Source organism: Aplidium turbinatum, chromosome 10 (assembly GCF_918807975.1).
Source record: "Aplidium turbinatum chromosome 10, kaAplTurb1.1, whole genome shotgun sequence".
Classification (NCBI taxonomy): Eukaryota; Metazoa; Chordata; class Ascidiacea; order Aplousobranchia; family Polyclinidae; genus Aplidium; species Aplidium turbinatum.
The window spans coordinates 18,143,700-18,215,788 of record NC_137481.1 but is presented as its reverse complement, the minus strand read 5'-3'; the positions used below and the strand labels follow the sequence as shown (position 1 = coordinate 18,215,788).

Below are 72,089 nucleotides of genomic sequence, written 5' to 3'. Positions count from 1 at the left end.
ATACGCATTGGACACAAAGTCCAACTGAGTAAATATGGAACGAAAAGTATGAAATTAGGAACGAAATAAAGTGATACTCACCTCAGAAACTTCATTGGGGTTTATATTCAGGTCAACATCTCGATGTGCAAACAAAACATAGTCGATCTCATGTTCACCCCATTTGTCATCAGATTTTGCTTTGTAGTGAACTCTGCTCAGAAACTTTATTGACTCCAATGGCAACTATTGCAACAAAAGTGTGATATTTTTTGTTGCTTCCTAAAATTACAATCTTTGGGCCCAGCAATAAATCATTCCTATGGAGTCAAAAATATAAACTATGGAGTATACTGGAAAACCTTGTAAAACGCAAATTGTTCAAACAACTATAAAAAATAATTAATCAGGGAGAGTGCTGTTACCTGGCTAGTAGGAACACCAAGCTCTTCATGCAACCTTCTTTGCGCAGCTCGTTTTACGCCAATGTTGCCATTCTCCTCAAGCTCATTAATGCAATGCAACGGGTGACTGCAGCAAGAATTTGTGTACTGTCCTGATAAACAAGCATTGATATACAATCTAGCAATGCATTAACAAACACTAGTAAACAGTAGCATTAAGTGCATTAGACAACCAAAATATAATTTTTCAAAAATTTTCTCAATAAAACAAACAAGTGTGTTAGTGTAAAGGCAAATTATAAACAAATAACTTGAAACAGAAAAGCAAACACCAAACACTGAGATTAACATTACCTGGAAATGTAATCTTAGCATCAGATCTTCTTTGCATCAAAAGCTCATTTTTGGAATTGAATACAAATAGACTAAATGCTCTATGCAACTGAAGACCATCACTTTGCAAATGGCATTTCAGTTTTGACTTTGAACCAATGACTCGATCGTGATCATCTACAGCTATGCATTCTTGGTTCATGAGCTTAACCTAGTGCAGAAAAGTTTTCAAACATAACAGGAAAGAATTTAATTGTGTGCATCCAAGATGACCACAATTCATTTTAAACATTTATTCAAGATATGCTAATTTATACATAAAAAAACAAACAAGAAACTAAACAGAACTAGACCAATGATTTGTTTAAAAGCTATGGTATAAAAGGGTCCACGTCTTTTAGGTGCAGACAGTTAGGCGCCGGTGAGATAGGCGCGCACACTGTGGCGTCTGGATATTTAGGTGCGGAGCACTGTGGCGCCCGTTCATTTAGGTGCTATTCCTAGTTAAGTTTGCAGATTGTATCAGCTTGGCAGGTAGGGCAATGCTTTTCAAAATGTTATATTGAACAGAAAAATATGTTGTTTTATTAATGCGCATGTGGAGATGAGGTGCGAGACAATGCTCTACTACTCTTGATATTAGCACATCTCCACAGGACATTTGCTATGCATCCTGAACACAGGTTGCAGCCAGATGGAACTTTACTTAATCTGTTATCTTTCGCAATTACTTCTACTCAGGATGGGTTGGTCGTGTGGCGAGTTTGTATGAGACAACGCTCTACTACATAAATACATTTCTATTTGCAATATGAACCCTGGCTACACGTTGCAAGCATAATGGTGCGACTTTGCTCGTTATTAAACCTAGTCTGGGTTTTGACGGAAAACTAAGTTCCTCTTCACCCAAGCCTACCACTCGCTTGAATATAGGCTACGGCAGGGGTGTGCAACGTGCGGCCCGCGGGCCAAATGTGGCCCGCAAAGATGTGCCAATTTTGAATTGTGTGCGGCCCGCGAAACATGTTTATACGGTAATTTAGTTTAGTCTGGTACGTTTGAACAATTCATTGTGGAGTGGAATATTGTAGATTTCGCACCTTCTGTTAACCATTTTAGAAGTCTCCCACCGGCCACCGCCAATCCATTGTATTTAATTTTCTATTCTGATGTCTCTGGATTTATTAATATTCAATTGAACACTGAGAATATGTCCTTATAATGTTTGTAATGTATTGAGTTTAAAGTTAACCGTTGTTATTGCGTTCATAAACGTAGTTGCACTGATGAGAATTTAATATTCGAAAACGCGTTCTGCAACACTGTTTTTTGCACTCTGTAATGCCAGATGCAGATTTATCTGTAGCTTTCCATCACGCATTGAAGCGGTGATCTGATCATGAAATTTTCTACGGTTCGAGAAAAAGTTTTCTCTGCCTATAAAACGTTGAATGGTAGTTTAATCAATTATTTCTAAAAATGTATGGTCACATAAAAGGCATTATGAACAAAGTACGACTTTGGAAAGCTCACATACAGACAGGACATCTTTTCCACTTTCCAACTTTGAGAGACTATGAAATGCATCTTGAGAAGAAAACTAAATTTGAAAAATTGTTGTATGAATTTTTGGCTCGTTTCAAGGACTTCAAATCTCATGAACATTTGTTTGATATATTCTCTTCGCCATTCAACACGCCATTCAACACGGACAATCGGACATTGACAAAGCACCAGCTGATATCCAACTTGAACTGATTGATCTTCAAGAGAAAAAGGTCTGGAAAGCAAAGTATTTAAAAATGAATCTTGGCGATTTTTACCGAAAACATTTCAACTAAGATGACTTTCCACATTTCAAAAATCCATGGCTTCAAAAATGGCACTTTTTGGCTCAATGTATTTGTGCGAGCATTTTTTTCTAAAACGGGCGTCATGAAGTCTCCCTATTGATCGGTTCTGACAGACCAACACTTGGAAAATGGACTTCGAATTGCGATCACTTCCATTAAAGTAAATTTGGAAAAAGCCGTCAGAAAAAGAAGCCAACTGCAAACTTCTCACTGAGCTCGTTTAAAGACAGTGTGACAATAAATTTGAATAGCAGTTTTCTTCAGAAATTTATGCGTCCTAACTTATTATTTCTGGAAGGAGATAACCCCTAATATAAGAATAACAAGAAAAACTACTCTTTTGTGCCTGCAACTACTAGAAATCATATGTTAAATAAACGTGCGGCCCGCGGTTTCACCTTATTATTTATATCTGGCCCTCCTGTAACAAAGGTTGCACACCCCTGGGCTACGGTATAATTTTTACTGATGTTTAGTGTAGTTATTATTTGACTCACTACAAGTGATCTCGGTCATGTTCAGAAACTTGAATAATTTATTGATAAACCTGGACTAACAACAAATAAATGCCGAACACGCGCAGTCGAGCATTACAATACAATATATTTTTCTGTTCAATATAACATTTTGTGTGAAAAGCATTGCCGGTTTAAGCAGCTTCACTAACGGAAGCATGACTTATTTTTCTGTTCAATATAACATTTTGTGTGGAAAGCATTGCCCTACCTGCCAGGCTGATACAATCTGCAGACTTTACTAGGAATAGCACCTAAATGAACGGCGCCACAGTGCTCCGCACCTAAATATCCAGACGCCACAGTGTGCACGCCTATTTGACCGGCGCCTAACTGTCTGCGCCTAAAAGACTTGCTCCCGTATAAAATTAAACAGCTAACCTGTATGTTATCACATTGTGACAATTCATTTTCTTCAGACATACCTTTCCTGGACAAAAATCTTGTATTGAAATAAAATTGCAAAGCTATTTTGCTCTGTCTCACAGGCAATGATATTAACTGTGCCATAAAAGTACAAACAAGCAACTAACTAACCATCAACACTAAACGTTGTATCCGCACAACCTAAACAAAAATTCAAAAAAGGTTTTCCACTCAAATGATAAAGAGAAGCCCTCTTTGTGTTTTGCTCATGAAATTACGAATAATATAAACATTATCATAAATCACAAACTAAACCGAACTTTACTTGTTTTGACAGCAAACTTTCAAGCCAAAGTAACAAAAATGGTCAAAAGGGTTGTAATAACAATAACAGAAAGACAACTTCAGATGGTCAATTGCTAGGGTCTGCTACTATTCGGTGAGTCCGATTCGGTGAGTTCCTAACCTCTAACCCTAAAACGGCAATGATAATTAGGCTACGGTACCCAATAATTTAAAAAAAAAATTGAAAAAATTCCCGTTAAGGGATCGGACTCACCGAATCAGACTCACTGAATCGGACTCACCGAAACGGGCCATTCCGCAATTGCTACAGCATCAAACTAGTGTAAACACTAGGCTATGTTGTTTTATGATGTTTAAAGCAACAACAAATCAGCAAACAGAAAATATTAAATAGTTTTTGAATACTACTTGCTAAAAATAAACATTGATTTTGGTAATAAATTTTACATATTTTTCATTATCAGAAAATGTATTTGTTATAGAGATGACATTTCACACTACCAAATCAATTTGAATCCCAACTATTCGAACCCAAAAAAGCCCAGGTAATAGTAATTAGTCTGTATCTTTCATGTAAACAGTAAACACCACATACTTATTTTTATTTTTAACACATTGTGATGGCTAAGTCTGCAGTTAATAGAAGAACCTAAACCTAAGATATTTAGATGGCTGATGAGCAACCAAAATATGAACAGCAATGTTGAATGGAGAACACGTTTAACCCTTTCAAGCACATACATGGAACAGAAGCATGAATGTAAGAATAAAAGTATATAATTATAATTTGATTGACACTCTAGAGCAGTGGTTTTCAACCAGGGTTTTGCGGAACCCTAAGGTTCCGCCAGTAAGTCTAAGGGTTCCGCAAGTTTACATTCAAATCCGAGAATCTATTTTATTATTATATGGATGCATTCTGCTTGTTGGTTGAAAAAGAATATCCTACAATTGCTCAGAAAGCGCTGCGACTTCTTATGCTGTTTTCAACCTCCTACTTGTGTGAGTTTAGATTTTCAGCTCTGACAACCATCAAGCACAAGAGACGAGCACAATTGCTGTTTGTGGTAGATGAACTTCGTGTGTGTCTGTTAAACACACGACCCAATATTAAAGACTTGTGCAAGAAACACCAGGCTCAAGTTTCTCATTGAATTTTTTATGAGAATAACTGTAATGTTTTACAGTTTGTATTTTTATTATACATAAATAAATCTGAACATGAGTATTTTAATTTTATTTTATTAATTGAACAATGTTTTTGCATAAGGCAATTAAATCATGGAACAGGGGTTCCTCGAGCTTGTGAAATGTTTCATTGGTTCCGTTCCACCAAAAAGGTTGAAAACCACTGCTCTAGTCTAGAGGTATCAAGGTGGTAAAATTTGACTGCAATAGCAAACAGTGGCTATTTGCAACTTAGCTGAACATGATGACTTTCTTTCTCTGAGTTTTCGAAATAAATATAAAGACGAAATTGTCACTGTCAGGCTTACACAGAACTCAATTTCCAAGACAGAGCAAACTGCTCTCAAATGATGATTATCTTTAAAATGCGACGGTTTTAACAGCCTTGATATATTGCAATGCTACAAAATTATGATTTAATTGCAAACGATTTGTTACCACAAAGCTACTAATTGGTTTTAATAATGTCTTGTTTCTTTTTTATGAGTAAAATAATCAAAATAATATTTAATATTCAAGAAAAAAAAGATTCAGTAAAACAAACCAAGAATTGATGTCTCCGACATGGCTATGTTTGTTGTGCTCTTCTCGCCGTGTCAATCTTTTGTACCCGTGCGTTGTTGATGCAAAAAAAAACAGTTGAACACGAAGCCCATCTTACATTGATTACATCAATGACAGTGTGATGTGGACCATAATTTTCAAGGCAAAACATTAAAAAAAGCTTTCAATGTTATCCCATTTGACATATTGAGAAAACATATTATACTGTACACAAAAACAAATGTACATTGATCCAAGTACTCAAACGTGATTACTTATGATATTAAACAAGAGTGCCATCGTTAAGCTTTTGCCTTAATATGCTGTTTGGGCCTCTTTCAATTAAAACACGAACCAAAGGTTCTTGATTGCAGTCACTTTTCCCTTCTTTAGCTCTTTGAGCTTTTATCATTTGTGACAATAAAGGAGGTATTTGGCTGTATAACGGAACTTCCTTTACTTCTTTGGATTGTGGTTTAAAATCGGTGTAATTGTGTTCTTCATACTTCGATACTAATCTCCATAAAAACTCATTTGTGTCTTGTATTTCTTCTTCATAGCCTCTGCTTCTGCCCTTTTCAGTAAAAACACCCCATGCAATACCATACTCAAAGTTTGGAGTTAAATGATCAACATGCACTCTAGTTATACGCCAAAATGTCGGTAAATGATCTTTCCACTCAACTGAGGTCACTACTCTTCCAATACCCCAGTGAGGGATTTGTGACAGTACTTGAATGAGTCTCTTTTCTGTTTTTTCACGATGTTCCATAGCTTCTGTAGGGTAATACACTGGTTTATACAACATTTGATGAAGTGGCTGTGGGTATTTCTGAGTAATACGAGCCAGCAACTTTCTTTCAATTCCAGTAGCCATGTTAGCCATTTTAATAATGACTATATGCAATACAGTAAATACACAAATAGGTCAATTTATTTTCGTACTAATCCCAAATGTTAAGCATTGCAATGTAAAATTCTATATTCATAAGGTCTGAAATAAATTAATATAAGCAATTAAGCATCGTTCAAATATTTAAAATAGGTTTCAGTTAGAAGATATTTTACATCTTTATGTAATAGGCTATACACTTATATTATACACTATACAGTATAGGCAATAGGCATCGGAAATATGTAGGCCTATATAGTATATCTGCAGTATATATAATATAGAAGCAGAGCTCTGTGTTTACAACACAAATATAGGTAATTGAAATTTGTGTGATAATATAAAAGAGTAAAATATGATTAAATTGAAAATTTGTGTTAGGTTACCTACGCTAACACTTCACTTACAGTACACCACTTTATAGCTTACTTAAACCAGGGATATCTAAAGAAGGGGATGCGAAGGCTCACAGCGATTGGTTACTCTCACAACACAAGAAGGGCGGTAATTGGCATCACGTTTAAACATGCTGCTTTTTTTAAATTGCAGAAAGTTTTGTAGTGCAGCTGATACAGTCAGTTACGGGAAGACAGTTAGAAAATACTTGTTTAGAAAAACAGTTGAAAGATTACCAGTAAGCTGTTTTTTGTAACAAAGCCTTTGCAGTAGGCTAAGTGTAAAGCAAGTATACGAGTAGTTGAATTAACAACTAATTATGAGCATTCAGTGAATATCTATGCCTGATGGTAATAGCGCAATGCAGATTATAACAAGGTTTATTACATTACCATCGGTGTCAATTGCCATTTTGAGTCAAACAGAGATTATTTACGATAAACAAAGTCCTTGTATTGTCAGACGTAATAAAAGCATTTGTATCCTTTTCTTTAGATATCCCTGACTTAAATCCAGAATAATTAACCATGTGAATTTACTTTGTTTCATGGCAGCATAGACTTTACATACGTAGACGAGAAACTGCGAAAAAAGAAAAAGGCGATTTTAATGCAACAAACCAAAGCCGCGTTAAAATCATGCGTCTGCCTTGCCACGCATGACTGGATCTAACTGGCTTTCCATTGGCAAAACAGAAAATGACACTTTCTTACAATTTCAAACTTCTGGAAGCGGAAGCTTCATGCTTATTGCTTATACAGGAATAGCAATGGCAGTGTCTGGTGAAAACCTATTCCTTTCTGATGAAGATTGGGAAATACACGTGGAGGTAATAATGGAGCACAGTTTCTATATTAATAATATAATATAGTAATATAAAGACTGTGAATGGAGACCGTGCTTTGGACAGTAAAATATTTCAGCGGAACTTTTACTAGTAATACTTCAACTCTATCGTTGATATAGTCTGTCTAAAATCTATGGTTTAACATGTTAATCTACTTCAACAGAGACTGTTTGTTGTGGTTCTCTTTACAACTGCCTATTTTGGAGCCAGGGATTGTTTGGAGCTGCGTAAAGGTCTGTGACCCAGACTTTTGCCGCTCATACCGACTTCCGCCCGTAAGCTTCATGTTTTAAAAGTTTTGAGATAGTTTTTTGTGACTTTGATTACAAAGCTTTAAGTTTAAGTCTTGATACATCGGTAGGCTATACACCAACCAGATAGGCCTACCACTCGAATGCTTTATCGGAAATACTGTAATTCAACGTGGATCGTGCCTAGCAGTTGCAGCAGAATTGGCAAAGAAGTCTTCCGACATTACTCCAAAAGCTATTGAAGTCATGACTTCCATTTACGACGGTAAGTTGTAGGCTAATTTTATGACAACAATCGATTTAAGAACAACCAACTAGTGAAGAATGTTGCATGCTTTTTTTAATTCTTCATCTTTATCCTCCATTTACGGGAAAACGGCGGAGGCGTTATGCATAGGACCATTTGATCCAGACCTGCTTGGGAGTTTCCACATTCAAGTTTCCGATTTCATTTGAAGTTTGATCTTGTCAAATAGTCCTACTACCGAGATTTTAATTCAGTTCAGCCCCCTTAGAGAGTGTGCAATGTACATGATAAAAGAAATATTGTTACTTTTTGTAAGAGCGGTAAGAGTAAGGCTTTTGGTCGGCTGATTTTTGATAAAGTAAAATGTATTCCTGTTTTACAGATATACAGTAGCTAACATTGAGATGGTTGTGCTTTCTTTTTCAGAGTTTTTGAAAAGTCGTGATGAAGGGCGATTGATAGGCTACGGCTATTTTCTCAAGACGCTAAGCGGTTGTCCTGCGAAATTGGTCTTTCGATAGGCGAGCTCCTAAAATGTTTAGATGTGATTCCAATAATTTTTTGCGAACGGAAGAATGAAGCTGCTGCCAGCAATCTTCAGACATTGTTATCAGTGACGAGGATAAAAAAACAGTGAAATATATTGGAGGTTATATAATAAAAAATCTGCTACGCAAATCTTGGAACAAGGAAACAAAAAAATCTTTTTTGCAAAGGTGCGTTAAAAAAAGTTCGGATTCTTCACTGCTCGAAATAACGGACCTCCTTCTTCGCATATTGATTGCTTTGGAAAAAGCCTTTCGAAAGAGCAAGTCGTTTGCTGGTATCGATTTAAATAGGCCTATTATGAACGAGTGTCTGGCATCGCCACATGTCCAAGCACATATACAACAAATGTGTGTACATATGGATCTTGAAGATACCAGGCCATGCGTCTCGTGCGTCCACAGAATTGCTCGCTTATTTTTTAAAATTAGGGGCCATCGTTTTGCTAAGTCATTAGCAGAAAATGCCACAGCAAAGAACAGTAAGTCTCTTCGCAACTCTTTGAAAAAGCTGTAACTTGCTATTGAACTCTGTACCGTAAGTGATTCGTTTTTTCTATTTGTGTTCTGTGCCGTATTCTTATTTGTTGGCTGTGATTGTTGTATTTTATCTGTTATTCGGCTTGCCTTTTTAAGTCATGTGTTATTTCTCTTATGACCAGGCCCGGATTAAGGTCAAATGGGGCCCCTGTGCTAATGAATTTTATGGGGGCCCTTACCAGCTTACGTGGAGCGTAATGGAAGTGAGCTGGTTTCGCTTGTAGTGGAAACCGAGCCTTGCTTAGGTAAGTTAGGTAACTTTGAAATAGCACGTGATCGATAATTAAATAAGCATGTGCAAATTAAGTCAACAATATTTACGTTATAATGGATGCAAAATCACACACATTAAATCAACGAAACCGTGCAAGGGAAAACATTGTAGCAAGGGACCACTGTTAGTACTGCACACTACACTGCAAATTGCAATGAAAGGTTATTCTGAATTTCAATTTTAAACTACTCTTGCATTCACTACTAACTACCAATAGGATTTAGAAAACTAACATGAAATTCAGTCGAACGACTTTTTTCTGGCTTTCTTTGCTGCAAAGTCTTTGTTGCCAAAGAAAAAATACAAGAACCATATTTTTATTTCACGTGAAGGGAAAGATATATTGATAAATGTGTTACTTTTTTCAGACAGAGGGGCCCCACTTTTCTTAATTTTTTTTTTCTTGGAAATTTTTTTCAGGAAAAATTTGTTATTTTATTTTGTTTATTTCATTTTTAGGAAAAGTGAGGCCCTCTGTCTGCGGGGCCCCTGTGCTTTAGCACACCCTAGCACAATGGTTAATCCAGGCCTGCTTATGACCTTACACTAGAGTAGAGGACGAATTGCTTTCTTTTCGCTTATTGAATACAAGTATTTCCAGTTATTTGTTGTTTTTTTTTTTCCAAAAAGAATATCAATCAATAATAATTCATTCGCAGAAACTCAATATTAACATTATCATAAAACACTAGGCAGTCACAAGCAAATTAAAAAATGGACCACTACTCTATCCGGCGTTTCTTTAAAGGTTGACCAACTGCACAACCGTGATGTAATTCGCGCTTTAACACAATGGTGTTGTTTCGGTATCCAAACTCATGAATATTGGGATTTTGGTGCCTTCTCCCCAACGCTCTTTGGTGACCAAAGTAGGCTTCGAGGCTGTCTTGAGATATTCGCCTTGTCACCTAACGCACCTAACGTCACCTGAGTCACCTAACGCAATATGAATATTTAACATACCGATAGGCCTACTGTCTGTAAACGTACCGATTTTTCAACTGATACCAGCAATCAATGATCAAATTCAACAGAACTTACTCAAAATGAAATCACAAGTTTTGAAATGCTTCTCGCAAATTCCACATTGCCCACGATGAATTTGAGAGTTTATGTTATCTTCTTTTGCATTTAGATTTCGATATGATAATACCAAATAATTAAGCAATTCTTGATGTTGATATTCATCAGTGTCTTTCTTCAAAAACTTTAAACTTTTCACTTGCTTAATGTAAACATAGTGTTCCTTTTTATACCTGGTAGAACATCCAGGAACAGAACAGAAACTTGGAGCCATGGAATGACAGAATGTTATACCACTAAGTAAAGTAACTTGATCTGGGCCTACCTAACCTACCTTGCTGAAATGCTTATAATGCAACTGTAAGCTAGGTCTATAATATGATAATAACAATAATAATATGAGATAAGGTCTCACTGGACATCTCAATTACCGTACACAAGCATCATTCCATCAAACCAACCGCTAATTTTCTGCAATAGAGTTCTTTTTAATATGGGCAGTGGCTATTTGACCGGCGCCGGTCTTTGAATCTGAAACACTATTTGACCGTCATTACGTCATTGTCCAGTCACTTTTTTTCTTTTTCTCTTTCAAAGCAAAAGATGAGAAGCGCGCATATAAGTTCTGAATCCAACCATTTTATTCAACTCGTTATGTGGCGCGTGTGGTACGTCGCCGCTTCCTATTCTAGAGGGACTGAGTTCGATACTACCCAGAAGTGTTCTTTTTTTTTTAAACTAAATTTTGACCCAAAGTGCATTTTGTTGAGAGCAAAAATGTATTGCTTCGTTCGGCAAACACGGTCACATCAATTAATCATTTTATTTTTCGTCATTAACGCGTCCGGGACGAAAAAGATACTAACTACAAAAATCGATACATATAGACCTCCCAGCACGTTAATGAACGGGAAGACGTGGCAAAACCTTGAAAAGTTTAAAACGTGCCTGAATTGAAAAATTATGTAGGCTATATACCGTATCAGTAGTTAGCACGGCCACAAACGGAAAATTACCCAGAGAAATTCTCAAATTCCAGCAAATTAAAAAAACTCTAACTTTATTACTCACATTTGAAAAGACATAAAAAATAATTAAAAACTGACTGAAAAATGCACTTCGTGTCAAAATTTAGTTAAAAAAAAATAAATAAAAAAAAAGAACGCTTTCGGGTAGTATCGAACTCAGTCCCTCTAGAGTCGGAGGTGGCGACGTATCGCATGCGCCACGTTACGAGTTGAGTGAGATGGTTGGATTTAGAACTTATATGCGGTTCTCGTCTTTTGCTTTGAAAGAGAAAAAGAAAAAAGTGACTGTATAGTGACGTCATGACCGGTCAAATAGTGTTTCAGATTCAAAGACCGGCGCCGGTCAAATAGCCACTGCCTTAAATATGCTGCCGGTGTAGCGGTCCAAGCACAGACATCTTATTATAACTAGACTGCGCTTCTCGTATTTCGATTGAAGAAATTGAAAAAAGGCGGCGGCCATTGTTAGTGTCTCAAACTCGCGTGAAAGCTGCGCTGTTAACGATAACATTTCTGAGCTGGTTGCGCTTCTGCAGAAAACTAACTTGTTAACTATAATTTAGAACTTTGGTGTAATAGAGGTTTTATTCATCTATGAAATGAATAAAAGCATGTGTTAAATTGCACAGAATTATACATACAGTCTATAATATAAAGCATAAACACTGCGATGCGAGAGCACGTATACGATACACTGAATGCAGCAGTTCAGCAGAACTCTTACCGTATTCAATTTGGCGTTACAGCTGAGCTGATGATTAGCCTATTGTAAAAATAGCAACAAACAGTTTATTACATCAAACCTAAGCGAATGATACGCTATATTATAGCGGCTATAACGTAGGCCTATAGCTCAACAAAATCAAAACAAATTAAATATTCACCAATACTGATGTGATGTCGAAAGGAAGTGGTTTATTGGTGTTTGAAAACCACTGTTTTGTTAAGCGTTTTACGAACCAATTTGCCTTGTATTTGCTTGCAGGTTTCCTTACCAATGTGGTAAAACCTAATTTTTAAATAACATTTGGACACAGTTTCGACTAGCGTAAAAATGTGATTATCGGTAACGGTGCATTCAAACACATGATCCGTGAGATTAGTAAATATCTTGGAATGATTTATATTTCCAAGCACAGCTACCGCAATAGCTTCCACAATGCCTGGACGAAGAGGTAATCTCCCAGCTGTGGTAGTTAGTAACCGTTTAATGCATAATTCAGTTTCCTCACAAATATATACAACACTGAAAGAAGGTTTAAAAAGTCCACTTCTATCTTTAAACGATAAGAAGCTGGGTTGAACAGGTAAAGTGTGTGAACTCAGTTCAAAGCGGCACCTTGCACATAACGTTATCTTTGCGCACATTTTGGCAGCATAACCAGCAATGTACGAAATTGCAGCTTTTTTGTAAACTGACAAAACGGCCTACTATATTATATGTAAAACTTGTTTGTGCGGAGGTATATAAAGCACTTTCAAAACAAAAAAAAAGGAAGCAATTACGTAATTTAAAATTAACAAATTCCAACAATATGTTTGCGATTATAGAACAGCAAAGGTGAAATCATATAAAGATTTCGTCATACTAGGTGAATTGCGGAGATATTTATTAGTTGTTATTTCACAGCAACTTGAAACTGAAGCTATTTCTTTAAAAGTTATTGTTGATGAAATCACACGAATTTACGTCATAATGCAACGTTTTGCTACAACGGAGAAAATCGAAAGCCATCAATCTCTATTGAACAGAATCCTGGTAAAAGCTGCGGTTGTGTTGTTGCATAGAAAACTATTTGTTTTGTCAATTATTTGTTCACAACAACTGAGTTTTTTAAGAAACGCAAATATTATAGGAGAATTACATTTTGTAGAAAGTTAAGTTGTGTTCAGTCGTGTTCTCATTGCTTTAAGAATTGGCGCTCCAGTTGTTTCAGGAACGAGGAGGCGACTGATTCTTAACTAATTAATTCATCTACTTCTACTTGTTTTAAAGTATCAGGTTTGGTGGCCGTGCTTAACTACTGTATAGGCCTATTTATCGATTCATATACCGCAATATTAGATCCTTTCATGCACGTCTTAAACAAACCATTATAGTTTTGCCACCTTTTCCTTTTGTTGGTTTTGTTCCTGTATTTCTTTTTCACAATATCATTTCTTTTTCATTCTGACAAGGAAAAATGAATTGAATTGAATTCAAAACAATGAAAATTCATTACGGGTCCCTACAAAAGCATTGGCAAACGCGCGGAATAGGTACACTAATAATGGCTGACGTCTGAACCTGCTTTCTTCAAAAATCGTAAACGAGAGAAGTGACGATGCGCGGTCTAGTTATAATAAGATGTCTATGGGTCCAAGAGTTACTGCATGCCAAAAGTTACAAGAGTTGCCAAATATTTCATTTAAATTTTATTTAATTTTGTTTTGAAAAATAATTGAATTTTTAACCTCTCAAAAGGTCAGATTAATAATTATAAGTATTTTGTAATGTTAACTGAAAAGCTTGCATTAGTTTGAGAGCAATGAATTCATTACACTTAGTTGAAACAATTTTCGCTTTTCTATCGATTGTGAAAACGCCGGGCAGCGCTGGTAACTTTTGGACTGACAGTAACTTCCAGACTGCAACGCCGCAGAAGCAGTCCAAAAGTTACTGCTATTGTAAGTGGGTGTGCTTAACTGACTTCCCTCGAGGGAAGTCAGTTAGGACCACTGAAGCGTGACTGGAACGGAGATAAAGCACAAAAAAAGCCAAGTTTCTCGATGGCAGATAACAGTTCATCATGGGTGCTGGTTAAGCATCGGCCGCCTTGGTCTGTGACGTCATGAAAATGTGTGACGTCATGCAAAAAAAACGCACCAACTTTTAGGAAGGGTGCAAAAACGCGGAATAGAAGAAAAAGCGGAATGGCCATTGATTTTTAAATATTTGTAGGGAATAGTGCCTCCAGCTTTCTCATTTCTGCTTATAGTGCCTCCAGCTTTCTCATTTCTGCTTAGATCGTTGGAAAGCACGATGCTTCATCTACCCGAATGAATTAATTGCCAAGGCGATTCGATCATTGTTCATCATAAGCCGCCACCCGTTTGCTGTGATCGGTGAATAGTGCCTCCACCAAATATGCTGTAGCTTTCTCATTTCTGCTCGGATTTTAACAATTTTCCTATCGTTGGAAAGCATGATGCCTCATCTACCCGAATGGATTAATTGCCAGTCTAAAGTAGGCATTATATTTATGTAGCGTTAACTTAAACTTTACTATTTTGTACCAAATCTTAGCAATTCAATTTTTAAAATAAAAATACCAAACCAACACAAATTAAAAGAGTATGTCTTCCGTTATTAACCTAACAACTTTCACGTTTATATGTTATCTACAAAACGAGAAATCGTTGTCCAAACGTAACCGCTCGACGAAGCTTTTTACCAAAACAATGCAAACACAAAGCGATCAATTTCGAGTGTTCATTATACGCCGCCCACAGTTTGATGTGATCAGTGAATACTGCCTCCACCAAATATGTTGTAGCTTTCTCATTTCTGCTCGGATATGAGAAATGTTACCATCGTTGGAAAGCACGATACTGCATCTAATCGAATTCATTGGTTGCAAGTTTAAAGTATGCATTATATTGATCTAGCGCTAATTTAAACTTTACTATTTTGTACCAATTCTCAGCAATTCAATTTTTGCAATAAAAATACCAAACCAACACAAATTAAAAGAGTATGTCTTGCTTTATTCACCTAACAACTTTCACATTTACATGTTATCTACAAAACGAGAAATCGTTGTTCAAACCTAACCGCTCGACGAAGCTTTTTTCCAATGCATTTTTCAAGGCGATTCGATCGTGGTTCAGTATAAGCCCTAAGCCGCCCACGGTTTGCTGTGATCGGTGAATACTGCCTCCACCAAGTATGCTGTAGCTTTCTCATTTCTGCTCGGATTCTAACAATTTTACTATCGTTGGATGGCATTATGCTTCATCTACCCGAATGGATTAATTGCCAATCTAAAGTAGGCATTATATTTATGTAGCGTTAACTTAAACTTTACTATTTTGTACCAATTCTCAGCAATTCATTTTTTACAATAAAAATATCAAACCAACACAAATTAAAAGAGTATGTCTTGGTTTATTCATATGTTAACTTTTACATTTATATCTAATCCACAAAACGAACAATCGTTGTTCAAACGTAACCGCTCGACGAAGCTTTTTTCCAATGCATTTTTCAAGGCGATTCGATCGTGGTTCAGTATAAGCCGCCCACAGTTTGCTGTGATCGGTGAATACTGCCTCCACCAAGTATGCTGTAGCTTTCTCATTTCTGCTCGGATTCTAACAATTTTACTATCGTTGGATGGCATTATGCTTCGTCTACCCGAATGGATTAATTGCCAATCTAAAGTATGCATTATATTTATGCAGCGTTAACTTAAACTTTACTATTTTGTACCAATTCTCAGCAATTCGCTTTTACAATAAAAATACCAAACCAACACAAATTAAAAGAGTATGTCTTGGTTTATTCATATGTTAACTTTTACATTTATATCTAATCCACAAAACGAGCAATCGTTGTTCAAACGTAACCGCTCGACGAAGTTTTTTTCCAATGCATTTTTCAAGGCGATTCGATCGTGGTTCAGTATAAGCCGCCCACAGTTTCATGTGATCGATTAATACTGCCTCCACCAAGTATGCTGTAGCTTTCTCATTTCTGCTCGGATTTTAACAATATTCCTATCGTTGGAAAGCATGATGCCTCACCTACCCGAATGGATTAATTGCCAATCTAAAGTATGCATTATATTTATGCAGCGCTAACTTAAACTTTACTATTTTGTACCAATTCTCAGCAATTCATTTTTTACAATAAAAATACTAAATCAACACAAATTAAAAGAGTATGTCTTGCTTTATTCACCTAACAACTTTCACGTTTATATGTTATCTACAAAACGAGAAATCGTTGTTCAAACGTTACCGCTCGACGAAGCTTTTTTCCAATACATTTTTCAAGGCGATTCGATCGTGGTTCTGTATGAGCCGCCCACAGTTTGCTGTGATCGGTGAATACTGCCTCCACCAAGTATGCTGTAGCTTTCTCATTTCTGCTCGGATTCTAACAATTTTACTATCGTTGGATGACATTATGCTTCATCTACCCGAATGGATTAATTGCCAATCTAAAGTATGCATTATATTTATGCAGCGTTAACTTAAACTTTACTATTTTGTACCAATTCTCAGCAATTCATTTTTTACAATAAAAATACCAAACCAACACAAATTAAAAGAGTATGTCTTGGTTTATTCATATATTAACTTTTACATTTATATCTAATACACAAAACGAACAATCGTTGTTCAAACGTAACCGCTCGACGAAGCTTTTTTCCAATGCATTTTTCAATACGATTCGATCGTGGTTCAGTATAAGCCGCCCACAGTTTCATGTCATCGATGAATACTGCCTCCACCAAATATGCTGTAGCTTTCTCATTTCTGCTCGGATTTTAACAATATTCCTATCGTTGGAAAGCATGATGCCTCACCTACCCGAATGGATTTATTGCCAGTCTAAAGTATGCATTATATTTATGCAGCGCTAACTTAAACTTTACTATTTTGTACCAATTCTCAGCAATTTATTTTTTACAATAAAAATATCAAACCAACACAAATTAAACGAGTATGTCTTGGTTAATTTACCTAACAACTTTCACATTTATATCTAATCCACAAAACCAACAATCGTTGTTCAAACGTAACCGCTCGACGAAGCTTTTTTCCAATGCATTTTTCAAGGCGATTCGATCGTGGTTCTGTATAAGCCGCCCACAGTTTGCTGTGATCGGTGAATACTGCCTCCACCAAGTATGCTGTAGCTTTCTAATTTCTGCTCGGATTTTAACAATATTCCTATCGTTGGAAAGCATGATGCCTCACCTACCCGAATGGATTAATTGCCAATCTAAAGTATGCATTATATTTATGCAGCGTTAACTTAAACTTTACTATTTTGTACCAATTCTCAGCAATTCATTTTTTACAATAAAAATATCAAACCAACACAAATTAAAAGAGTATGTCATGGTTTATTCATATGTTAACTTTTACATTTATATCTAATACACAAAACGAACAATCGTTGTTCAAACGTAACCGCTCGACGAAGCTTTTTTTCCAATGCATTTTTCAAGGCGATTCGATCGTGGTTCAGTATAAGCCGCCCACAGTTTGCTGTGATCGATGAATACTGCCTCCACCAAATATGCTGTAGCTTTCTCATTTCTGCTCGGATTCTAACAATTTTACTATAGTTGGAAAGCATTATGTTTCATCTACCCGAATGGATTAATTGCCAATCTAAAGTATGCATTATATTTATGTAGCGCTAAGTTAAACTTTACTATTTTGTACCAATTCTCAGCAATTCATTTTTTACAATAAAAATACCAAACCAACACAAATGTCTTCTTTTATTCATCTGTTAACTTTCACGTTTATATCTAATCCACAAAACGAGCAATCGTTGTTCAAACGTAACCGCTCGATGAAGCTTTTTTGACAATTTTACTGACGTTGGAAAGCACGATACTGCATCTACCCGAATCAATTGGTTACATGTCCAAGGTATATAGTATATTTATGTGCTTATAACATCAATTACTCCGAAAGTGATATGACATTGGGACAACACCATGAACTCCAAACAGACTTAAGCAATGATATCCATAAGCAGACAATAGGCAAAAAGTGTTTACTAATTCCCTTTAATTGAATCTTGCTTGAACATTTTTAATTATTCCAGACATGTTGGATCAATGTGCTTGGCCTACGCAGTTTTTGAAGTCAAGATTCAGTTGGTCAAGCAAAAATAGTAGGCTACACATTTAGCCAAACGCAGCAACACCAGTTTTCAAGATGAAACAAAGAAAACCCTTTAATGATGCAGAAATCAGTAGTCTTAACAGCATCAAATTTTACGTCTTGAAGCAGTTTAACATCGCCTATTTTAATACGAGAAGTAAAATGGGGTGACTTTGGTCCAATTATGAGACACCGCTTACTTTAATTTTACAATGGTTCTGGGAGAAAACTTTAATTATGACCGATATTGAGGGCTATCAAGAGCCCTTACATATTACCAAGTTTGAAGTCATTTGGTCCATGCGTAGAGTATCAAAAAAAAAACAAACTATAAGTGGTTTTCACTCCAGTGTTTTAAAAAAAACTATAAGCAGTAATCTTTTTTCAAGACATGCTCATTGCCAACCCCAAAAACGGGTGTCACTGGCCCCTTTTAGAGTTTTTGAAATACTTTCAACAATCAGCACTCGTGATTATATGTATCAAATATCAAGTTAATCGAACGAAAATGTACCACTAATATATGGTCTGGCACCTGGTTTCCGTTTGTATTTCCTATAGGCATGTCAATTTTTGAAATATTAATCTGCACTCCATCAAGCCAAAATTGAAGAAAATGGATCACTAACACAACTAATATCCTGCAATAAACGATAAAAAGTGGATTAACATCATACAAAAGTGGCCAAAGTCACATACTTTTGATTGGCAATTAATCCATTCGGGTAGATGAAGCATAATGCCATCCAACGATAGTAAAATTGTTAGAATCCGCGCAAAAATGAGAAAGCTACAGCATACATGTTGGAGGCAGTATTCACCGATCACATCAAACTGTGGGCGGCAGTAGCGTAGCCAGGAATTTTGAAAGGGGGGGGTTTCGACCACCCAGCGGCGGGGGGTCTGGGGGGCCTCCCCCACAAAATTTTGAAAAATTACTTTGAATTTGGTGCATTCTGAGAGCATTTTCAACAAAAATGTGGGTACGAATATTCCTGTAAAATGGTGCTGTCTGGTAGCATAGCAAAAGGATAAGATCATGTTTTCTTCGGCATTTTTCGAAAATAAAGCTAAGTCTCTGTGTTTTCTTGTTGCTAATTCCTGGCTGAGATGTTTGGTATTGGCAAAACTCGCTCTTTTAATGCAATTTTGTTTAAAACTAGGCAATTTTTTTTAGACTGAAAGCATCATTCTCAATATCGTGACGTCACACGCGTGCCAAAGGGGGGGGTTGTAACCCCCAAAACCCCCCCCTTGGCTACGCCACTGGTAGGCGGCGTATAATGAACACTCGAAATTGATCGCTTTGTGTTTGCATTTTTTTGGTAAAAAGCTTCGTCGAGCGGTTACGTTTGAACAACGATTTCTCGTTTTGTAGATAACATATAAACGTGAAAGTTGTTAGGTTGATAAAGCAAGACATAGCCTACTCTTTTAATTTGTGTTGGTTTGGTATTTTTATTTTAAAAATTGAATTGCTAAGAATTGGTACAAAATAGTAAAGTTTAAGTTAGCGCTACATAAATGTAATGCCTACTTTAGACTGGCAATTAATCCATTCGGGTAGATGAGGCACCATGCTTTCCAACGATAGGAAAATTGTCATTCCGCTTCAATAGCCATTCCGCTTTTTCTTCTATTCCGCGTTTTTGCAACCTTCCTAAAAGTAGTTGCGTTTTTTTGCATGACGTCACACATTTTCATGACGTCACTGACCAAAACGGCCGATGCTTAACCAGCACCGAAAAGTGTAGTGGATTGAATTTGCCAGTTCCAATATTGATGTGGATCCTACACTACAGTATATCCCTATATCTTACCCTAAAAACTTCAGTTAACTTAAATGCTTGGCTTGCTTGCATAAAATGGTGAAAACTACGTAGCCTACATTTCCAACTGTTCACACAACACTGCACAATTTACTTTTTGCTATTTTAACTGCTTTACCAAATTTATCCCTTCCTTTATGATTCGTAAACGAACATGATGATTGATGAGTGACAGAAATAATAGGTTTGCCAGATGAAAAATCAAAAAACTAAATTTGCTTTTTTCTGATCAAAAACTTTGTTTGTTTAATTAGGCTACACAGAAAGCGATCATCTTAATTGTCAAACAAGCATGCATCTTTAAACATAATCTTTAAACAAGCATGCACCTTTACGATTGTTGTCTCGAAGAGAAAGAAAAATCAAGACCAAACCATGGCTAACAAAAGGAATTTTGAACTCCATCAAAACTAAAAACAGACTATATCACTTAAAAATAAAAGACCCAACAAACACTTCTGCACAAGCAACATACAAAAAGTACAGAAATGTACTTACTCATACCAAAGAGCAAGCAAAACAAATGCATTACAGTTTTCTTATTACGCAAAGCAAGCACAACACTGGAAAAATATGGAAAACCATAAATGACATCATCAAGTACAAACATAAGCACACAGCTCACATACCAGAAGAAATAATTAGCACTGACAATGAAAAAATATCTGACCCTGCACAAATAAGTAACTGTTTTAATGATTATTTCACAGAAATTGGTCCTTCTATGGCATCTAAAATCCCTCTACCGTCTCCTGGCTCATTATTGAAATTGCAAAGTGTCCCATTCTCCTTTTTCCTAAAACCTGTCAATCAAGAAGAAGTATTAAAACATCTTAATAATCTTTCTGTCTCTAAAAGCACAGGACATGATGGAATACCTATGAGATTTGTCAAACTATCCTCACCAATAATCGCCCCTTTTCCTCACCAACTTATTCAATGAGTGTATCGATAAAGGTGTATATCCTGATGTACTAAAGGTCGCTCAAGTTACCCCAATCTTCAAAAGTGGCTCCAGGAAAAAATTGTTCCAACTATAGGCCCATATCACTACTGTCCCCCTTCACCAAAATATTCGAAAAATGCCTGTATGAACAAATGTACAATTATCTAACAAAAAAAGACCTGATCACACCACATCAGTATGGATTTAGACCACAATATTCCACTTCGTTAGCTGTGTCAAACGTTTGTGATAACATCTTAACTAACCTAGATAATAAAGATACAACTTGCTCTGTATTTCTTGATTTAGCTAAAGCCTTCGACACAGTTGATCACACTATTCTCATACAGAAACTGCAAACATACGGTTTTCGGGGCCTTCCATTACAATTGTTAAAAAGCTATATCAGCAATCGTCTACAGCACACGGTCGTCAATGGAATCTCTTCAAACTCAAGACAGGTTACCTGCGGTGTGCCCCAAGGATCGACATTGGGGCCCCTTCTTTTCTTACTCTATATAAATGACTTACCAAATTCAACAAACATGAATGTTAAACTATTTGCTGACGACACCAATCTTACGATGAGCGACAAATGTGAAATAAATTTGCAGAACAATGTGAATGCCGAAATGCAAAAAGTTTACAACTGGTTGAAGCTTAATAGATTATCATTAAATTTCTCAAAAACTGAATACATGCTAATAACAAATAAAAAACACATAAAAAATTTTAACATTAACATTGGTAACACAAGCATTCAACAAAAAGATCAAATAAAATACCTTGGCGTTTACATAGATAACAAATTAACATGGAAATATCACATAGATAAAATTTGCGGAAAAGTAGCAAAAGGTTCATGGGCGTTGCTTAAACTCAGAAATTATGTCAACACAGACACTTTAAAAGATGTGTATCACGCTTTGATTTACTGTCATTTGCAATATTGTATTTCAAGCTGGGGAAAGGCCTGTGACAGTGCACTGGATCCATTAATAAAATTACAAAAAAAGGTTATAAGAATAATTACGAAACAAAATTACTATGCTCACACTAATTTTTTATTTTTCAAAATGAACATCTTGAAACTAAAAGACATACATAACATTGAAATAAAAAAACATATGTACAAAGTTCATATGAATGAGTATCCGTCTACGTATTGTGATTTATTTACAAATGCTTCATCTATTCATCAGCATAACACAAGATATCAAACAGGCAACAATTATTTTATAAACAGATCAAACACAGAATTTGGCAAGAAGTCCATGCAGGTATTGGGACCAATGCTCTGGTCAGAGGTTCCAAGTAGGCTAAAAAACTTATCATTTCATTGTTTCAAAAAAGAGATCAAAACGTTAATTTTACAAAGCTACAGTGCATCGTAAGTGATATGTTATGGAAACCAACTTGTCAGTTGCTTCGGAAACTTTATTATTCTCTGCTTGCTTCATGGAATTTTGTGTTTTGGCCTACGTTATCATCAATATGTTTTTTTTTGTGCGTATGCTGTTGTTGAAGCGCGGGAACGTTTCAATTATTATTTTTCTCTTGTAAGCTTATTTTAAATGGCAAAATCGTAATTTCCGTAGGGTGGCAATTGACTAGTAGACCGTATGGTCGTCTCGTTGTCTCCCTGTCGGTATGGGAACTTGTGTAACTTTTGTACTGTGTATATTGCATATTTCAAACATGTACCTATGTTCCTGTTACTGACAAATAAAACATTGATTGATTGATTGATTGATTGATTCAAGATCACGATCTTAATTTTTAAGATCACGTTTTTTTAGTGTTCTGATCTCGATCTTCAAGATTACGCTTTGTCTTTACTACGCTTTGTCTTTTTTCCAATTTTTTCTACTATTACGTTTTGTCTTTTTTCCAAATTTCAACAAACACAATGATGTGTAGATCTACCTTAATCCAACTTTGGTTATCGTACTTTGCAAATTCACCGTAGCCTACATACATTTAATTTTCTGAGTTTTAGGCGGTTTTAGGGAGTAATAGAGCAATCGCCTCCTCCTAGATCAGCCACTGCTTTCTTGACAAATTTTGATACAAGCTATTTTATATCAAACCTATTATTAATATTTATTTGCGTCAGACAAAGCTGTCCATATCCAAAACAAAACAACGAAATAATAGCCTACACTAATACTAATAATATTACGAAATAATATTAAATATCAAACTGTTTTTTTTAAACACGAAGTTTCTGAGTGTAGGCCGGGGACATAGTGAGCTCACTATATCCCCGGTGTAGGCCTACTCTTTTTATTCATTGAAGTAGTGTGCCTGCCTCCGCACACTAGTGTGTATGAATAGGGGAGAGTGGGGCTAGTCGGAAAGTTTTTTTTTAAGTGAAATTTAAAACAATTGGTGCATAACCTGACTATCTGAAGCGTCCTAAATTAGCGTCTATGGTGTCCTCTATCATACAACCAAAAATAAGTAGCCTATTGAGTTAATTCAGCTTTCAATAAAAATTTAAAATAAACAAACATACAATTGATTTTTCAACTAACCCCATACCTGGGGTTAGTTGAAAAACGTCAGTTTAATGCCCACTAATGAACTGGATACTCTTTTTTCAACCAACAAACATTTACATGGGGTTGTAAGCAAATATGTTTACCTGCTTTAAAATCAAATATAACACTTTCCAAGTTATTCAAATTAAAATTTTACAATGTATGTCTGCTTAAAACAAGTACATTGGAGCTTATAGCCTACTAGGCTACTTATTATCATACCACGACGATATACTCGTATCATACAGCATACTACATATTCATACTGTTATTAAACCATTTTCCAACTAACCCCACCCACTATTTTCCAACTAGCCCCATTAGCACATGACAAACTATTTTCCTAAAATATTCAAGCATGGTGCATTGGACTAAAATTTGTTTATGTCTTAGTGTTGTAGAACACCTACAGCTGACACACACCAAAAAACTTCTGCCTATCTTTAACGATATCGACGCATAAGATGTTTTTTTAATACGCCAAAAATTTTACTTCGAAAGTAAGAAAATATAAAATTATCAGCCAAACAGGTATACCTTGACTCAAAAAATCGTAACCAGGGATATCTAAAGAAGGGGATACGAAGGCTCAGAGCGATTGCTGATTGTCATGACACTAGAAGGGCGGTAGTTGGTACCGCGTTAAACATGCGGTTCTTTTTAAAATTGCAGAAAGTTTTGTAGTGAAGCTGGTACACTCAGCTACACGAGACAGTTAGCAAGTGTTATATAGAAGATATTTAAAGAATACTTGTTTGAAAAGACAGTTGAAAGGTTACCAGTTAGCTGTTTATTTGACAAAACCTTTGCATTTGGCTATGTGTAAAGCAAGTATACAGGTACTGTAGTTAAATTAACAAGTGATTATGAGCATTCATTGAATATCCATGCCTGGTTGTAGCCTAATAGTGCAATGCAGGTTGTCATAACAAAGTTTATTAAATTACTATATGACTGTGTCAATTGTCATATTACCATTAACAAAGATTATTTCAGATAAATAGAAGCCCTTCTATTGTCAGACGTGATAAAAGCCTTTATATCCCCTTTTTTAGATATCCCTGATCGTAACTAACATGGATTATGTGTTTTTATAAACTACTTCACATGTTGGCAGTAAATATTTAAAAAAGTTATCGAGAGTTAAAAAAATGATCATTTTTCAACTAACCCCGCCTTCCAACTAACCCCACTCTCCCCTATGTAGTTAGATTTACTGTTATGGGGTGGTGGCTGACTAGATGACTGCTCATGGTCTTTCGCTACCATCCTGATTGCGCCATAATCTAACCAACAGTTGTACAAAGCATTATTTTGACAATTACCGTAGGCAGTGATGGGCATTATCGGCGATAATTTATCGGCGATAATTATCGGCGATAAATTTTTATCGCTTATCGTTATCGCTCAATTATTTTTTCAGTTATCGTTTATCGTTATCGCCAAAGGCAATATTTGATTATCGCCGATAATTAATCGCCGATAAATTTTACTTCGGATCAACGCACAAGTGGAAAGACTATGAAAAGTAATATTTTTACCAGCCACTTAGTTAATGAAACTAAAATTAAAACCAGTTCTTCTTCAGTGCCTGAAGTGTGTATGCACAGGTCGTTGTCAGGGGAGGGGGCACGCCCCCCTGCAGCGACGGCCCTGGCAACACAATAATTTTTAGAGTTGCAAGTTGCAATGCAATGAAATGCATGCAACAAGTCTCTTGTTGTTTTGCTGCAATCGGCAATCGCGAGTGAATTTTACAATTAAAATGTAAGCGCACAGGTGGTACAGATTCCTTTGAAGCGAAGCGACAGAAATTGGCAAGTGGTTTGTGAAAGTGTCGCAATACGAGGCCGCTTTTACATTGGAAACATGGTCTTTCGCGCCACCTCACGATCAACTATTTTATTCTTGTGTTTTCTTTTTTCGTTGGAAGTGTTAGTTTTTAGTAATTGTCGTAAAAAAATAAAATTTCTCTCGTCACAACATGAAACTTACTGTTTTAAGTGCATTAAATCTTTAGATGAGTAGATTAACTAAAATTGCAAGAACTTGCCTTGAGACGTGCGGTTACGTCACAAACTCAGTTTAAAAGACAAAATTCACACACAATAACAACACAAGATCGGTTATAGACTGTAAGATCGATTTTTTTCTAGCTTGGCGATATAACTTTAATCCAAAAACAATAACCAAATGCGTAAGTGCCATTTAACTTAAAAAGTTAACCCATTTGTGCCGAAAGTGAAGGTAGGCTACTTAAAAAAAATTTCGGAAAATTTAAATATTGCATAATTATGACCTAAAAAACATATCACAATTATTTTTATCCTAACTGTGTTTGTACTTTTTGAGAAAAAAGCCGTCCTATATATAAGACGCTAGGCAAATCCGTTATCAAATTTCACAAGCTTGATGGATTTCACAGTGTATGCACATTTTTACTACCAATAGCTTAACGCTTAAGATTACTGATAAATTTTCAAGCATTTGGCGTTTTTTGGAATTTTTTCAATTATTGCTGGCTTTGCTGTAAACAGCCCTTGAAGCAGAAAGCAAAATACAAAGTTTGGAATTTTTTATGGTATTTTTATTTGATTTAATTTTTTTGCCTACTGCACGTAAGCGGCAAAGTAACTCAATTAATAAAAGCATCCAACTGGTATCTGAAGGTATAATTATAAGCACGGCGGTTACCTCAGTGGTTTGATTCTGGATCAAGAGGTTGAAGATTCGATACCTACTGCCGCTGTTGCGATTCTATTCATGCATAACTTACAAAAAGTTTTGTCCCTTTACAGTATATTATGTTCGATTTTTCGTCATGTTGATGAAAACAGTTCTTGCTGCATGGGATGGGGCAGCGCTAATCAAAAAAATAAAATTATCGTTATCGGACATTATCGGCGATAATTTATCGTTTATCGTTATTGCTTAATTTTTTTTGATTTATCGTTTATCGTTATCGCTTTAGGCATTTTTCGTTTATCGATTATCGTTATCGCTTAACTGAAAAATGAGTTATCGCGCCCAACACTGACCGTAGGCTACATTTACTCTGCTTGTTTGTTAATATATGGCGCTGTTAAAACAAAATAAATTGACTTGATGACTTAATTAGGCCTAGGCTACATATGAATATGATCACATATCGCCAAAACTTGTGTTCTTTCTCATCTCTTATGGCCACAGAGCACCAGAAAAGAGCCCGATCAGAATTTTTGTCAAATACAGGAGCTGGAGTCTGATTTTTTTCAGTTGATATTTTTAACATACAAATATTTAGGACTACGCTGTAGCCTGCTTGGCGTAGTTTTTATTTTATGTAGGCTACTTTTTGTGGTTTCATTTTCCTATCAGTAATTTTTCATTTGAAAATATACTTTTCTTTTCATGACAGGGGATAATGAAGGTATGAATGTTAGGCTATAGCCTACGTAGAAGGTTGGGATATAGTAAGCTTGGGATACAATGTCACGTGACCTCATCGAATAGGCCTATCTCTGCTCAAAGTACCGGTACTGTTATTGTTGGTAAGTAGCCATTCAAACAGGGCTGATCGAGCAACAAGAAGTGGAAGAATAGTTTATAATAAACTACCATTCGGTTGTTTAGACCCAGACAGGAAAAGCCGTCATTTTTACATTGATTTCACGTTTGCAAATGTTGAACCAATGCAAAAATGACCGATTTTGCTGTCTGGAAAGGTTCAGAAAAGTTAATGAACGTCTTTTGGTGGCTGGTTTTTGTATAGGCTGTTTGTAGCCTAAATAGTAGGCTATACCTATCTAATACAATTTAGGTAGAGAGGTGAGTTTCTTTAACCATAGAAAATAGACGAATAAAACCAAGCAATCACATGACATTTAACATCACACAAATACAATTAGAGTGAGCATAAAACTATAAACTACAAACGTTTTCGGCCATACTCAAGTTAGCCCTTCTCAATTAAAAAAAATAACTAATTTTACAATAACATCTAGGCTACATTGAAAATAAATTATCTACACAATGAATTGAAAAACAAAATGCACAAGAATGAAACTGCAAAGCAGAGGAGAAAGGCACATCACATGGCGATTAATTACGCGAGGCAAAACAAGTTCACTTTTTCGCATGACGCGAACTGTACATAGTCTACATTGGCATGTTCACGCGGCATTTGGCCACGAGAGTGAGGGAGAACTTAGATTTAACTAATTTGAACAGAAAAATTGCAACTAAAGACCATATATTCGATTGTCAAACATGTTCAAACAACAAACCATCCTCAGGGCCGGATTTATCTGATGGGGGCCCGGGGCATTTTTAGATCGGGGGGCTCCCCGTGCAAAAAAACACCTCTACAGTAGCATTAATTCACCACTGCACAGGATTTTGCAGAAACTTCAAAGGCTGAAAGAAAACAATAATAATAATACAATCACATTTTTCCACGTAGGGGGGGCTCTTCAAAAGTGGTGAGGCCCGGGACACCTGCACCCTCTACCCCCCTTAAATCCGGGCCTGACCATCCTTGAAGTCTTTTAGAATTGTGCGCAAATGTTCCACCGAATTTGATACGAAAATCCAATCCACGAGGCTTTGCTCATAAAATCTTGCAATCCTCGCCTCAATACGCAGTTGCTTGCCGCAGGTGCTTCCTATCTCCTAAACGTTTTTTTCTTAATTTGTTGTGTGATGCGGTTTTTTGCCTCGCGTTATTAACCGCCATGTAATGTGCCTTTCTCCTCTGCTTTGCAGTTTCATTCTTCTGCATTTCGTTTTTCAATTCGATGTGTAGATCAGTTATTTTCAATGTAGATGTCATTGTAAAATCAGTTATTTTTATTAATTGAGAAGGGCTAACTTGAGTATGGCCGAAAACGTTCGTAGTTTATAGTTTTATGTTCACTCTACTTGTATGATATTAAGTGCCGTGTGGTTGCTTGGTTTTATCTGTCTATAGCTATCTAAGTAGCCTATTTCACAAAAAGGATTTAGACTAGGTCAGGACTAGGTTTAGAAAACATCATTTTGGCCGGTCAGTTGAAGGAAATTTGAAAGGTCGAAGTTTTTATTACCGACGAAGTTTGATTTTAATTTTTTTACCGGAAGATCTACTATTCGTTTAAGGTTCGCTCATTTTGAAACGAATGGTAACCCACACGATTTTGTGTAGGCCTACGGTAGTTTAGTTGACTAAAATCGACATAGATCCAGATTTAAAATTCGTGTGTCACGGCTATGTGACTTTATGAAAGACAGAAACTTCAATTGAGTTACTTCCCAGAGTGTGTAGTGCATAAAACGAATGTTGTAGATTGGCTTCGTTTCTTCAATAATTAATCAGTGTCATTTACTTGTTGCTTAGACCGCAAGACTTGCACAAAGCAATTTGACCCTTTTTATAATCTCTGCATGGACAAATTCGGCGTGCTTTTGTATACCGGCCAGTGCAGCTGAATAGCTTGTGTTCGCCTTGTATGTAGCATCTATAAAAACAAATTAAAAAATATTAGTGTCCTACAATGATGATGACCGTAAAACAGAAAAATTGAAGCATTTTTCTCACAAGATTTTTCTGTCCTTAAAAGTGTAACAAGAGAGTTATAGCACTGGAGTCTGTTAAATTTTCCGCTTCATGTGGCGATGGTAAAACCAATAGGCTTGACCGGAGGTACTTTTGGAACCGCTTTTGCAAAGTTATTGTAGGTTGTAGGCTGTAGCTATAGCCTACTTTACTTGTTTGCTTTTTCTCGAACTGACAAACACTGAAACACAAACACAATATGTTGATAAGAACCGAATAGTCAATAGATTATGACAGGCTGAGCCTGTAGCCTACATGACTTCTCGATAGTATAAGTTTGGTAAAAAGTGATTAGGTTAGGCTACCATAGGTTTAGGAGAGATGTGGGACCAGTGGATCACTTTTGACATTTTTGCTTCTGGTGATTTTATTTCACTTGAAAATTGAAAGTAAAAGTCTTCATATGAACTGTAATCTATCTTCGAACATACCATAGCATTAAAATCATAAGATTACAACAAAAAGGTTGTTAATTTTACATGCAAAAAATGTTACTAAAGTGAATCCTTGGTGCCTAGCCATGGGGATCATTGGTTCAAGGTTTGGGGACCAATGGTTTGGAGCCTTTTATGAAAGAAGAAAAACAAGCGGCATGAGCCAATGCAATTAAGAAGCAGATAATTTTTTTTTCTGGAATGCATCTACAAATAAGAATGAAAGGAAATATACGCAGCTAAAGACCATAACATAACAAGTCAGTTTCAAACTTCAAAACACCAGAGAGCTTTTCTGTGGTTGCAACTGGCATTGGTGGTGTTAGAACAGCTATTAGATCACTCTTGCTAACTGAAGCTAAGTCTTCTTTCTCCGGAAATAAATATCCTTGCTTTATTTTAAACACCAGAGAGCTTTTTTTGTGGTTGCAACTGGCATTGGTGGTGTTCGAACAGCTATTAGTTCACTTTTTCTAACAGAAGCCAAGACTTCTTACTCCAAAAACAAATTTCTTTGCTTTATTTTATCAGATTTTTGAAACAGATTTTGATCAGTTTGAAACTTTAAGTACCGTAGCCTAACTGTAGGCTAATCGTTGTTCCAGACAATGGTTCACCTAATCAAACGTCATATAAAAACCGTTCAAGTCTACTGAATATTACGTCATGGAAGTTGCTAGAAAATGTGCCAAAATTGCACCAGCGTTCATAAGAATTGTGTCAAACCTGTTTGGGCCTGTTTGGGCCTGTTTAAACAGGAAATATTACATCAGCTTTAAACACCTGTTGGAATGACTTCATAATTGTCTTTCATTATTGCGTCACAGTACTGCATACGTGAATTTGAGATATTGCTATCTATTCTGGTCATTCGTAAAATGATTGTTTGAAAGTTGGCCGCACATTTAACTGTTGGCTTAGTGCTTGCTAGCTGGACAAAGGTTCCGTCTTTTATCCAAGTAATCTGTTGTGTAGTGACAGTTTAAGTGGTGTAGGCGTTGCACCCCCTCGTTTTCGGTAGCCTCGGGCTAATTTTACAGGAATACACTGTTTGAAAAGAAGTTCAAGTGTGTGTTTCTTCGGTCATTATATACAGACGAACGGATTCGGGAACTTTATGTTAAAATTTTCCCAAGAAGAGATTATGGTTTACCGCTGTGACCATAAAAAATAAAAGACGAAGTTTGTAGTTGGTAGGCTAAGAAGCACTTAGAAGCAAAGAAAAAAATAAAAGACGATTCTCTGTCTAGTGTTTGGCACAGAAGCACTTAGAAGCAAAAAAAATAAAAGACGAAGTTGTTGGTTGGTAGGCTACAAAAGCAAAGAAATAATAAAAGAAGATCTTGTTGGTTGGTAGTCTACAGAAGCAAAGAAAAAGTAAAGACATTTCTTCTCAGTTTGGTACAGAAGAAAAATAACTTTGACATTCATTGGCAAGAAAGAAGATTAAAGGCAATCCATCTGTGCTTGTAGATTCAAGTGGAAGAATCCAAGCAAGTTTTGTGGACTTAAGGACTTCATACTCGTACAGCTACGGTATCGTGCATTTAAATTCTTTTTTGTATTTTTACGGTCTTTGCAGTTAAGTTTTTTATAACTACTGTAATTTGTGTGTTTGTGTAACTTAATTTTTTAATTGTTAAATTTAGCCCTAACATTTAATATGTCTACACTCGGTGGTGACAGGGACTCGACCGCCGTCGACTCGACTGAGTTTAAGCCTGATGATGTTCTTTGCGGTCGGGCAGGCCATTCTGGGGAGGGACCCATTAACGATGAGGCTAAGTCAGTTCGAGAGGCCCGGCATCTTAGACGGGATATTTTGACTCAAATTGGGAAACTTTCTGTGGCCCTAGGTTCTTTGAGTGATAAGCAGGAACTGTTAATTTTTCGATCTAACTTATCTACTTTAGAAGAGGAATTACGGCATTTCCATGCTCTCTTGAGTAAAATTTTTAACTCTGCAATCTTAGCAGAACTTCGTGATAGGGTAGATCCCGAATTTAACTCGTTAAAAAATAACTTCGAACAAAAAGAAAGTGAGTTGTCAGATAGGTTGGATGCTGACATACATCCTGAGGATAGCGCCTCAAATGTAAGCACTAGGATGTCTGAGAGCTCGTCACGGATAGTTGCACAAATTAACCTACAGCTAAGACGAGAGGAGCTCCAGATCCAAGCCGAGGCCATAGCGAGAGCTGAGACCATACGAGTTGAGGCCGAAGCGAGAGCTGCTGAGGCCGCCGCGAGAGCTGAGACCATACGAGTTGAGGCCGAAGCGAGAGCTGCTGAGGCCGCCGCGAGAGCTGAGGCCGTACGAGCTGAGGCTGCCGCGAAAGCCGAAGCGAGAGCTGCTGAGTTCGCACTCAAAGACGCACAGTTGAGGGCTGAACAACGTAAGGAGGTAGCTTTAGCTGAATATCGTTCTGAGTTGGGCTCCCGGCGTAGCTCTAGGAAGGGCTCTTCTAGGCATTCCAGAAGTGAACATCAATCGCAGTTTAATTTACCTAACCTTTTCCAGACGCCTGTTCAATCTGTAAGTGGACCTGTACAATCCACATGTTTTCCAGCTGTTTCAGGAGGTCTCGGGGCCGCGGCTAAGGGTCTTCCGAAGGCTGTAGAGCCAAGGTCTGCAAATTACAACCGAACTCCTCCCCCAGAGCGTACAGGTCACGGGGCCGCCATTAGCAGTAATGCTTTGCCCCCTTCAAAGTTTTCTGCGCCGCTAGTTTTTGATCGCCCAGCTACACGTAATTTAGGTGGTTGTGAGAGGCGTATCGTGTCTCCTGATTTTAACGTGTTTGAGGATCGTGATCAGGCTGTGCATGTGACTGAGCCCACTCAGCCCCTTAAGGGATATAGCTTGTCTTCTCCCGCTAAATCGAGTTCTCAACAGCAGGATTGCTTTTTTGAATACCAAAATAGTAGGACGTTTTTCGATAATGCGGCCTTGATTGGTTACGATGGTAATAATATGCCATTTGTCTTCTTTAAAAATCGTGTTATGGCCTTGATGGCAGCTTCGCCCTTTAAGGGAACTCGTTTGACTTTGTTGCAAGCAGCTTGTGTTAGAACAGCTGCACAAACGATTGCTAATTTGGTTTCCGACACTCCTGGCTTGTCAGAGGAAGACAGGATAGAAATGTCGTTATCTCGCTTGTCCCAACGTTTTGGAGTTCGTGGAGGTCTTTTCGCAGAACCGGAAATTAGAAAGTATCGCTATGGTAGCAAATTGACTTCTATCTCTTCCAGTGATTTGAAAGAGTTTAAAGATGAATTGTCGCAGTGTTTGCTTTACGCGAAAGCTTATGGTCAGCGTGATAAATTAGAAGGACGTTTTGTTTTGGATTTGGCTAAACGACTCCCGTTTGACGCTAAGCAGCGTTATCTTGACTTTTTAGGTGATCAGTATGGTAGCACTGAGGAACCTACTTTTCAGAGTTTGTTTGATTTTGTAGTACGGGAGGAAACGCGCAAGTCGACTGATTTTAGCATTATGCTAATGGGCGATTCTGATGAGTCGCAGCATTTTAAAAAGTTTGGCAAAGGAAAATTGCCTTCATGTCCGGTTAGGCAGACGTCGGTAAAACCCCATGATAATGTGATTTCAGGGAGTTCGCAGTACTCGACTGCTGTTGGCACACCGCGCGGCGGTGTGGCCAGACGTAGTGACATACCGGCGTGTTTTTGTTGTTCGTCACGTGGTCAAGTTGAATATCATTTTTTGTCTAATTGTAAAGAATTTTTGCGCTTGACACCTAAAGATCGGAGAGATGTCATTGTGAAAGCTGGCAAATGCTTGAATTGTTTGCGCCAGCATATGGTTAGAGACTGTAATCATGCAAATAACTGTCGTAAGTGTGGACCTACCAACGATAGGAAACACTATTTTCTTCTGCATGATTTTTATGTGACGTCCCGTGATTCTCTGGATTCGATCGGTAAAGATGAGGCTGGTGCCAGAGTTCCTGTGCGTAATGTTAAGATTGGAAATGTTAAAGCAGCCTTTAACCGCGTTACTGCTGCTCGTGTTTTGAATCCAATGACTGGCAAATCGAAGTTGGTGTATTGTCAGCATGATCCTGGTTCGCAGTTGACCTTTGTTTCGAGTGACTTGGTGTGCGAACTTGGTCTTAAACCGTATGATAAAGCGTCGTTTAAAATGGATACTCTGGCTGGTCAGAAACCTACTTGTGCTGACCTTGTTAAACTCAACATCCAGTCGTTAGAGACTGATGAACTGTTTTGTGATATAACCTCGGTGGTTAACCCAGCTTGGGCTGACGATGTTAAAACTTTACCCCATAAACAAGATTTAAGTGGTTTCCGTCATTTTCATGACGTGAATATGTTTCATTTGAATGATTGTAGTACCGTAGATGTACTGATTGGCAACGACAACGCTTATTTGATGTGTGCAAAAGAAGAGCGTGTTGGTGACAATCGTAGTGAACCGCATGCTTTGCTCACTCCTCTCGGTTGGTTGGCTTGTGGTGGTAAGTCACCCTTAGTTGAAAGCGTTGCTAAAGTGTGCAGAGTGCAGACGTCTTCAGAGTCGGATGTCATCTCTGGCTTTCAGCGTAAAATTGAGTCTCGTGATATGGAAATAGCAGACCTGAATAAAGTCATTCAGGATTTGACGTTGCAAAATGAAACCTGTGAATTGTCTTGCAATGATAATTTGGCTAGAGAACTTGTTGAACCGAATATTGAGTTGAAAGGTGGTCGATTTGAGATACCTGTACCGTTGAAGGAAGATATTGATTTACCTAACAATTTTGTGTTGGCGTCAGATAGAGCTGCTGCTTTAAGGAAGAAGGCTTTAAAACAACCTGAACTTTGTGATTTCCTTACTGACACCATGAAAGATCTTAAATCTAATGGCTATATTGAGCGTGCGGGTGAAGCAGGAAATGTCAAGGGATTTGAATGGTATTTACCATACTTTGTGACGTCACAATTAAAAAAGCGCATTGTTTACGATGGCAAGTCTGAATTTCGAGGAACTTGTGTTAATGATGTAATGTTTTCGGGTCCTGACTTGTTAAACCCTCTGGCAGATCTCTTGGCTAGATTTCGGCTGAGTAGACTTGGTTTCGTGGCCGATATGACCAAGTACTTTTTTCACATTTTGGACTCTTCAATTCGTAAGCCCAATTTTATTGAACTGCTTACGTACACAGGCAGTGCCGTTCGGATCGTGAACGAACGCCCTTTGGTATCTTTGAGTGACGACCCTAGGGATTTTACTGTCATCACCCCTGCCTCACTTTTGACCCCATACTTAGACCCATACTGTGCTGTTGGGCAACCACATGATCGTGACCAATTAAGAAGGGATTATCGGTTCAATTTGTCACTTTCTCAGCAGTTTTGGAGTAAATGGATCGATTTTTACTTGCCAGGTCTTCAGGGCCGGAAAAAATGGCTAAAAATGGCCGAGAATTTGGAGCCTGGTCAACTTGTAGTGGTAGGTTCTCTCCAAGACATTGGTAAACGTGGGAAGTATCAACTTGGGAGGGTGCATGAGGTAGTTCCACAAATTAGGAAAGGGAAGCCTGTGGTTCGTAGAGCCAAAGTTGCCGTCTGCAACTATGATGAGAGTACGGGGAAAGTGAAAGTAGACTACGTGTTGAGGGATATTTCGTGCCTCGCCCCCGTAAAGAACACCTAAGTGTTAGGGTTTGAGCCTGGTTTTGTCTGCGGTGGCCGATACTTGTCTGAGCCCGGAACAGTCGGTTATTATCGCAACTATTGTATATAGCGTCATTTAGCGTGTACCTATGGTACCAATTTCATGTATCGTCGTGTTTATTCTTATTGCTGTTCATTCTTTGCATGCCCTTTGTATTTGTGTATTAACTTAAACGTGAGTGATTCAAACAATTTGTGTATCATGTGTTTTTATTCATTGGCTCACAATTGTCGTCAATTCTTTTTTAGTTATGCCATGTCAGACTGTCATAACTAGGGGCCGCTATGTTCCAGACAATGGTTCACCTAATCAAACGTCATATAAAAACCGTTCAAGTCTACTGAATATTACGTCATGGAAGTTGCTAGAAAATGTGCCAAAATTGCACCAGCGTTCATAAGAATTGTGTCAAACCTGTTTGGGCCTGTTTGGGCCTGTTTAAACAGGAAATATTACATCAGCTTTAAACACCTGTTGGAATGACTTCATAATTGTCTTTCATTATTGCGTCACAGTACTGCATACGTGAATTTGAGATATTGCTATCTATTCTGGTCATTCGTAAAATGATTGTTTGAAAGTTGGCCGCACATTTAACTGTTGGCTTAGTGCTTGCTAGCTGGACAAAGGTTCCGTCTTTTATCCAAGTAATCTGTTGTGTAGTGACAGTTTAAGTGATGTAGGCGTTGCACCCCCTCGTTTTCGGTAGCCTCGGGCTAATTTTACAGGAATACACTGTTTGAAAAGAAGTTCAAGTGTGTGTTTCTTCGGTCATTATATACAGACGAACGGATTCGGGAACTTTATGTTAAAATTTTCCCAAGAAGAGATTATGGTTTACCGCTGTGACCAATCGTAAAGTGAGAAAGTATAATCGTAATATATTCCTTTCAAACTTTTAGTAATTTAAATCGTGATTCCAGAATAAGCAAAAGGAATTATAGGCTATAATTGATTGCATTGCAATCACATCATGCCTGCTTCAAGGACACTTTTAAGTTCAGCTGTGTTTGGTGTGGCCTACAAAATAATATGCGAACAATTCAAGGGAACAATACTCCAGAGATAGGCTACTTTAACAACAAGTGAAAGCTTTGTACTTTCAGATTCAATGACCGGTTTGAGCCAATGGCTAATAAAAGTCTCTTGTCTTGCGAACATTCTAATGGATATTAAGTCAATTGAATTGGTTTATTACGATAATGCATAACATTACCATGGTTGGCATACTGTAAGACAGGGGTTCCTAACCAGGGGCGCACGCACCACTAAAGGATGTGAGACCTATTTTGAGGTGGTGCGGGGAGGTTGAATCGTTAGAGTTAGTTATAACATGACGTAAGAAGTTATCTTTGTTTATCGGGCTTCAAAAAATATTCTGGATTGTATGCGATAATTCCTTTCCAGCCAATTTTAAGGGGTAAGAAGTTTGGCTGGTGATTTCAAGGTGGTGCCGACAGTGTAGGCTATGGTTTCTCAACAATCAGCCGGAGAAAGCTAAATCTGAATAACACGTCCAAAGACAAACGTAGAGACACATAGACCTTTAGTAAAGGGAAAAACCTAGAACATCACACAACTAAGGCGAAAGAGAAAATTGAATTGAGTCCTGTCTTTGTCATGAGTTACCAAGGGGGGTGCGGGGGGACTTATATACCAGCCCCAGGTATACAAGTTCCCCCCACCCCCCTTGGTAACTCATGACAAAGACAGAACTCAATTCAATTTTCTCTTTCGCCTTAGTTGTGTGATGTTCTAGGCGTTACCTTAGTAAAGACGCGCGTAGTCATACACTCAGTTAGATCACGCATCAGTTTTGTTGCAAAACTCTAGCCTACCTTTTGTCTTGATATGAAGGATAGTCCAGCTCTTCGAAATCGCCGGAAGGTTGTACAAATGTTTCGCATGTTATTCCGAGGCGCTTGAAGGTAGAACGTTGATTAATATAAGGAAAGAAACCAGGTTCACAAATTAATTCTGCATTGGAGCAAGCTTCTGCACAAGTCAGTAGTTCATCCGATACAATCACCTGTTTATTACAAAACGGTTGTTACAGGAAAACTGTTGAAAATAAAGTCTTTTTAAATTTAAAATAGTTTAAATAAACTAAGCAATGGACAGGCTGCGTAGTGGAATGAAACTGTGGTAGGTCTAACGTTTTAACTTGTGTTCGTTTAGGTGAAGGAATTTACAAACCCTTGTCATAAACCTGAAAAGGCTTATGACAAGGGTTGTCCGTCATCTCATTTTTTTGTGTTGTTTATTCTATCTTCACTGATAATAATCTAACCTGTGAAAAAATGGCGACCCAATATAGCTTTAGCCTATATAATATATTTCTTCTTACTTCCAAAGACGAGAGAGGCGGCCACAAATTCTTTTTGAAACAAAAATTTTGTTTTTCCACAAGCAAAGCGAGTCTTTCCAGCATGCCTATTGCTGTAAACTCGTAGGGCAAGTATTTGTTAGTCTAAATAAAAAAGCCATCGTATAATATTAAAAATTTATGTTTAACATAGAGCAGAATTCAAGATTAACAAAATTGAAAAAATAACTCAGAAAAGTATTGCTTGCTCTTAACACCAGTGTTACATATACTCGTCTATTATATTAGTTCACACAACTTCACCCTATAATACAACAATTTCAAAAATTACCATCAACGGCAACGCAGCCAATTTCGCACGTAATAATAATGTTACATCAAATATAGTTATTACTTTCTAAAACCTCTACAGCCTGTTTTACCCTAAAAGGGGGATCAATTATTATTAATTAAAAAAATTTCGTCAATGAGTTACATTGACGAAACTTTTACAAGTATACGCAGCAAAATGTCTCACCAACGGCGATTCTAAAATATCTTTAACAATTGACTCAACTTCTTCAAGATTTTCCGTATCAACAGATTTTACTAAAGAAGAGCCTGTAAAAATGACAAAGTAGAAATTTATGATTTTATAAAGTATATATAACAATATTTAAAAGTTCATAATGCACAACCTACAGATAAACAAAAACATTTCTTGTAAGCCAAGCGCTCTATGTGGCCTTCCACCTCTTGTTAGATGAAAAAAAAACAAGGATAAATGTGTGATTTTTTTTTCATTATAGAGCCTAAAGCAAACATGAGCCACTTGATATATTACTTTTTCTATATCATGTATGCGCTACCATGTCAATTTCTTCTTTGCAAAATTTCCCAAGTTACAAAATGAAAGTAATCTGAGTCTAGGCCATGGGAGTGATGTGGCCAAAAGACCAGACTTAAGCTTACCAATAAAGTGCCCAGCATACGGATGTTGTGACGTGGGTCTTCTACTGGTTGGCTTATCCTGTTTAAAACAGTTAATTCTTTTAAAGAGAGTGAGAACAAAGCTTGGAATTTAGATTTTGAATATGTTTAGGGTTATATCTAATTCCTGTATAGCCTACGTAGGCTATACTCTAGTTTAAATATTTGCAAAGCATTTATTTAGAATTACGGTAAGTATAGTGCCGGACTTGCATCAACATGAGTCTCTTCAAACATATTTGATTTAAAATAATAATATTTAGTAATTTAAGATATTAATTTCATGTTGGTGGCACACACGTTATCAAACTAAAAAAAATGTCTCGGCTATAATTGATGGGTTTAAAACCTATGACAAACTACATTCCATAATCTAGCCTACTAAACATCAATGAGAAATGAACTTATTCAAATAATTAAATCAATAAATTGATTCAACAAATAAATTATTCAATCAGAAATGAAATAAGCACCTACCACAAAGTTTTGCAAAAACGTAACGCAGGCTATGAATCAAGCAATTTGCTTTCGTCAGTTTCTTAATAAGTGGAAACGCTAAAATATGCAAAGAAAATAGAAGTAAGTCTATTGCGTTACTTACGTTAGTGATGTAATTAATAGCTCAAGCTTACCATATAAAAATTTTCAACGTTATTTGCATAAGAAGAATTTTTATTAAATTTAACATTCAAAAAAACAGCCCCGCTTGCAATGGCCTCTAATGGAGCTGGACCTTCATATGGGAAACCCATTCCGACAAAAATCTGCAAAAAATACGTCAAACATTTGAAAGGTTGTCAAGAACCAATTTCCAACAAAAAAAATCAACCAAAATAAAATAACAAAGCAAAAATCATTTACCTCGTGAGAACTCAGTTTTTACCGGATTAATTTAGTGATCAAGATCGACAAGGAAACAAGCTAAAAAAGAAATGTTAGCGTGTGAGGCTACCATGCTTGATTTTATCTACATCACAGACAACAAAATCCATCAGTTTTACATTGATTCAACGTCTGCAGATGGTGGGATGGTACAGCGGATAAGGCGCTCGCTTTCCAATCATGCAATCCTGGTTCGACTCTAGGCTTAAACTGGTTGTTGAAAAACACCGCTCACCTCTACCCAGGGTGTAGTAATTTGGGTGGGCGTAATTGGTGAAGGAAAGGTGGCGAGAGAAAGGAACTGTGGCCACTCTACTCTCGTTGGTGCCGAAGGCTTAGTTAATGAGAACCTTATCTTCTCATCCCCCGATGCTTGGATCAAGTATGGGACTCACCTTTACCTTAAAACGTTTGCAGACGTTGAATCAATGCAAAAATGATGGATTTTGCTGTCTGGAATTAACATAGTTACCTTCGCCGAACGAAGAAGAGAATGAAATTTTTCTTCTGCAAGAACCCCGTGGTGAACAACATATGTTGGTACGAATTTAACAGATTCATCAGTGTGGGTTGTTGCATGCAGAGGAATTAATTCTTGAATAGTTTTCAAATATTTTTCGTTTCCCTAAAAATGTTGATATAGACCAGGGGTCACCAAACTTTTTTCTCTGAGGGCCGGATTGCTGCGAGATTAACAGCTGTGGGCCGGATGCAAATTGCGAAAAGATATAGGCCTACAACTATTTAGAATCTCCATCAGTGACGTTCGGTGGCTTAAACCGTTGGGAAAGCAACTTGGAAATATGCTGCAGCAAGGTAGTAGGCACGAAGGGCGTAACCGTCGGGTGAAGCCCGAAGGCGTGTTGCCGAAGGCAACACTTCCAGCGAGGGGTCTGGGGGGCCTCCCCAGAAATTTTTGAAAAACACTTCCAATTTGGTGCGCTCGGAGAGCATTTCCAAAACAAATCAAAAATAAAAATCTCTCAAATTGTGCTTCGCCTATGTCGTGATCATACATCCATTTAATGTTTAGAAGTCATGAACAATCTTAATTTTAACGTTGCAGGACCAAAATCCTGTGTTAGACATGGAATAATAGTTGTCTAAATGTTTAATTCGTCATGAATGTTCATTCTCAGATATTCAGTTAAGCCTACACTACAAAAACTAACACTTAGGCCTAAACATTACAACCGCAAGCAATTTGTACAAAAAGCTGGATAAGTTTGCCTCCTGCGTATAGAAGCTTAACAATCTAAATATTGCATCCGCACCTGAACGTTCATTGGCGAAGTAACGTTATATCAACGCTGTAAAAAGGGCAAAGGCATGACTATGAAAGCTAGTACAGTAGGCTAAAGTACATGGCGAGGGGACATCAAAAAACAGCAACAAGCTTTTTGGCATTATGATGCTGTGCGTTTACCGTGACGAGATACCATTCTGACGAGTTAGTCTAGTCGCTCTAGCGCAGGGCTTCCCAAACTTTTTTGCTCGCGACCCCTTTTATTCTCCTAAAATTTTCCGCGACCGTTTACGGTTAAAAGGATAAACAATACGAAATATACGTTTGTGATATTTATTGAAAGGTTTAATTTAAACGAAAACTAAAAACAAACTATCCGTACTCGAAGCCTACTACTTTACCGCTTGTAGCCTGTTGGAAACAAAACCAAAAAGAAAACATCTTTATTCAGTGTGATGGGTGCGACTGCTCTCTGCTACAAAGCAGGTATAGCCGTCGCTCGATGTTTGTCAATAGGCGGTTTCAATGTTACTTACGCTAGAACGGTATTTATCAACGTTGAAAACACAGACACCCACATAGGATACGTGGAGATTTACGGCAGGAGTGCGGTTACTGCTAAGCCATATAATGGTGAATATTCCTCTCTAACGTACGGTTAAGCCATAAAGTGTGAAATTTTTCCAGAAAATTCAAGCCACAACTTATAGTCAAAAGATAGATTTGTAAATTTTTCCTGAGATATGAAAGAGAGGTGCTCGGTACTTTGTTGTTGCATTGCAAATTGATTTTGGATCCAATCTAAATAGGTATTGTCCAATTCTAGAAGAAACTACTTTTTAAACTCTTTCAACAGTCTTGACAAAGTGTCGATAACCAGAGGCTTAATATAACGCTTGATTCCACGCCATTGTTAGCCAAAAACTTTTCAGTAAGCCTAAATGAGAATATTTCAAATGAATCATTTTCAATCTTTTGTTTCTAGATGTTTAATTTTTTGATGAACGCTCCAACTTTAGATTTCAATGTAAAAACATAGATGTTTTCTCCTTGGAAGGACAAATTAAATTCGTAACTTACCATTTTTTCAAGCAAACCTGACAAATAGCATAATTTGAAAAGCCTTTCCAAAAACAGATAACAACGTTCAAAAACGTCTTTACAAAAACAGCGGACAAAGTCTAAATTTTTTTTACGAATTGATTTTTTAACACTAATTACTTTTTAAAGCATTGGCTTTAATTTTGAAATCCAAGTTTACAATGCAGCAAAGAGGGTTTTAAACTCTTATTCCATATTTCACTATATAAACTTACAAAATACATGTAGCCTAAGTGTACGACTCTTAATAAAGTTAATAACTTTCACAGCATCTTGCACATGTGTTAATATACAGTGCTTTGTGGAAAATTTGTATATTTTCTGCGACCCCCGAAGTTCATTACGCGACCCCTCAAGGGGTCGCGACCCCCACTTTGGGAAGCCCTGCTCTAGCGAATGTACGCATTGACGTCACTGGAAAAGCACAACTAACCTACCATAACCATAACACATCTGATTGGCTAAGCAGCTGGTGACGTTTTGCAAAACGAGTGAGGATTGGTTAAAACGAAGGCGTTTTTTGACATTTTTGAATCTGGGAAAGCAAGTTTGATAGTTGCTTACCTGGAGCCTCAGTGATTGTTTCTGACAGAAGCGTTTGCGTTAATTGGCATTTATAGGCAAGACATGCGGTTTGGTGAGGACTTAGACTACTCACAAGCGTTACGAGTAATTCTAGTCACGAATACAGTAATTTTCAAGTTAAAATAGACGTGATAAAAATAATAAGAAGTTAAACCTAGAATTCAGTCATTATATTTTGCATAGTTTTTGCTAAGGTAAGCACTGCTTTCCTTGCTTTCCCTCACCGATCGTCAATGATCTCCATTGATTTGAATTGAGCACGAACAAAGTCAGCGGTGGAATAGCAAAGTTGTGATGAAAGTCGAAAGGTTACTGGAAAAATTATCCCCTGCTGGTGATACACTACAGGGCATCGTGCTCTTGAAAAAACAGAACACCAACATGTAGGCTGCCTCATGAAAAAATGTACAAATTCAACATACAACCCCGAGCTATAAGAACGAACAATTTTAACAAAAAACTTTTTAACTTTTTTCCTTAACAGTTGTACTGCAGCTGTTATTTCCACAGCAGTGGCGGGCCGAATGAAATCAGTTCACGGGCCGGTTCCGGCCCCCGGGCCGTAGTTTGGTGACCTCTGATATAGACCAATAATAGTTCACATTCGTTCTATAGCTTATGATAATCGTAGCCTATGCCTGCAGTTGGTCAGCTAAGCTTCTTTTTGGAATGTATAACTCCTAGAGCAGGGGTCACCAACTGGCGGCCCGCGGGCCGCATGCGGCCCGCCACGCCGTTATGTGCGGCCCGCGGAAGGTATCAGCGCACAAGTATAACCAAAAATACTTTTCTTGAGGAGTTTAACAGCATGAAGGCAAAAAATACTTTCCGGGAAGCATATTTTCGCTTTGCATACGATTCCACCGACCGACCAATCAGATTGTAGTTCTAGGTAAGGGTCATTTAAAGTTATTCCAATGTGATGTCCAGCCACACTGTCCCAGTGGTTCATTAAAACGTCTATTTTCGAATTTCTAAAATGTCTGTGAGCATAGGGTTGCTTTAAGTTTTAAAATTGTAAATGTCCTGTAAACACTAGTGTGCATTTCACCGTTATTGTGTTTCACGAGCAGTGTTCCTTTATGCAAGTTTTTGTTGGCAAAATAGGTCGGTGTGCCAACTCAATTTATAATAAATTGGAAAAATATTATATATAAATTTAAAGACTTTTTCTGGTATGAAAATATTTAGCTTAGTACTGGAAAATGTTGTTAATCAACAATTCTTGCCATGCTGATAAGCACCGCAAGTGACAGTTGTCTAAAATCAAAGAAAGACGGTTTTATAGACTCTCACAAAAAGGATGAAAACCCAACTCATTGCATTTTTAGAGGGAACACTTGGTCAACGCGGTAAACCATAATCTCTTCGTGGGAAAATTGTAACATAAGATTCCCGAATCCGTTCGTCTGCATGTAATGACCGAAAAAGAAACACTCCTTTGAAACGTCTATTCAAAATTGTATTTCTGTAAAATTAGCCACCTGGCTGTCGAAAATGGGATGCAACGCCGTACACCACTAAAACTTGTCACTACAGAACAGATTACTTGGATAAAAGACGGAAATTTTCGTCCAGCTGACAAGCACTAAGCAAAACAGTTAAATGTGCGACTAACTCTCAAGCAACCATTTCACGAATGACCAGAATAGATATCAATATCTCAAACTCACGTACGCAGTACTGTGACGTAATAGTGAAAGACATTGTCACGCAATTCAAACAGGTGTTCAAAGGTGGTGATCCAATGTTTCATGTTTAAACAGGTTTGACACAAGTCTTACAAACAATGGTGCAATTTTGGCTCATTTTTAGGAAAAATTCCATGACGTAATACGCTAAGATTCAGTAGACCTGAACGGTTTTTATATGACGTTTGATTAGGTGAACAATTGTCTGGAACATAGCGGCCCCTAGTTATGACAGTCTGACATGGCATAACTAAAAAAGAATTGACGACAATTGTGAGCCAATGAATAAAAACACATGATACACAAATTGTTTGAGTCACTCACGTTTAAGTTAATACGCAAATACAAAGGGCATGCAAAGAATGAACAGTAATACGAATAATACACAACGATACATGAAATTGGTACCATAGGTACACGCTAAAATGATGCTATGTACAATGGTTGCGATAATAACCGACTGTTCCGGGCTCAGACAAGTGTCGGCCACCGCAGACAAAACCAGGCTCAAACCCTAACACTTAGGTGTTCTTTACGGGGGCGAGGCACGAAATATCTCTCAACACGTAGTCTACTTTCACTTTCCCCGTACTCTCATCATAGTTGCAGACGGCAACTTTGGCTCTACGAACCACAGGCTTCCCTTTCCTAATTTGTGGAACTACCTCATGCACCCTCCCAAGTTGATACTTCCCACGTTTACCAATGTCTTGGAGAGAACCCACCACTACAAGTTGACCAGGCTCCAAATTCTCGGCCATTTTTAGCCATTTTTTCCGGCCCTGAAGACCTGGCAAGTAAAAATCGATCCATTTACTCCAAAACTGCTGAGAAAGTGACAAATTGAACCGATAATCCCTTCTTAATTGGTCACGATCATGTGGTTTGCCAACAGCACAGTATGGGTCTAAGTATGGGGTCAAAAGTGAGGCAGGGGTGATGACAGTAAAATCCCTAGGGTCGTCACTCAAAGGTACCAAAGGGCGTTCGTTCACGATCCGAACGGCACTGCCTGTGTACGTAAGCAGTTCAATAAAATTGGGCTTACGAATTGAAGAGTCCAAAATGTGAAAAAAATGCAATTTTAAATTGTTTTACCATTGCCTTCCAGGCGCCACCTTGCGCCGGAGCATACGGAGGTATAAATTCCCAGTTTATCTCCATCTGTCTCAGGGCGTTGTGAAATTCAGCTGATTCTATCAACTCGGGTAACTTCTTAGATGCTGCCTGAAAGGTGCTTCCATTATCGGAATAGATAGGATAGCATTAACCTGCCCACGTAAATCTGTAAACCTAGTAAAGGCAAGTAAAAAATCACTCAGCGACAATGACGTAACCAGCTCAACATGAATAGCGCGAGATGCCATACATGTGAACAAGAGTCCCCAAGCTTTTTTGTGGCTCCTACCTTCAACAAAGGTTAAAGGTCCAAGATAGTCTAAGCCGCAATCAAAAAAGGGTTTCCTGTGCGCAGTTGTGCGAGACAAAGCTAAATCAGACATGAGCTGCCTTATAGGCCGTGCTTTCTCAATCGCACATACACCACAATCATTAAGATACCTTTTCACGGAGGCATTACCATTAGCGATCCAAAACTTCTGTCGCGTAGACAACAAAGTGTGCTGTACTCCACAGTGCGCATTTCGATTATGATGCGACAGTACAACAAGCCTAGTGAAGGAGTGTTTCGAAGGCAAAACAATCGGATGCTTTGCTTCAAGAGAGATCTCAGGAGGATTACTTAAGCGCCCTTCAATGCGGATTACACCAGCATCATCTACACAAGGTCTGTACTTTTTAAGTGAACGCAATTCTTTCAAGCGTTCCTTCTCACGTTGCGAAGCGCCAACACTACCCGCTTTATCACTTCCTCAAGGGCATCCGGCGATCGTTTGGTCATTAAATGTACCACATCGCCATACACGCTCTTCTGAACAAACTTCACAGTCAACTCCAAAGCATTATTAAGATAAGACGCGTCCAGTTTTGGCTTCACAAAGCTACGACAAGCCGACCAACTCACAAATCTCAGCACCATCAAATGAGCCCATTGTAACGTCAAACAAACCATCTTTCTTAGCCTTAATTGAAGAAAGAATTGATGAAAAATGTAATGTAAAATTTAATATAAAAATAAATAAAAATTAATAATAAAAATACATATTAAATATTTAATATATTATATATTATTATATTTATATTAATATTATATTATTTATATTATTTATATTATTTATATTATTTATATTATTTATATTATTTATATTATTTATATTATTTATATTATTTATATTATTTATATTATTTATATTATTTATATTATTTATATTATATTATATTATTATTATTATTATATATATATATTATATATATAATAATATAATATAATATAATAATACATATTAAATAAAAAGTAATGTCAAACAAACCATCTTTTAACCATCTTTTAACGTCAAACAAACCATCTTAATAGATGTTTTAATTGCTAGTGAGGATTCCGCTAGGTGTGATTGGCCTCTGGGTAGAGTAATTAGTGTTAATCATGATAAACATGGCGTCGTTCGTAGCTGTTCTGTACTTACACAAAAGGGTGTACGAGAACGACCTATTGTGAAACTGTCCGTATAATGATCCAATTTACATTCATGCCCAGTCCAATCACCCACCCAACATTAAGAGACAAATCCCGACTATGATTTCAAAGCGATTGTCCGCCACATCATTTGGCCAAAATGAATTTGATAAGACCGCATCTGTTTATAACGATGCCCTTTTGAAAAGTGGTTTTGCGGAGAGAGTTTGCTACAACCCTGCTAATAACTTACGAACATCTAGGAAAAGGAGCCGGAAAATTTTATGGTTTAACCCTCCTTTCAGCTTGCAGGTTGATAGCAATATTGGTAAGGAATTTTTCAAACTTGTTTCCACACACTTTCCACCCCATCATAGATTGCACAAAATATTCAACCGTAATACTATTAAGCTGAGCTACAGTTGTACTCCGAATGTTGCAAGCGTCATATCCTCCCACAATAAAGCAATATTGCAGGCTGATAATATACCATCGCAGCCTGGTTGCAATTGTAGGGTGAGGCCAGATTGTCCTTTGAATGGGCAATGCTTGCAGAAGGCCATTGTTTACAAAGCTACCATTGATAACAGCCCGAAGGTTCTTAATTACATTGGTTGTTGCGAAACTACTTTTAAAAAACGTTTTTCCAACCATAAATGTACTTTCATGGATAGGTCTAAACGAAACAACACCGAGCTATCTAAGGCAGTTTGGGACCTTAAGGACAAGGGTGTTGACCCTAAAATAACTTGGTCCATCCACAGCTGTGCTCGGCCTTATAGTGGTGGTGGTCGTAACAATTGTGGCCTATGTTTGGCTGAAAATCTGGCCATTCTGAAGGCTGATAGTGGCCACCTTTTGAACAAGCGTTCGGAACTGGTCGGCAAATGTCGTCATAGAAACAAATTTAAACTCAAGTACTTCAAAATAAAATAAATTCCTTTTGATTTTCACAGGTTTTTTAAAATTTCATTTGATTTTTACAGGCTATAAATCTCATTTAATTTTTACAGATTTATAAACGGATTTTATTTCATTTGTTCAGGACACTACAGGTTACATCATCACAATTCCTTGGGATTTTTACAGGTTATAATTTTGAAAAAAATTAAATTTCATTTGATTTTTACAGGTTATAAATCTCATTTAATTTTTACAGGTTTAAAAACAATTTTTATTCATTCTGTGCAGATTACTACAGGTTGAGCCGATCATAACAAGCATTTTGCTTCTTTGTGATGTCATAGATGTTGCCATCATTGTTGCTTGGTTTCCATTGGGACAAATTGATTGATACTTTATCGTGGCGGATGAAGGCTGTCCTTAGTAATTCTGGAGTTTTTTTTCTGCAGATTGGATTACGGTTATAATATTTAATATCTTTTCAGGAATGCAGGTTTAGAGGTTTTTTTTGCAGATTAAATTACAGCTGTAATATTTAATATCTTCTCAGGAAGTACAGGTTTAGAGTTTTTTTTGGCAGATTAATTTACAGTTGTAATATTTAATATCTTTTCAGAATTATCGATTCTTTACTGTTTACATGTTTTTTGCAGACCTTCTGATGATCCGTTAGGTGAAACAATTTGTAAAGGCTTCAGATAGTAATAACTACATTTGATTTAAATCATCCATGTACATATTATTTGCAATATTGCAGAGAGTTAGTTCACCAGCACCGCTGGGATTCTGCTCGATCATTTTCTTTATAGCCAAGCAAGCGATATATGGGCTACTCTTTATTCCCCAAGGGTGTACACAAAAACGAAATGGTACCATCCTACCATTTTCAAGGTCATCATCTTCAAACCACAATATACGAAACAAATCCCTTTGCGACTCAGGTAACTTTATTTGAAAGAAGCATTTAGTCACATCAGCCATGAGACCAAATCTACCAAGCCGAAATCTAGCCAAGACATCTACCAGAGGGTTTAACAAGTCAGGACCCGAAAACATTACATCATTAACACAAGTTCCTCGAAATTCAGACTTGCCATCGTAAACAATACGCTTTTTTAATTGTGACGTCACAAAGTATGGGAAATACCATTCAAATCCCTTTACATTTTCTGCTTCACCAGCACGCTCAATATAGCCATTAGGTTTAAGATCCTTCATGGTGTCAGTAAGGAAATCACAAAGTTCAGGTTGTTTTAAAGCCTTCTTCCTTAAAGCAGCAGCTCTATCTGACGCCAACACAAAATTGTTAGGTAGATCAATATCTTCCTTCAACGGAACAGGTATCTCAAATCGACCATCTTTCAACTCAATATTCGGTTCGACAAGTTCTCTAGCCAACTTATCATTGCGAGACAATTCACAGGTTTCATTTTGCAAGGTCAAATCCTGAATGACTTTATTCAGGTCTGCTATTTCCATATCACGAGACTCAATTTTACGCTGAAAGCCAGAGATGACATCCGACTCTGAAGACGTCTGCACTCTGCACACATTTGCAACGCTTTCATCTAAGGGTGACTTACCACCACAAGCCAACCAACCGAGAGGAGTGAGTAAAGCATGCGGTTCACTACGATTTTCACCAACACGTTCTTCTTTTGCCCACATCAAATAAGCGTTGTCGTTGCCAATTAGTACATCTACAGTACTACAATCATTCAAATGAAACATATTCACGTCATGAAAATGACAGAAACCACTTAAATCCTGTTTATGCGGTAAAGTTTTAACATCGTCAGCCCAAGCTGGGTTAACCACCGAAGTTATATCACAAAACAGTTCATCTGTCTCTAACGACTGGATGTTGAGTTTAACAAGGTTAGCACAAGTAGGTTTCTGACCAGCCAGAGTATCCATTTTAAACGACGCTTTATCATACGGTTTAAGGCCAAGTTTGCACACCAAATCACTCGAAACAAACGTCAACTGCGAACCAGGATCATGCTGACAATACACCAACTTCGATTTGCCAGTCATTGGATTCAAAACACGAGCAGCAGTAACGCGGTTAAAGGCTGCTTTAACATTTCCAATCTTAACATTACGCACAGGAACTCTGGCACCAGCATCACCTTTGCCGATCGAATCCAGAGAATCACGTGACGTCACATAAAAATCATGCAGAAGAAAATAGTGTTTCCTATCGTTGTTAGGGCCACACTTACGACAGTTGTTTGCATGAACGCAATCCCTAACCATATGCTGGCGCAAACAATTCAAGCATTTGCCAGCTTTCACAATAACATCTCTCCGATCTTTAGGTGTCAAGCGCAAAAATTCTTTACAATTATACAAAAAATGATATTCAACTTGACCACGTGACGAACAATAAAAACACGCCGGTATGTCACTACGTCTGGCCACACCACCGCGCGGTGAGCCAACAGCAGTCGAGTACTGCGAACTCCCTGAAATCACATTATGATGGGGTTTTACCGACGTCTGCCTAACCGGACAAGAAGGCAATTTTCCTTTGCCAAACTTTTTAAAATGCTGCGACTCACCAGAATCGCCCATTAGCATAATGCTAAAATCAGTCGATTTGCGTGTTTCCTCCCGTACTACAAAATCAAACAAACTCTGAAAAGTAGGCTCATCAGTACCACCATACTGATCACCTAAAAAGTCAAGATAACGCTGCTTAGCGTCAAACGGGAGTCGCTTAGCCAAATCCAAAACAAAACGTCCTTCCAATTTGTCACGCTGACCATAAGCTTGCGCGTAAAGCAGACTGTTGTGTGCGACGCGAACACAACAGGTGCGGTAGTTAATTGCGCCGGTGACGTCACGATTTTCCTAATCCACCCGGCAGGACTGAGCAACTGTTAAAGCACGCCAACTTGAAGAAATCACTCGGTTTCCAATGACTGCTTCGCAGCAATGAAGTTTATACGGTTTTTCAAATTTGTTGACAAACAGTTTTCAATCCACTGTAGGCTACGGCACACAAGTTCCACAGGTTGGCCAATGACGCACGGTAGTATGACCGGATCAGTAATGCCAAATGATGCACTTGTACGCGAAGGATTCTATAGTGATTGACTCAGTAAGTTGAACTTTGAGAGATAGCAAGCTGCAAATATGGAATTCAGCCTACACGCAAATAAGTATTACCATAGCAGTTGTCAAACTTAAGTCCTTATTCAAATAGAAATACATAGCAGAGAAGCAGCTAACAAAGCATAAACATCAATCAATCAACGTTCAGTCACAAACTACAGTAACTAACAAGTTCGGCTAGCTGGCAAACTAGCAGCAAAAACGAAAACGTCTCGAAAGTTCCATAGACAATCTCGTGGTGAGTGTTGCCATTTGCAAATCAGCGATAACAATGAAGGGGAAACGACGCTAGGTGGCGAATACACAAATCAATGGGAGTAATGCAGTAAAACGAAAGGCAGGCTTTTCAAAGACCTGTTGAACATCTAACACAGACACTGCGACAATTCATCTTTAAACTCTTTCAAATCACTGGAAAAGATCGAAGTCAATTTGCTACCATAGCGATACTTTCTAATTTCCGGTTCGGCGAAAAGACCTCCACGAACTCCAAAACGCTGGGACAAGCGATCTAACGACATTTCTATCCTGTCTTCCTCTGACAAGCCAGGAGTGTCGGAAACCAAATTAGCAATCGTTTGAGCAGCTGTCCTAACACAAGCTGCTTGTAACAAAGCCAAACGAGTTCCTTTAAAGGGCGAAGCTGCCATTAAGGCCGTAACACGATTTTTAAAGAAGATAAATGGCATATTAGTACCATCGTAACCAATCAAGGCCGCCTTATCGAAAAACGTCCTACTATTTTGGTATTCAAAAAAGCAATCCTGTTGTTGAGAACTCGATTTAGCGGGAGAAGACAAGCTATATCCCTTAAGGGGCTGAAGGGGCTCAGTCACGTGCACAGCACGATCAATATCCTCACAAACGTTAAAATCAGTAGACGCGACACGCCTCTCACAACCACCCAAATTACGTGTAGCTGGGCGAGTAAAACTTAGCGGCGCAGAAAACTGTGAAGAGGGCAAAGCATTACTGCTTGTACGATCTGGGGGAAGAGTTCTGTTGTAATTCGCAGGCCTTGGCTTTAGATCCTTCGGAAGGTCCTGAGCTGCGGCCTCGAGACCTCCTGAAACAGTTTGAAAACGTGTGGATTGCCCAGGTCCACTCACGGATTGAACAGGCGCCTGGAAAAGGTTATGTAAATTAAACTGAGATTGATGTTCACTTCTGGAATGCCTAGAAGAGCCCTTCTTAGAACTACGCCGGGAGCCCACATCTGATCGATATTCAGCCAAAGCTACCTCTTTACGTTGTTCAGCCCTCAACTGTGCGTCTTTGAGTGCGAACTCAGCAGCTCTCGCTTCAGCTCTCGCGGCAGCCTCAACTCGTATGGCCTCAGCTCTCGCGGCGGCCTCAGCAGCTCTTGCTTCAGCTCTCGCGGCAGCCTCAACTCGTATGGCCTCAGCTCTCGTGGCGGCCTCAGCAGCTCTCGCTTCGGCGTCAGCTTGTATCTGGAGCTCCTCTCGTCTTAGCTGCAGGTTAATTTGTGCAACTATCCGTGACGAGCTCTCAGACATCCTAGTGCTTACATTTGAGGCGCTATCCTCAGGATGTATGTCAGCATCCAACCTATCTGACAACTCACTTACTTTTTGTTCGAAGTTATTTTTTAACGAGTTAAATTCGGGATCTACCCTATCACGAAGTTCTGCCAGAATTGCAGAGTTACAAATTTTACTCAAAAGAGCATGGAAATGCCGTAATTCCTCTTCTAAAGAAGATAACTTAGATCTAAAAATTAACAGTTCCTGTTTATCACTCTAGGGCCACAGAAAGTTCCCCAATTTGAGTCAAAATATCCCGTCTAAGATGCCGGGCCTCTCGAACTGACTTAGCCTCATCGTTAATGGGTCCCTCCCCAGAATGGCCTGCCCGACCGCAAAGAACATCATCAGGCTTAAACTCAGTCGAGTCGACGGCGGCCGAGTCCTTGTCGCCACCGAGTGTAGACATATTAAATGTTAGGGCTAAATTTAACAATTAAAAAATTAAGTTACACAAACACACAAAATTATTATGCTACAGTAGTTATAAAAAACTTAACTGCAAAGACCGTAAAAATACAAAAAGAATTTAAATGCACAATACCGTAGTTGTACGGGTATATGAAGTCCTAAAGTTCCACAAAACTTGCTTGGGATTCGTACACTTGAATCTTCAAGCACAGATCGATTGTCTTTAATCTTTTTTCTTGCCAATGAATGTCAATGTTGTTTTTTCTTCAGAACCAACAAAGAAACGCCTTTAATTTTTAGCTTGGTTCTTCAGTACCAACTGAGAAGAAAAGTCTTTAATTTTCTTGTGCTTCTGTAGACTACCAACCAATAAGATCTTCTTTTATTATTTCTTTGCTTCTGTACCAAACACTAGACAGAGTAACGTCTTTTATTCTTTATGTGCTTCTAGTGCTTCTTGGCCTACCAGCTAACAAGTTACGTCTTTTATTTTTTTATGTGCTTCTAGTGCTTCTTGGCCTACCAGCTAACAAGTCACGTTTTTTATTTTTTGTGTGCTTCTAGTGCTTCTTGGCCTACCAGCTAACAAGTCACGTCTTTTATTTTTTATGGTCACAGCGGTAAACCATAATCTCTTCGTGGGAAAATTGTAACATAAGATTCCCGAATCCGTTCGTCTGCATGTAATGACCGAAAAAGAAACACTCCTTCGAAACGTCTATTCAAAATTGTATTTCTGTAAAATTAGCCACCTGGCTGTCGAAAATGAGATGCAACGCCGTACACCACTAAAACTTGTCACTACAGAACAGATTACTTGGATAAAAGACGGAAATTTTCGTCCAGCTGACAAGCACTAAGCAAAACAGTTAAATGTGCGACTAACTCTCAAGCAACCATTTCACGAATGACCAGAATAGATATCAATATCTCAAACTCACGTACGCAGTACTGTGACGTAATAGTGAAAGACATTGTCACGCAATTCAAACAGGTGTTCAAAGGTGGTGATCCAATGTTTCATGTTTAAACAGGTTTGACACAAGTCTTACGAACGATGGTGCAATTTTGGCTCATTTTTAGGAAAAATTCCATGACGTAATACGCTAAGATTCAGTAGACCTGAACGGTTTTTATATGACGTTTGATTAGGTGAACAATTGTCTGGAACAACACTGTTCATGAGTTACGATAGAAACGTTTTTTCGGTGGTTTCCACAAGCGTTTGTTTCATGGTGCCTGGTTTCTTTCTCCCTGTTATTAGAGCCTATTTTTCGCTGATATGTTAGCAGCATAGCTGATCATTATTGTTGCCTGTATTGCGATGTGTCAAACATAAAACATTTCCTTGTTTACTGAAACTGTTAATTGCAAGATATCTTTTGTGAAGCGAAGTGACAACACCACTCTTGCTTGGCGATTAATATTCTGATGAAACTGCTCGCCTCGCTATGAGTGCGAAAAACAAGTGGCCTCGTTTTTTATGCAACGTTAAAGAAGTCCAAAGTGTTGTTAAAGAAGCTTGGCCTGGCAGTAGCGTTGTTCGACTAATTTTGTTGCGCGGTATTCTAAGATAAATATTTATAACATGTAACGCTGGATACTGGTTACGAAATGCGTTCTTTTCTAGCATAAGAGTCAACATACCTAAAATTTTATTAATGCGGCCCGCCACAGCTCTCCTAAGTGCCAAAGTGGTCCGCATGCAAAAAAGGTTGGTGACCCCTGTCCTAGAGTGCTGACCATTTGGAAATCTTATGGTGAAAATATGCCAAATTAAATGAAATGTTTTTAGTCAAAAATACAATTCAACTAAAATAGCTGTCGTTGGTTGTCCTAGGTACCACGGCAATCACAACACTTATGATAGCTGCCAGATCTATCACATTCTCTTCACAAAATCAAAAGTACCGAATAATGCAATGTTGAATTTAAGCCATGTCCAATCTCGACAAAATCGAACTTTAAAAATCAGCTTAATTTAGGTAAAATAAAGCGACGCTTTTACACAATGTAACCCGATGTACAAGATGTTTGAAGACTTTAGTTCAGTGTTTTTTAACGTTTTTGTAGTTGTGGAACCCCATCTCCAACGCATAACACAGTGAAGTCAGATATGGCAATTGAAAACCTTTTTATGGCCAAGAAAATTTGTTGCATATTTTGATTTTTCTCTGCGAGAAAAATTGATATTTCTCGTCTTAACACTTTGCTCCTCAAAGGGAGGCCGGATTTGGCCCCCCCCTCATATTTCCTTTAATTATTTGAAGCACAGTAACGCCATGCACTTGGTTTTTCTTGACTTTTCCTAAAATTGCCAGGCGGATCTGATGATATTAAATTTGATGCTAAAAGTTGTGTAGTTTTCTTGTAAATTCAAGATTTTGGTGAATTTTTGCTATTTCTAGCTAACTTCCAGCAAAGCGTGAAATGGATTACATTGCGATGACAAGCCATAAGCTCATAATTGCTTCGTGCATCGATATGCGCGAGCAGAGAGAAGCATTCTCTTGCTTTCTTTTGTTTGGTTTGACCTCAATAATACAAAGCGCGTTATTTCTTATGCTACAAAGAAAAGCCAGTGATCGCAAAGCTGTTAATTAGAAACAATAATAGCAAACGTTTTTTGCGTTATCAGCTCTACAAAGAAGAATAGCAATCCACGATCAAAATAGTAGACTATGGAGGCCACAAACTATTCAAAACAGTTGTTTCAAGCAGATAATATTCATTGACGAATAAAAAACGTTACAATAAGAAATCTTCTCTTGGATAAAGACACGAAAACTTGGTTTCGAAATAAACGTTCTATGGAAATGCTCTCATTGACAAAACTTGCAATTGAGGAAATGTATCACTGCAAATGCTTTTGGGAGAAGCCGGAGAAATAGCGTTTTTGCAAACAGTAATTGTGAGATACTCAAAATTATGAGATAGGCTTCATTTACACGTAGCAGCTAACTCGATGGCGTCCCTTCACTGATTTATGTCGCCTACTTGTTGTTATGTCCTGTATTTTTGTTTCACAGTGCACTGTGTTTTGTTCCAAAGAGCGCAAAATAAAGATGATAATGCTTCATCTACATTACAAAATATTTTGTAATGTAGGCCTACAAACAAAATGTACAATGTACACAATGTACATTACAAAATATTTTGTACTGTAGACGAGGCATAAAGTTAGGCGTCACATAAGACAAACAACAAATCAGCTTTCTTCATCATTGATTCAACATCTGAATACGTTGCGCCAATGTATAAGAGGCCGGCTATTGTGAAGACCCGCCATTTAGGCTATAAACGATCCGATTATACCAAAAGTGGGACAAACTAGTGGATCAAAGAATGAATAAACAATGCTGAGAAAACTAAATCTAAGTGACGAACAATACCGATGTCTTCATTTATCTTGGAAAAATGCTGCCCAAACTTATCAACAAAAAATACCGTAAATAACGGCAAGGATCCCGAAAGCAGAATTTGCTCAACTTTGGCATGAATTTAGTCAGACATCTACAGTAATAATTCCACACATACAATAACGGGCTCTCAACTGCTGTAAGATAACACGATGGTTCTGGTTCTGGGCGATTTGTGTAACAGTTTAGGGGAAGACACTACTTGAAATGATGCACCACACAAAAGATTTTCAATGAAGACTGAGTCTAAAAACCGATGTGGATTGTGCTGCACAATGACTTCAAGTTCAGGACAGACAAGGCACAAAAATATCACGATAAAAATAAAGACCTTGTGGGAGATTTTCGAGAATCATAACACGATGCAAATACCAAAAACGCATGGTTTGCATGCTGCTCTAAGCTGGCCGGCAACCACAAAGGTAGACAATACAGGCAGTTTATAATTCGATAACAGCGCAATAAACATTATAAATACGTAAACCGACAATTTTCTTTTACAAACGTTTTACGTCTAATAGTAAATTTTCCCTCAACAATTTTTTGTGAAGCACTTGCAAACCACGGTTTTATAAAATAATTCATCATTATTATTTTTTACTTCTCGGATATTGTAAAACGTCATCAGCAAAATCACAAAAAAAATTTCATTACTTCAATGTAGTAGGCCTAAGAATTTCTTATAGAATTGTAGCCACGTTGTTTCAACAAAGAAGCCATTTTTTAGCAATATAGAGTTATAGAAAATAATTTGCAATCATGCAAATGGTTGGAAAGAATCTAGGAAGTCTTCTCACAATCTGGCACAAAATGATTATGTTTATTGTATCTCTGTAAAATGTTTTACGACAAACTTTGAAGCTTCGTTATAATCATTTTTATCTTTGAAGTCAAAAGTTATTATTTTTTTTTTGGCCAGAAACATAATCACTGCCTTGCTGATGTTGTCGATATTACGCGTATTTTTAGTGCTTCAAACAATAAGGACCCAGTCAGCAATCCAGTCCTTTTACATTGATTCAACATTTGTAAACGTTAAATTTATGTAGATTTGCTGACTGTGGGTTATTTCACATTTCCTTTGTTTACGCACGTTCCTCAATTCGCTGTTGCATTATTTCGACGCTGGCGGCAATTCGCTGTTGCATTATTTCGAATTGATTGACACAATCTTCAATAAAAAGTGAGCTTCGAACTTAGCTTTGTTGATATAAATGCTGTATTTTTTGTGGATGTAATTTATGAGTCATGTTTATAAACACCCGTAAGCGAAATGACTTATGATGTGGCCTGCATGATATTTGTGATGCGACTTGACACAAATCCACAATTTCAAAAGCACCTAATTTGAACTTAGAAATTTCAGATAATTTCAACAACTTGTTCAACTGTCTTCTCTCTACTAAAAATATTCATACTACAAACTCAATTGTAGACCTAAATACACAAACGAAGATGTAAACAGCTATTCAAGCAGGCTAAGGTGTTACTTATGAGAAATTTGGTTCCATAAAACTAGAAGCTAGCCATGAGTTTGGGAATGCATTAGTTTAGGATAAAAATGTAAGACAACAAACGCAGTTTTGTTTTTTTTTCAAATTCGTGTAACAATGTTACTTTGATTGTAACTATTTTAGAATCAGTGAGTAGCTTACAATAAGATTTGCTCGCAAGTCGTAAATTCTAATCAATGCAATGATTCGGCACACCGCACACACACTTCGTGCGTTCGATCGAGCTCTTTGTTATTCAGAAGTTTGCATGAAATCGGATTAGCACGGTAATTAAATAGCGGCAAGTTAAATCAAAATTGTCGTTTTTGGGTACCTTTGCAAAAATTGAAATATCAAGTTTAACATATAAAATTTTAAAATAATGACTTTTCAAACTTATATACAAATGATTTGCTTTCACACCAGTGCAACTTCTGTTCAAATAGCATCAGCGGATAACACGTAACAGCTGATTGAATTTGATCCAAAAACGGCCCCCCCTTGAGCAGTTAACTTCCAAAAAAACGTTGAAAAGCAAAGGGTTAATTTGGACACACGAGCCAAAATGTTGACACAAAATAGCCAACGCACCTCTGTGCGTAACAGAAGGGTGACATCATCAGAATCTATTTCCTCACACACTTTTTTAAAACTCTGGCAGATTGGCCTTTACTGCCACATTTTACAGTATGTAGACTAATGCACAGATTTTACAATTGGGCTATATTCAAAATATTTAAAACTCACGTAATCCCACAACATGTTTTTCGGAACAATAGGGTTCCACAGAGCACATTTTAAAGAACACTGTTTTACAATTTTGGTAAAGAGGTAATTTTTTTAATCATAAGCAGATAAAACCAAGTAACGATACGTCATTTAACATAATCTACGAAATTGAATTAAAAATTCTAAGCGTTTTCAGCTAAACAACATGTTAGCTCTTATTAAGCATCTGAATAACTGAATTATTACACATTAAGCGAAATACGAAATGCAGAAGAGTGAACTAAACTTGGCAAAGGAATTACCCACATCACATGACAATGCCTAATACTTAAAATAGCATTTTACTAATAACTTACTGTACCTTCCAAAACTCCCCCTGTTTTCCATAAACGAGAGCCATGTGTTGTTTTTCAGCAGGGTTTGACGAGTCGTTAGATATTACATCAGTCACAAACCCAAGAAAAGTGTTGTCTGGAGTGTGAGCTATCAGGAGACAGAGAAATTATTCATCAATTAAATACTCATTTTTAGGTCCAAATACTTATCATTGGACATTAGGTAAGCCTAGTTTTTTCGTGGTTTGACGCCGTTCAGCTTACATTCAAGACAATCAAAACCAGTGCCGGATTAAGGGGGGGGGGGGCGGACTGGGCTGAAGCCCAGGGCCCCCACTTTTGGGGGCCCCCACCTCAAGAAAAAAATCTACTAATTTTTTAGTTGCACAGCTAGAGATTACTGCTTTAATTCGTATCTCAAACAAGCAAGGGTGGCTCACCCAAATGTGCTGCGGTGCTGCAGCACCCCTGCCCAGCCCCAGTTATTCAATTTTTCTTCGTTTTGTTAACAAAAAACATATTTATTTGATACTTTCATATCCGAAAATGGTACGGATTACGGGTCAAAGTTATGATAATGCTGCCAATATGAGTGGCAGGTATAACGGTCTTCAAGCTCTTCTGCGCGAGAAATGTAGTGTAGCTCATTATGTCCCTTGCACAGCACATTCACTTAATTTAATCGCCAGCCTAAATGTCTTGTAGAAACATGCCGTTCTGCCGCTGAGCTTTTTGAATTGTTGCAAAGCCTTTATTCATGGCTCGTCTCGTCTACTCATCGTTGGCAAGTCCATCGAAAATTCCTAGATGGTTTGCCTGTTTTGAAGACATTATCTGATACAAGATGGTCAGTTAGATATGATGCAGTTCTTCTTCTATCGAGTCTTATAAAGTTCGTTGATACACCACAGATTGACACATTCTTCCGCAACGGAGTTATACACTGACAGGTCCCACCTACTGCACCGTGTTGCAAGCCGAGGGCAAACAAGAAGGTGATCCGCTGCATAGGCGTAGCCAGGGAGGGCGAAAGGGGCCATGCCCCTCCCCCCAAATTTTCCAAGTTTGGATTCCAAAGTTGAGCCCTTTGTTGAAAATTTAATAAAGTTTGTAGAAATTTATATCGTTTTCCAAGACATCTGGCTATTAACACCCCCAAGGACTTGTTTTAGAAAGACACCAATAAATTTTGCAAATCGTAAATCGCGCAAAATTTACGCGATTTACGTTTCTTTGAACTAATTTATGGAAGCAATTTCAGAATGGCTTACTCTGTTGGGTTTTTGTGTAGTTATTGAGTTTTTGTGTAGCTGAGTTTTTAGTGTTCTCTAATTTTAGCCGCAGTTTTTGCCCGTTTGTGTGTAAGAGTTATCTGTAATAAGTTAATAGCTGTTTATCTGCTAACAAATTTCATACAAATATTACTCTAAAAGTGTTTTCAGAAAGCGCTATAATCCATTATTTGAGTGTAATTTTTCAAAATTTTTCCGGGGGAGCATGCCCCCGGACCCCCCTAGAATACGCGTGCCTTCGGCACGCTCTAATCCCCCTACCACTTTTATTGCTTCAACCCACCAGGATACACCACTGCACATCAAGTGGCGATGGCTTTAAATCAAACACTTTGTTGTTCTCTTCAATTCATCAAATATTTGGCTTCCCCTAAAAATTTTTCTGGCTACGCCACTGGTCCGCTGTTTGGGGCTCGGTGCCACAGATACATGCAACTGGGCCCGTATCGTAGCCCCACTCCACCATTCATTTTTAGCGAAAAATGTCACTTGATAAGGGCCCCCACTTTCAGCTCAGCCCAGGGGCCCATACACCCTTAATCCGGCCCTGATCAAAACCCAAAAGTGGTAGTAACTTAGATTAGCACATCCAGGTGGCCATGGCACGTCATAAAGACTCATAAATCATGCGAGTGAAAAAATGATTGATTAGCTTACACACCAAAAATACTGCAAGAGAAAGGATGTCCGACGTTTTTTCGTAAACAGTTGTTCGTAAAACAATTGTTCGTAAACAATTCTTCGTAAAGTTAATTTTTCGTGACACAATTCTTCGTAAAGCATTTCTTCGTGCGTACAATTGACCGTAATACTAATTGTTCGTAAAACAGTTACAATTCTTTACGAACAATTAATTAGGGTAGCGTATATGCTAGAGATGTGCTAGATGTGACGTGCTGTAGACGAGCAGACAGAGTGTAGACTGTAGAGTCCCTGATTCAGAATGGCAGCGAAAAAGGAAAGCCAAAACTTTTGTATGGTGGCCAGCTTTATTACAAAGATTATAGTGCACTTAACGCACAAGGGCAAGAAACTACTTATTGGAAATTTGAGCATTTTCAAAGGAAATGTCTTGCACGAGTAACAACAGGGGCGTCGAAACAATTTTTGACTGGGGGGCGGGCAGGATTATGAAAAAGGGCACTTTTGTTGCTGAAAAGCCAACTTTTGTAAAACTTCTAAGATAAGATATAGCGATAATGCTCATCTATCAGCTCACTATCGAGTAATAATACAAGTGTCCGGTATACAAAGAAGGACAGCATGCTATGTTATAATGATGTGACCTATTGTGTTGCAAAACTTGTGCTGTGAATATTATTTTGAGCTTTTGATTGAAAGCTTTTGATTAACGATTTCAAAAATATTTTCATTGTCGAATATCTCGAAAACTAGAGCCAATTCGAAAAAACTAAGTGCAGTTTCGGAATCAGGGGTCTTGAAATACTTTAAAATGACTCTCACCTTTATTTGTGCTAAAAATTTTTTGTTGGCCTGTATTATAATTAGGCTAAAAGCGAATAGCAGAAATTGTTATATTGCAAAATGTGCATTAGCTTACATAACTTTAAAAGGGCACCGTTGCCCCCTGTCCCTCCATAATGCTCACCCTGCCTCCCGCTTCCGGCGCCCCTGAGTAACAACTGAAAAATTGCTCACAAACAATTGACCTATCACCTGTTTACGAACAATTCACCATACGAACAATTGATGTATAAGAAGAAATGATTTACGAAGAATTGTTTTACGAAGAATTAATTTTACGAACAACTGTTTACGAACAATTCACCTATAATCAAGAGAAAGAGAGGAAGAAAATAGATCTGTGAAAGAACGAGTTCAAATCTGATAAAAAAAAAAAGAAGGACGTTGTAACAATTGCGAGTGAAAATTTCACGATGAAAATTGAATTTACAAGTCTTACGTCTACACGTTTTCCAAAAAACTTCATTCAAGGCTAAAAGACACAATCAATATAAGCCAAATTCTCCTCGTAAAGAGAATGAGGATGCTTCCGTTTACATTATTTTTTAAATTGCTTGTTCCAGCAAAACTATGAGTCTTTCAAAAATAGTTTTTACATCATTTGCTGGTTTTAAACCAGCTTACGGTGGTATGCCGGCTGCATAGCCGAGTAGTTAGAGCCGTGGTTCAACGTTCAATAGGGTGTCGCCTCAACACTGCTCAAGAGCAAGTGGCTGTGTTTTTGGCAAGACACTTAAAGACATGCCGTCGATTGCGGAGTGCAGAGATGGGCATGATTTATCTTGAAGATCACTTTTATTTTGGTAATCTTGATCTTGAACGTGTGACCTTGATTTTGAAGAATAATAAGACCAAGATCACTTTAATATTGGAGTTTACTTACAAGATAGAGGAATTTTGTTACAATTCGTACTGTAGCCTACAAAGTAATGAGTGAGAATTTCTAACATTAAGCCACTGTTAATATGATATGTGTTTAAGAAAAGCCGATTTAAATTTTCAACAGTTTGGTCATTGTTGCGATTTCAAAATTTAAAAAGTTTTCTGAGTTGGTCATAATAAATAAGTCAACTTTCGTGTATACTTTATGTTGACGTAGGCTATGACAAAAAAAAAGATTCAACTTTGTTCACAATTTTGTTTTGTGAATTCCAAAGAGTTATTTGCTTTCTTTGACCCAATTTTAGATGTTTAAAAAGTTTAGAATAACGATGTTAAAAAATCTGGACTCGGTAGCCGATTTTGGTCATGTAGTGGTTTATTGCAGACAATCAACCAGACTAATAATAATCAATTATTTGAGGTCTAAGTATAAATAAATATATTAAATGTGAAAACATAGCCTATGCTGCTTTTTTTTTGCGTAGCTTTTGTAATTTTGTTTGGATTGGTTTATCTGACCGCAGACATCTGAACGTTTTTGATAGTGCAAGCTGCATGCAGACAATATAGACCGGGAGCCAGGTCGATTTATTTGACTGTCTGGGTCAGTAAGGTTTGACACGTGTTTCTAGACTGAAATTTTGTGTAGATTTCAAAACTAAACCTCTTGCACTAGCCTGACCGTTTTTGTTATATTAAGCATTTTCCGAGATGATACCTGTCAATATCGCTATATCCGTTAGGGTGCACCATTTGCCCCCCGACCTTTAGCAAAAAGCCTGAACTTTTTTTTGCTTGTGAGGTTATCTTAGAAAACAACTTTTGAAAAGTTTCATTTTGATTGGACAAAGTTTAACCCCCCCACCCGGCCATTTTCTAAGAGGACTAACGCATTTTCTTCACATTATCGCCACTAGATGGAGCTACTTACAAGATGCAACTGCATATTTACTTTGGAAACATACCCCTTTTCATTCTGAATAACTTAAAAAAAAAATCTGAATTGGCCAATGGGAAGCAGAAATATGGGCAGTTTTGTACTCTTCCTTAGCGCAATACTGCCTCTAGTGGCCAAAACATAACAACAATTATCTCCTTAAATGTTCATCCAATTGAAGCAAAACTGCTGTCTAACCCCCCATTTTCAAGGGTGGTGAGTTCATTTTTGCTGCTAGTTTTAAAGATTCTAGCCACTAGGTGGCAGAAAACCTGCTTTTCATAAGTTTAAGCTAACGTAACCGCTTGGACTTGACTTCAAATATGCAAAGTTTCAACAAATGGAACTCATTGAGATGTGTATCATTGAAAACAAACAAAGAAAGAACAGTGCAACATCTATTGTAATTGTGATAGATATTGTACAGCAATAACCTTACACGAATTTCACATCATAAAGGTCTCACAGGTAATGAAACAGTAAACTCGCAAGTCGACAGCAGTGGCCGAGTGGTTAGCGCGTTGGGCTCGCAGTCGAGAGCCTGTGTGTTCGACTCCAGCCACCCGCACTTGCTGTTTCTCTGGGCAAGAAACTTTACGATAATTGCCTCTACCCAGTGATCGATTTCGAGTAATGTACCAAATTTAAGTCATAAGTGGAGTAGACAACCGGAAACAGACATTGCCGTCGGCTGCAGCGTGGGTCAGGTGTACGTCGGTACGCACGTCGGATACGTATATAGAATAACTTACTAAAGTAACTGTTGGATACTTTTTTCAACATTTCCAATCCAGTTATATCGATATAGATTAAGTCAAAAAGATGCTTGCGCAGTGGACAACTAATATTATTCACTGTGTAAAAATAATCTTCAAATTTTCTGCAAAAAAAAGATAAATTAATAAAACAAAATGAGCAAATAAATAAACTTTTTAACGATAAGCTGTAGTGTATAGGCTGTTGATTTCCGATTTATAAAGTAAATGAGGTAGACAATAGACTATACGTAGACGGTAATACTTAGACGCTAGAAAAGAAATCAATCCTTTCACTTTAAAGTTCATATACAGTTATTCATGACCTACGGTACTGTATTGTTTTTTTTTTCAATTTTCATTTAAAAATATATATACAGGCCTATAGGCTATCAATCATTATGACTTTTGAGCATCAAATAATGAACGTCAGAGAGAAATAAAATATTATTATCATTCAACGTTTTTTAATTTAATTAGCCTAACAACAGGACATGTAAACAAAACAAAAAACCTTTTTCATTTTTTTGGACTTTAATTCTTCAAAGATCGATTTTATGTAATTTTTGAATGCTAAACCACGTGATGCCCACTTAGAGCTCTGAATGTCAAAGTGAAGAAATTAAAAAAAGCGCGGGTAGACGGCAGGAGTAACTTTAAAAAAGAACCTTAATATTAAATTAATTTTTTTCTGCGATACTTCCACATCAGATTTTTAGAACATGATAACAAAAATTAGTTTTTTGCCAAAAGTTATGTGCAGTAATTGGTGTTACATTTACGACCTATATGTGGAGTGCCGTGGGCAAAGGTTTCTTTCATGGAGGCAAAAATAACTTAATAATCTAACCAACAATGCTTTTGTATTAGGCCTAAATTTTGTGAATTATTGCAAAACACTGGCAAAGAGATTGCCAGTTATTTCTTTTAGATTCCATTTTAACTTGCCACTCCTTTTTTATTATTAATTTCGGGTCAAACACAAAATGGTATCAAAGTTGTAGTTGTGGGCAACTGGGCATATATCAGTTATTTTAACCTATATGGCACAAATTTCTAAATATACCACAGTGTGTACGCTATGTGCACGCAACGTAAAATGCACAACGTCAACCAAAAATAACAATTACCAGTTACCGTTGTTATAACTCAAGACTTCGACCTGATGGAAACATGAGCTGGAACTTGGATTTAGCACGCCCAAATTAGCTTAAATTAATTGTCAAAGTTTATCTGAAAAAAATTGTGCAGATCATTGTAATCTCGGCTACTTGTATAGACTGATAGGATACAAATGTCACAATTTTTAGTTTCAAATTAGGCCTAACCTTTTTAGGTCATGTTTAGAATTCGTTACTGTCACTTCATGTCCAAGAATGTATAGAGCAGCAATAAGATCAGCCCATTGAACCAATTCACCAAGAGGACCTCCAGTGTGAGCTTTTTCTCCAACACCCCAATCCATGGACAATAAACCGGGATATATAAGAATCTAATCAAAAACAAGAAGCAAGTGAAAAAAAATAACTCGATTCGAATTAAAACATTTTTAAGCTCATTTGTTGGAAACAACCCACTGCAGTAATGACGGATATTTTAAGGTCTTACTTTTTTCTTTTCAAACTTTTGAAAATCAGATTTTCTGGCTATTTGTCGTGCCGAGTCAAGCCACGTCTTTTTCATTCTTTTAATTCTTGTTAAAATCCATTTGAAATCAATAGCTTCCCCAATCATCTCGTACAAGGCGGAGAAATTTTCTCGCACAATCAATTTTTCTGGTATGCTTGCAGAACTAATCTTTATTAAAAAGTAATAATTTAATGTAAGGTTTTGTCAAGAAATTTCAAACTAAGTAGAATATTTATTGTTTTGGTACGATGTAATATACTGTATATGTTCGCCCTGTTATCTCAGTGATTGTTCGCCCCATTAGCTCAGCGGTTACAAGCTCGACTCAAGATCACACGATGCTGGTTCAGCTCTTAATGGTCCATTCAGCGGCAACTATTGTGGATGGAATAATTTCCCGGAAACATCATTTGAATAATCGGAAACTTCACTCTGCCAATCTCGGTAACCAGCCCTGCGTTAAAAGCCTCTACAAGTATGCAAAACTACCAAGAATAACCTATCAAGGCTTTGTCAGTCCGAGGATAAAAATTCAATCTCAAACTAAATTTAAAATTCCACATCTTGCTATGGCAAGTTTGTTTTAGTATCCAATCCTGAAAAATGCAGTAGGCTACCCTAGTTAATCTACTCATACTCTTGTCTTTAACTCAGAAAAGCACTGACTTGAATCTGGTTTGACTTCTTTGGGCTGACAGGACACCATTGTTCAACTGTACTCAGATATTCTAGCATTGAGCACTCGGTGCCATTTATTCCCCATTCTGCATAGCAAACATCGGACTGCCAGGACTCTTTCAAAAACTGCGGAGAAATTGTTACGTAAAGTTTAAAAACTACTGGTTGTTAGAAGAGCAGTTTGAGTTATTGCAAAGATAGCCTACCTCACATCTTTGTGGATCACCAAGGGTCGGAAACAGAACATAATTTAACTACGTTTGTTTTCATGCTAATCGGTTCAGCAATCTGTCAGCTGTCAGCTAGCGTCTGCATAACTTAATGAAAAACGATGGATTTGGCCAGCTGGAATTTCAAACTGATTACTACAATGAGTAAGCTATATGAATGTTTCAACAACGTACGGTAGGCCTATTGCCTACCTACCCACCTGCAATCTCGATGAGCAAGACGAATAACCTTCAAAAGATGTGACCCCACAAGCAGAAGATTTATTTATCGATGGTTCTAAAAATACGATGAAAAGTTTAATTTTTTCTGAAGCAAACCAACTAGTTTTATAATTAATATCGAAAAAATGGACTTGCCTGAACTATCTAACTGTCCGATGTTTTTGTTTAAGTTTTTTCCTCCATTTTCTATATTTTCCATTTCATCTTGCAAATCTTTTATTCTCACATTGAGCTTCTTTAGGTAATGCACTAAACAAAAAATTAATGTCAGATTGGCAAGACATAGGCTAAAGTTCAAGAAATCTTTCGCAAAAAGCACTGTTGACTGTAATTTAGACTACAGAGTGTGTTGTGATTGCACTAGATTTTTTTAGCCCTTTTAGGAGGAACATGGTGCCGCACCCTTTCCTCTTGAAAAATTTAGCTAAATGCTTTGGCGTAGGCTATAGAAAGTTTGACGTTTAACCAAGGCGTGAGGAGTAGTCTTGTAGCAAAAGATTACCTCCAAAAACAACAACTGAAGCTCAGTAAAACCAACACTGCAACTGCAACTTTTCATACTACGTGAGTTAAAAACCTTCACCACTATCAATGTATCTCTGTGTATCTCTAACTCTTCAAGAGAGCAAATCCTGCAGCCTACCCCTCCTCTACTTTATCAGCAAGTCTATCGATCTAGCGCCACAATGCGTAAGTTAGCCTACACCTATTGTAGACAACTCAAATAAATGATGTGGTGTCTGACGTGTCTGCATGTTCAGAGCCAACAAAATGGTCTACTCTACATAGTAACGTTTAACAGAATCGAACACACTGAGCTTTGCCAAAAATACAAAAAAAAACAACAACAAAAAAACAGAAAAATACTTGACTTGATTGCAAATGAGCCCAGCAACTGGGTATCTGATCAATACAAACTCTCTACGTTACTCTAATGAGCAGTCAAGAAATATTTTTGTTTCAAATGTGCTCCAATGATTAAACTGTCTTACTAAGCGGACATGATTTTAGTGGTGCAGAAATGGAACACAGCCTTTCTCCAACGCGCATTGGTCTGCGCTGAATAAACCCGGGAATTTGTGGTTTCCACCTTAGCATGGAGATTAGCTTCTTGCAACTTGCAAGTGCGTTGCTGAGGAACAAACTGGCCGGCTCAAGATCATGCGACGCTGGTTCGGCTCTCGGGGTGTGCGCTTGAGCAACGCATTTCAGGACTACCCTCCATTCAGCGGCACCTAGTCAATGGAATAATTCTCCGACAACAACATTTTAACAATCGGAAAAAATTCACTCTGCTAGTCTCGGTAACCGGCCCTGTGTCAAGAGCCCCTACACAAGTATGTGAAACTACCAGGAATAACCTATCAAGGCTTTGTCAGTCTGAGGATAAAGATTCAAAACCAAAACCAAACCAAGTTACATACGGAGAACCAAACGAAATTCTACTTACTTGTATTATTGTCGATTTCATTTCCATTTGAATACATTTTAGCAAAAAGTCGTATTTTACCCAGAGCATTGGAGTCCCAATGAAGTCTTTCTGTTCACAGGAAACATAATGTGATTCGAAGCTATAACATTGTTTCGTTGTCTATAGTCAAGTCATGGTTAAAAAAAAATATAGCCTGAAATCAATCACTGGTTTATTTTTTCTCAAATTATTACGATAATACACAAGTACGGTACGTCATATAAAACCTTGCGAGGTCACCAAGTCAGCTTCCACCCCTGCAGTATTTTATAGAAGATATTACCAATGCAAATTATAGGCCAAGCCTAGTGAAAACACAAGAAAAAAAAGCATATTAAATAAGGGTACAATCACAATGTGGTGGTTAATACACACACACCAACCATGAGAAAATTGTAGCTATGGGAACATAACGTAACGAACGTAAGTTGGTTTCCTGAAATTTTAAGTTTGAAACTTACGTTTAAACTAGGATCCAAAACTCACCGGAGGATTGCAGGTGAAAAGGAAGAGTCAACGAGTAAAGACACAACAGAAATGTGATAATGACAAATGTTCGTGACTGGTATGAGTGGACGATACATCTGAGAAAGCATTTGAGTCTGCTCCAAGAAAAGATGGCCATCAAAATAGCATTGGTATGGTTTCCCAACACACAGATAGGCCTAAGGTGCAAACAGATATTTTTGCAGGCCTACAGCAGGCTGTGCTTATAAATGAATGGTTTTAAATACACCTAGGCTTTCACCGTTCAAGCTCACAATTCCTGGGGTTGTCAAAAGGCGTTCAAATTACAATTTTATTAATCACTATAGGCTTTAGTTAGAGGAATCTCCTGCAAGTCAGCAGTTGTGAACTGAGCAAGTGACAACTGAGCTAACAACATTTGAGTATGTGGCTGAAGTTGGTAAATGATGAAACTGAGCAAGCCGAAACTTAGAATTTCACAAGTCAGCAAAATGAGTTTGATAAGCGATGAACTTCGACGAACAAGTCCAACGTGAGCACGTAAATCTCAGTTGCTGACTTGGCACTGGCAGTAGCTGAAAAGTACTTATTGAATTGTCCCATGCCGAGTGGTCTGACGACCACAGCTAGAGTAATATTGACTTATTGAGGAAGTCGCTTTCTTTTGCTGAGAAAGCTTCTTGGAGAGCTTAATACATACTTATAGAGTCCTAAAGCGCACATCCGGAAAGAGAACGTTCAAATATTACGTAACGCTTTTTTCCGAATTTTTGACCCCCCTCCCCCATGTATCGCCAACGTAACGCTTTTTTCAATCCCCCCCTCCCCCATGTAACGCTTTTTCACTACGAATTCAGCACAAAAAACTACCATTCCGTACTCGAAAGCGTTACGTAACGTTTTGCTTGAACCCCTCCCCCCCGACGTGACGCTAACGTAACGCTTTGCATACCCCCCCCCCCTCCCCCTCGAAGGCGTTACGTAATATTTGAACGTTCCCAAAGTCGAACCAGCGTTACTTGATCTAGCAGTTATAGCCTACATGATACAATACATTGCTTCTCTTTATATTTATTCAGCGTCTGCAAACGCACAATCAATGTAAGCATAATGTTCTATCTGTCCGCGAGTTGAGAGGGGTAGGCTAGAGAAAATGAGATCATATGAAATTTGTCCGGTGCCTCCCAGACAGCAAAATCTGCCATTGTTGAGGAGCGATCTTCCTGGCGTCAGCACTCGAAACACAAAACCTGTCGTTTTTACATTGAATCAATGTAAAATGACGGATTTTGCTGTCTGGGTTATAGGCTTCTTATACCGCGCAAGACAATTGACAAGAGCGCCATTGTTTAGGAAGTCAAAATTTTTAATGTTGTAAAAGTAGTTTTATTCAGTTTTGACACTGACTAGCCTACTGAGCTGATTAGTTAGGCTTAGCTTACCAAGAGGCAATTAGCCTAATCAAAGTCATGTAAAAACTTATGTCTTAAGCCGTTGAACAGTTTACGGCTGGATGTTGAGAATCTCTATCAATAAAAAGTTTGCTAGCGAGCAAACCATCAAGTTTCTTAAATATTAGTCAAATGTGATTACAAATTATTAACCAACATTACGAATTGCACTTGATTTTACACTACAACGTCTAACTTACAACTACAAGCAAATTATCAAATCGACTACCGGTACTGTGAAATAAATCTTGATTATGGTATTTCATTTCAGCACAAACTTGCTGTAGGCTACTGACTGTACAATGTACATCTTGCCCGGCTTCATGGTTTAACCAGTTTCATTACTTATCACTGCCGATTCTATAAGTCCACACGTCTGTATAAACAGAAATGGCTTATTTTTATTAGTTTTTAGCCAAACAGTAATGAAGCCGAAGGGCAAGAACAGATTAACGCGCGCTTTGCATCGTATCAAACAGCATTCATCATCGTATCAGGCATTCTTATTGCACAAAAAAAATCGTCTTTTTTAAACATCGCTCAATATAGGTAGGGGCATATATGATTTGAACACAAAAAACTGCAACAAAAGGTTTTTCAACTGATTTGATTAGTATTGGGTGTCAGTATTAACATATTCAAAATTTTAAGGAATCCAACTTCCGGAAAGCGGTTATTTTCAAGATGGCCGCCAAACCATTAATATGACAGTAAATTGACCATAACTCGGTCATCATATGACCAAAACATGTAGTTGTAGTGTCTATATCTAGGTTTTTATACACTGTGAAGTTAATGAGACCATTCTCAGAATTGTTGAATTTTTATCTGAGAGCCTATAAATTCAATATGGCAATTCAAGATGGCTGCCAAAACAATTAAAAATGAACAATGTATTGGTTATTAAAAAAACCAGTGAATTTCTATATTTGAGTAAACTAAGCGGGCATAAAGAGTTCATACGATGTGGTCATGTAGACTCTTAACATAATCAGCGTAAAGAAAGCACATGGATCAAGTATTACTAAAGCTCATCGCTGTCACTCTCGATGTCATCGTCTGTAATTATGTGATTGCTGTATGGGTTGACACATGAACCAGTTTGGCATGGTCCACATTCAGCATGGCATGGTAGCAGCTATCTCCGGCAACTACAGTGAGGTGGACACGATTCGCAATTGCAGTGTATTATTTTCAGTAGTTTGTCCGGGGCAGCTTTCATGTCCGTCATGATTGGAACCATCTGATTATTGTCTGCTTTCCATCCCCAGTCTAGAGCATCCATAACGCACCCATCCAGACCATAATCTGGCAGTAAACTCTGAGGCAGTGGAATTTGGTAGAGGATGATGTAGGTGGCAAACATTCAGGGTGAACAAAGAACTTGGCTGTTGTAATTTTCTTGACCAATGTATTGTAGCGCAGTGTTTCCAGGTTCATACTGCCAAACATAACGGTCATAGCTGTGTTTCCAAGATCCTTAATCAAACAGGTGATCTCTTCATGCAGGAAGTGATGAAGCACGAGCTCAGTACATATCCACCCGCCTTGTTTGAAGCTAGACATTTTTTCCGAGAAGCCTCAAATAGCTACCGCCATCACAGAACATGCCAGCAGTGTGACGTCAGGCGATTATGAAGTCGTGAAAGAATCTGCCCGGACACCTATAGACACCAAAACTACATGTTTTGGTTATATGATGAAGTTTGGCGGCTATCTTGAAAATAACCGCTTTCCGGAAGTTGGATTCCTTAAAATTTTGAATATGTTAACACTGACACCCAATACTAATCAAATCAGTTGAAAAACCTTTTGTTGCAATT

The 72,089-nt window shown here is 37.7% G+C and overlaps 3 protein-coding genes across 3 annotated transcripts in view; all 3 read right to left on the bottom strand.

The window, feature by feature from the left end:
- LOC145778181 (isopentenyl-diphosphate Delta-isomerase 1-like) overlaps positions 1 to 3,596 on the bottom strand; it is a 4,954-nt gene extending 1,358 nt beyond the window's left edge. The window contains exons 1-4 of the mRNA XM_082589619.1: positions 3,466 to 3,596; positions 738 to 927; positions 405 to 535; positions 82 to 225 (exon numbers count right to left, since the gene is read on the bottom strand). Coding sequence (XP_082445745.1) covers positions 82 to 225; positions 405 to 535; positions 738 to 927; positions 3,466 to 3,594 — 594 coding nt within the window. The 5' untranslated portion in view covers positions 3,595 to 3,596. The remainder of the gene's footprint in view (positions 1 to 81; positions 226 to 404; positions 536 to 737; positions 928 to 3,465) is intronic.
- A 55-nt stretch (positions 3,597 to 3,651) lies between these two features.
- LOC145778476 (small ribosomal subunit protein mS34-like) lies at positions 3,652 to 6,470 on the bottom strand. Its single transcript, XM_082589958.1, has one exon. It carries the CDS (start codon positions 6,371 to 6,373, stop codon positions 5,771 to 5,773), a length of 603 nt encoding a protein of 200 aa, XP_082446084.1. The 5' UTR covers positions 6,374 to 6,470; the 3' UTR covers positions 3,652 to 5,770.
- A 22,574-nt stretch (positions 6,471 to 29,044) lies between these two features.
- Positions 29,045 to 68,363, bottom strand: LOC145779026 (alpha-1,6-mannosylglycoprotein 6-beta-N-acetylglucosaminyltransferase A-like). Its single transcript, XM_082590608.1, has 14 exons — positions 68,327 to 68,363; positions 66,855 to 66,931; positions 66,413 to 66,550; positions 65,726 to 65,914; positions 65,446 to 65,609; positions 64,115 to 64,242; positions 58,793 to 58,914; positions 40,090 to 40,242; positions 39,368 to 39,499; positions 38,718 to 38,775; positions 38,284 to 38,366; positions 37,788 to 37,910; positions 37,279 to 37,469; positions 29,045 to 29,213 (listed from the first exon to the last, which is right to left on the bottom strand). The coding sequence occupies exons 1-14, from the start codon at positions 68,361 to 68,363 to the stop codon at positions 29,078 to 29,080; spliced, it is 1,731 nt and encodes a 576-aa protein (XP_082446734.1). The 3' UTR covers positions 29,045 to 29,077.
- Between the last annotated feature and the right edge of the window lie 3,726 nt (positions 68,364 to 72,089).

Bases quoted from the DNA above. Each gene is read 5' to 3' on its own strand.
- LOC145778476 (XM_082589958.1), bottom strand. From the start codon at position 6,373: ATGGCTAACATGGCTACTGGAATTGAAAGAAAGTTGCTGGCTCGTATT.
- LOC145779026 (XM_082590608.1), bottom strand. From the start codon at position 68,363: ATGTATTCAAATGGAAATGAAATCGACAATAATACAA. The intron at 66,932-68,326 runs GTAAGTAGAATT...TCGTATTTTTAG, and splicing joins TGAAATCGACAATAATACAA to AACCATCGATAAATAAATCT. The intron at 64,243-65,445 runs GTTAGGCCTAAT...TTTTTTTTGCAG, and splicing joins TCTAAACATGACCTAAAAAG to AAAATTTGAAGATTATTTTT.